Source organism: Colletotrichum godetiae (assembly GCF_030913485.1).
Source record: "Colletotrichum godetiae strain CBS 193.32 chromosome Unknown BDP55scaffold_1, whole genome shotgun sequence".
NCBI lineage: Eukaryota > Fungi > Ascomycota > Sordariomycetes > Glomerellales > Glomerellaceae > Colletotrichum > Colletotrichum godetiae.
This window is the reverse complement of record NW_026851249.1, coordinates 1-50786: the sequence shown is the minus strand read 5'-3', so window position 1 is coordinate 50786 and position 50786 is coordinate 1. Positions and strand designations below refer to the sequence as shown.

The 50786-nt window shown below is 53.2% G+C and overlaps 14 protein-coding genes across 14 annotated transcripts; 6 read left to right on the top strand and 8 right to left on the bottom strand.

Annotated features, from left to right (window-relative positions):
• Nucleotides 1–914: 914 nt before the first annotated feature.
• On the top strand, nucleotides 915–1247 carry BDP55DRAFT_722126 (uncharacterized protein; the record flags this gene model as incomplete). The annotated part of the gene is made up of 1 exon (XM_060578555.1): nucleotides 915–1247. The coding sequence occupies one exon, from the start codon at nucleotides 915–917 to the stop codon at nucleotides 1245–1247; it is 333 nt and encodes a 110-aa protein (XP_060436571.1).
• Nucleotides 1248–8183: 6936 nt separating this feature from the next.
• On the top strand, nucleotides 8184–10214 carry BDP55DRAFT_722125 (kinase-like domain-containing protein; the record flags this gene model as incomplete). Its single annotated transcript, XM_060578554.1, has 2 exons — nucleotides 8184–9770; nucleotides 9819–10214. The coding sequence occupies 2 exons, from the start codon at nucleotides 8184–8186 to the stop codon at nucleotides 10212–10214; spliced, it is 1983 nt and encodes a 660-aa protein (XP_060436570.1).
• A 1508-nt stretch (nucleotides 10215–11722) lies between these two features.
• On the bottom strand, nucleotides 11723–13207 carry BDP55DRAFT_467 (SUR7 protein). The gene is made up of 3 exons (XM_060567620.1): nucleotides 12843–13207; nucleotides 12279–12765; nucleotides 11723–12212 (listed from the first exon to the last, which is right to left on the bottom strand). Exons 1-3 carry the CDS (start codon nucleotides 12850–12852, stop codon nucleotides 11963–11965), a joined length of 747 nt encoding a protein of 248 aa, XP_060436569.1. The 5' UTR covers nucleotides 12853–13207; the 3' UTR covers nucleotides 11723–11962.
• A 199-nt stretch (nucleotides 13208–13406) lies between these two features.
• On the bottom strand, nucleotides 13407–14845 carry BDP55DRAFT_656 (uncharacterized protein). The gene is made up of 3 exons (XM_060574353.1): nucleotides 14376–14845; nucleotides 14161–14270; nucleotides 13407–14089 (listed from the first exon to the last, which is right to left on the bottom strand). The coding sequence occupies exons 1-3, from the start codon at nucleotides 14693–14695 to the stop codon at nucleotides 13638–13640; spliced, it is 882 nt and encodes a 293-aa protein (XP_060436568.1). The 5' UTR covers nucleotides 14696–14845; the 3' UTR covers nucleotides 13407–13637.
• A 1366-nt stretch (nucleotides 14846–16211) lies between these two features.
• BDP55DRAFT_688858 (uncharacterized protein) lies at nucleotides 16212–17101 on the top strand (the record flags this gene model as incomplete). The annotated part of the gene is made up of 2 exons (XM_060576681.1): nucleotides 16212–16278; nucleotides 16299–17101. 2 exons carry the CDS (start codon nucleotides 16212–16214, stop codon nucleotides 17099–17101), a joined length of 870 nt encoding a protein of 289 aa, XP_060436567.1.
• A 1639-nt stretch (nucleotides 17102–18740) lies between these two features.
• Nucleotides 18741–21573, bottom strand: BDP55DRAFT_639600 (peptidase C65 Otubain-domain-containing protein). The gene is made up of 4 exons (XM_060573271.1): nucleotides 21123–21573; nucleotides 20754–20840; nucleotides 20596–20659; nucleotides 18741–20362 (listed from the first exon to the last, which is right to left on the bottom strand). The coding sequence occupies exons 1-4, from the start codon at nucleotides 21192–21194 to the stop codon at nucleotides 19107–19109; spliced, it is 1479 nt and encodes a 492-aa protein (XP_060436566.1). The 5' UTR covers nucleotides 21195–21573; the 3' UTR covers nucleotides 18741–19106.
• An 11555-nt stretch (nucleotides 21574–33128) lies between these two features.
• On the bottom strand, nucleotides 33129–33723 carry BDP55DRAFT_161 (uncharacterized protein). The gene has a single exon (XM_060565677.1). It carries the CDS (start codon nucleotides 33602–33604, stop codon nucleotides 33254–33256), a length of 351 nt encoding a protein of 116 aa, XP_060436565.1. The 5' UTR covers nucleotides 33605–33723; the 3' UTR covers nucleotides 33129–33253.
• A 761-nt stretch (nucleotides 33724–34484) lies between these two features.
• BDP55DRAFT_208 (PCI domain-containing protein) lies at nucleotides 34485–36646 on the bottom strand. Its single transcript, XM_060565977.1, has 3 exons — nucleotides 36360–36646; nucleotides 36065–36284; nucleotides 34485–36000 (listed from the first exon to the last, which is right to left on the bottom strand). The coding sequence occupies exons 1-3, from the start codon at nucleotides 36398–36400 to the stop codon at nucleotides 34783–34785; spliced, it is 1479 nt and encodes a 492-aa protein (XP_060436564.1). The 5' UTR covers nucleotides 36401–36646; the 3' UTR covers nucleotides 34485–34782.
• Nucleotides 36647–36893: 247 nt separating this feature from the next.
• On the top strand, nucleotides 36894–38192 carry BDP55DRAFT_538573 (Pre-mRNA splicing factor-domain-containing protein; the record flags this gene model as incomplete). The annotated part of the gene is made up of 2 exons (XM_060567961.1): nucleotides 36894–37739; nucleotides 37926–38192. The coding sequence occupies 2 exons, from the start codon at nucleotides 36894–36896 to the stop codon at nucleotides 38190–38192; spliced, it is 1113 nt and encodes a 370-aa protein (XP_060436563.1).
• A 988-nt stretch (nucleotides 38193–39180) lies between these two features.
• BDP55DRAFT_128 (uncharacterized protein) lies at nucleotides 39181–40104 on the bottom strand. The gene is made up of 3 exons (XM_060565489.1): nucleotides 39863–40104; nucleotides 39587–39804; nucleotides 39181–39512 (listed from the first exon to the last, which is right to left on the bottom strand). The coding sequence occupies exons 1-3, from the start codon at nucleotides 39923–39925 to the stop codon at nucleotides 39395–39397; spliced, it is 399 nt and encodes a 132-aa protein (XP_060436562.1). The 5' UTR covers nucleotides 39926–40104; the 3' UTR covers nucleotides 39181–39394.
• A 1583-nt stretch (nucleotides 40105–41687) lies between these two features.
• On the top strand, nucleotides 41688–42622 carry BDP55DRAFT_688854 (GTP-binding protein RHO3; the record flags this gene model as incomplete). The annotated part of the gene is made up of 5 exons (XM_060576680.1): nucleotides 41688–41737; nucleotides 41818–41868; nucleotides 41960–42009; nucleotides 42108–42197; nucleotides 42252–42622. The coding sequence occupies 5 exons, from the start codon at nucleotides 41688–41690 to the stop codon at nucleotides 42620–42622; spliced, it is 612 nt and encodes a 203-aa protein (XP_060436561.1).
• Nucleotides 42623–44261: 1639 nt separating this feature from the next.
• Nucleotides 44262–44876, bottom strand: BDP55DRAFT_625078 (uncharacterized protein; the record flags this gene model as incomplete). Its single annotated transcript, XM_060571417.1, has 1 exon — nucleotides 44262–44876. The coding sequence occupies one exon, from the start codon at nucleotides 44874–44876 to the stop codon at nucleotides 44262–44264; it is 615 nt and encodes a 204-aa protein (XP_060436560.1).
• A 1904-nt stretch (nucleotides 44877–46780) lies between these two features.
• On the bottom strand, nucleotides 46781–47721 carry BDP55DRAFT_625076 (uncharacterized protein; the record flags this gene model as incomplete). The annotated part of the gene is made up of 2 exons (XM_060571416.1): nucleotides 46781–47436; nucleotides 47499–47721. The coding sequence occupies 2 exons, from the start codon at nucleotides 47719–47721 to the stop codon at nucleotides 46781–46783; spliced, it is 879 nt and encodes a 292-aa protein (XP_060436559.1).
• A 2649-nt stretch (nucleotides 47722–50370) lies between these two features.
• BDP55DRAFT_625075 (uncharacterized protein) lies at nucleotides 50371–50697 on the top strand (the record flags this gene model as incomplete). The annotated part of the gene is made up of 1 exon (XM_060571415.1): nucleotides 50371–50697. A coding segment is annotated over one exon (327 nt), but the record flags the coding sequence as incomplete, so codon positions are not given.
• Between the last annotated feature and the right edge of the window lie 89 nt (nucleotides 50698–50786).

Genomic DNA, 50786 nt, shown 5'->3' with positions numbered 1-50786 from the left:
CCGGAAGATCAGACTTCCAATGCGCCAAGTCGGGTCCAATACAGGCAGAACACGCGAAGCTATGCAGAAACGACTCAGCTGCCTCACTTGGACGACTTGGTCATCGGATCGCAGAGGCAAATGTCATATTGCCCGGTGCCTCCAACCATGCATGATATCGCATCGAAATATCGGCCAACTTGACTGCTTGACGTTAGAGTCTTTGCGATTCCTCTATTATGGTGTTTTGAGCATCGAATATGCATCTTCTTGGCAGGCCAGCACGACGGAGTTTAACAAGATTATCCAGGTCTCTACTTGCCAGTGCTTTAGAAGGCGAACACTCAGCAGACATATATACTATTGTCCTGAAGTAATTTCTTCTTCTTCTTTCGCCCATTGAGTCCACGGCCCGTCTCAGCATCCTTTGAAGCAAATTAACAAGTGTTTAACCCCCTTGGCGACAATGAGAGAACCGTTTCTTAGGCTTTCACCTGCACTCTCTGCGTCTTTATGGGCTAGACAACGAGCTTCACGTTGACAGCTAGCCTTCAAGTCATTGTCTAAAAGAACTGGGTACATCATGAATAACGTCTTGGTATGATATCGCGGGGTTAGCTCTTTCGCATGGTTAAGAGTGTGGTGGCAGCCAACCCGTTGCTCTTGTTCCCCCGGTCTAGTATGTCTCTCCATGCGGCGAGGGTTCCTTGACGGTGTCATTATCCACAAAATCCCTACACCGGATCCAAGAGGGCGTCCTGAGGCCCACGATAATGGAGTTGACCGGGCAGCCTTGAGCTTTCTCGTCTTCTCGTCTCGTCCTGGACCATCGAAGAAACAAAACATCTTCTCAGGAAAAGTTCACCTTGCTACACAAATTCAACCAAGACACCTGCTATACCACACACAAACCCACAACTAACAGCAAGCCCAAAATGAAGTCCAGCCTGACTGTCGAGAAGGAGAAGGAGAAAGGGGAGAAGCAGGGTCTGCAAGTGGCCGGTGCCAAGACGGACGGCAACAAGGTCGCTGGCTCTTCTGGCAAAGTTGCTGGATCTCCCATCGTGCAGCAGCAGCCGCTGCAGCCGCACGAGAAGCCTCGTCGCGTCGTCAAGCTTCGTCCTCAGCACGTTAGCTCCCTCGAAACCGCGGACGACGACGAGTATGACGACTGCTGGGATCCCTACTATGAGGAACCCCCTACCAAGGACGACAAAGTTGTCGAGGAGGATTTCGTCCTCATGAAGAAGCCCGGCCCGTCTCGTTGAGTCGCGCAATTTGAACGAAAGGGAATGGGAGGAAGGGAAAGGAAAGAGAAGGCCGTGGGCCAGATTAAGCTGAGAGGCAAGAGCTTCGCCGTCCCTTTATGGAGAGGTCAGTACTGTTTACTTGGCATCATGGCGGCCTCAATATACTAACTTGAATATGTAGGTGACGAGAACCCTTTCGAGATTGCGACGACCTCCTTCCCTTACTTACTCTATCTTTATGAAAACAATGAGGGCCAAGGGTCTATCTCCATCAATCAGCGTATCTCTCCTTTGTGATTTCTTATCGTTCCTCAAGGCCACCTCTGGATCTCTTAGATCTTCCGGATCTACTTCCTGCTTGGCTCAGAGAAGAAGTGCAAGTGAAACTATTGGCATTAAATAGGCGGTAAGAGGTGACCTATCTGCGAAGTTGTGGCTGCTGTCAAGTCTGCCGACGATCCTCCTCAGTATCATAATCGTGGGAGATCACTTCTCCAGCCCAATGGCAGCTGTCCAATCAGAAATCCACGCCTCGATGCTGGCACTTGAAGAAAGAAGATAGGAAAGCTCCTCGTCATCAATACCGTAGACTGTAGTTAGTTGGTATGCTGGAATCATAGACAGCGGGGCAGAAGTGAATACCAATACCCGAAAGAAGCATTAAAGACATTCATATAGTGAAGCTTTTCTCAGTCTAGATCGTCAGCCATTGCTCCCGGTAAGCTAGTTAGAATCGGCAATTGTAGGTTGATGAAATACGTTACTTCCTTGTATAGCGCCAGCCACGTATGATCGAGCTGACTGCCTGCCTGAAGTGCCTCATGTTCATGTCAAGCTCTTCCTTCAGTTGGCCAATCTTCAGCCCATTTTAAACTCCTCGCTCAAGCCTTTTGGACGCACAACGATGTGTTGCCCAGGGGCCGAAGTATATCGAGGCTGGCAGAGCGCGGGGTATGCGATACGGAAACGAAACAACCAGTGACTGGATTCTTCAAGTTCGAATGGCATGGCCATCTCAACTGTTGAATAGATAGCTTGTAAACGCGGGATCCATTTAATTTCACATGACAAAGCTCATGCATCACAAGGGCATCGAATATGGAGATCTGCATACTGTGCCCCTAAAACAAGGAGCTCAAAAGTAGGTTAAGATATTGATACCGGTTTGCAGTGAACAGCATCGGGAACTTCTGAAATACAAATTGATCTCTATTGCTTCAATAATTCCCATCCAGGATCTTCTACGTTAAGATCGAAAAATTCCTCCTAAAATCTGCAGACGATATAGCAAAGCTACGGTCAAGACGTTGCTTGTCGCCAGCACTGGCATTGAATGGTCTGGCATCACCAAAGACATCGTAATGGTATGCTTGTTGTTGGTGTTTCGACATCTCATCACGTGCTGACATGTGACCTTGACGTAATAGACAAGTTACCAACCCCAGAAGATGAACAGGATACAGGTACACATCTACAACTCGCATTACATCAATCACCAGACCTTACTTCAGGCTACGTTTCTCAAAAGGAATTGATTAACAGTGACCGACACAAAATTAGATGCATGATATCAATCAGCATCCCATCATGCGCCCGAGATGCGCAACATTACGGTCTTATTCGACATCGAGATTGTCGGAGCTGTCAGCAGAGCTGGACTAGGGGATCGACAAGGCGTGGGGGAAAGAAGAGTCACACTGGACAAGAACTAGACAAGACATCAAAGTGAAACAGATGACAGATGTGGAGAATTGAGGATGATCTCCGTGGTGCTTGTGGTGCTTGTGGCACGACGGATGAGCAAGAGTGCAGGTGGCGAAACCATGTGGCTGATGACGACAGAGGTTCGTCTTTTTTCCCGCGCTCTCCCCAGTTTAGATATCGACAAGTCAACAATCTCAACAAGCGAACGAGATCAAAGACGTGTAGTTTGATAGGACATACGGTCGGCAATTGCAACGTCGCGGAGGCCGCTTGCCATTGAGTTTGCGCTTCTCCTTTTCTGCGCAGGCCTGTCCCTGATGAGCTGAACTGCCTTTGTGATGGGATAGGTGTTTTGACAGCATTTGCCACTGTTGACGACCATCGGCGAGGGCTCCGGCCGGCTGCGCAATGGGATTGGCCCGGCGTGTGCGGCGTTCCAGCCCTGGGCTGTTCTGGCTGTGTTCCCCCCAAAAGGCAGATCTTTTGGAGGGGGAGCAACTCTTTTTTTTTTCTTTTCTTTTTTTCTTCTTTTGGGGCATCAAAACACTAAAAGTTAGAGGACCCTTGAAAAACATTTGGACTGCGTGGACCGTTAGACTGAAACTACATATTTTCCCCGGGGGGCTGTGAGGCGATGATCGCGGGTAGGCCGTAGCGAGTGGCGGTTGTGGATGAGATCAGGAAACGTGCCCAGAGTCTGGATTCTTTTCTGGTTTACCGTATCGTAGATTCCATATTCTAGATCTTGCAGATCGGGTTATGGGACTTTGCTCGCTTGTATTTTGCGTCTTCGCGATCACGCCCACCCCAAGTCGTGATAGTTTTGCGATGCCCTAACCGTGCCGACTGAAGACGCCTTACCTAAACAATTTAGGTAGCTACTCTGATATCCGTAGGTACCTTACCATGGCCATGGGATTGCACCATGAAGACGTCAGCGAATCGCATAGACGCGGGTAAGGTTCCGCTCGAGCTGCAATTGGACAGAATGCAGACAGCAATTTGACATGACGATGATGTCAGGCGGAGGGAATCGTCCGCCGTTGTGCTGATAAGATAAGGCACCCAATGGCAGCTTTTTCTGAGCTGTTCCATTAAGGAAAGTAAATGTACGTACCGTATTCTCGATGAGAAAACGTCATCAATCGATGGGAAATCGTCGTGGCATGCCGTTTCTTCCATGAATTCCTAATTCCCAGTGCATGGCGATGATGCAAAGTCCATTTCGAACTTCTTTCGCTCTTGGGAAATCATCTGATGGTATTGCGTATCGTTCTTGACTTTTCGAGGTTAGCAGCCTGCAAACCATGCATTTCGTGACTTGTCCACCCCCGATCCGCGATGGAGAGAGGTGCTTCAACGACGAAGAGTTGCGGTGGGGGTCGAACCTCACCAAGAGACACTGGACGAGCTAAGAGGCCAGTAGCGTCAGTGTAGTGAGCCTCCTACGGGAAATTACTCTCGTCCGTTCAAAACTTCAAGCCACCAGTTTTTTCGGTCTGCCGTTGGCGTTGCTCCCTCCAACCCGTGGAACTCTCCTCCTGCTCCCTCAACGTCATCATTCCTCCAGCAACGGCCTCGTAGCAACTTGGCGAATTGCGAGACGCCGGAAGAGGGGGGCAGGATGAGTGACCGGGGTCTGGTTGACACAGGCGGAGGAGGGGCCCCTCACTATCAACTTGTCAAAGGCAGGCATTCTCCAATCTCCATTCTCCAACAGAGAGCTTCCAGGCGCAGAGCCACAGAGCCCAGTCCTACCTATGTGCTTGTCTCAAGCCCTTTCGGAGGACTTTCATGTAATCGACTCGGTCATTGGTCGAGGAGGTCGAGGATGCCATGCGCAAATTCAGATGGCCGCTGCTTCGGCACGGTACTTTGCGGTCTAAGGGACTAGCGCCAACGGGGGAATATGCAGCTTTCATCTTAGACTGCCCGTCGTCGTCCTTCCTGGCGGGTGCTTCGACCGCATGATGGTGCCGTCCTCGCCAATCGTTTGCTTTGCCTTCAACAGGTAAGCATCCGCCGGGCGCCAGAATTCATATCCGATGCGTCTCTATGTATCTGTACTGTGGTATGTTTGTGGGGGCGGATCGTGAGAGAGATGAGGGAAGAATTGCAGCTGTTGTTGCGGTGTAAGACAAAAGCAGTCTAGTCATCCGTTGCGTGTGTCTAGATTTCGTCTGCTTGATGGCTACTTTCGCTTGGTTGAGGTAGGGGCCTGTAGACCGGCTCGGTTCCGAGGTGCGAGTTACATCATTCTGGCCGTTGCATGTGCTATTTTCAGAAACATCGCGGACGAGGTTAGCAGGTTTCCGCAAAATGAGGTGAGCGTGGTGATTCTGAGGTAGCCAGCTAGCTCAGTCGTTCTCGTCACTGGAGCGAGTATCCTTAGCAGATGGAGCATAATGCATGGAGCACATATGCAGGCGCGTTCGCCGTCGAGAGGTGATGTGCGGGAAAATCTTGCTGATGGTCCCTGCTATGATCACTGAAGAGCTTGCTTGGGGGGCTCAAGTGGCTCTATGCTTGTTATCCCCTTGCGACAGCCGAGCCACACAAGTGTCCTGGTTGGTGGCTGCTGGTTGCCGTCGCAGACACAGGGCACCTTATTGTTTGGTGCAGTGTAGGTATTCGAGGACTCGAGCTGTCGCAATGGTGAGATCTGACTGACGATGCGTGGGTAAGTCTTGGGAAACAATTGGAGTGGACCGCTGTCACCGGATGCACGATGTCCTGGAAGAAGCCGGGAGGAAGTTGGTTAGACTGGGCGGTGATGCAGGTGGCGGTGCTCTCCAATGTGCATATTGTCCAGGGCTCAGGGCAGGGCAGGGCAGATGGACGCTTTTCCTTCATTCTTGGGACTCGGGAGTATTGTGAGGCTTGAAAGAGAACTTGCTACGGGGTACTTGCACTTGTATACCTGCTAGGAAGGATTGAATGCTTGATATGTGGTTTTGTTTCTTTTTGCGGCGCATCTGCCCAAGCTGCCTTCCCTGACCTTGCTCTGTGGCTGTAGTTATAAAGCCAAGGCAGGGATCTTCTCCCTTTAGGCCTTCACATTATTGAGTGTTATTGACTGACCAACATTGGAGTCTGGACTGCCGCGCAGCCGTCAGGTTCCACTGAAGAAGAACAGCATGGAATTGGAATTGGACGGTGCTTGCTACCTGAATGTGGATGACATAACGAGCTCTCTACTGCTTCTTTCTTCGTAAGTTTCACGTACCCACGTACCTTGTTGAGGGCAGCGAGGCAGGAAGAAGACGTTCGGGACATTGGGTGTACCTACCTGCCTGTCCGAACTGCTAAGCTACCTATTAACTGGATGCGGCTGAGAAATGGGAATTGAGTGTCTCTGGGCATACGTACCGTCACTACAAAGTAAGGTAGTGCCCGGTGTGAGATGGCCATTGATGTACCGCGCTTTTACGGAGACAACATCCTGGATCTTCCATTTTCGTACCGTAATTAACAGAAGTCAACGTCAACGTCAAAAACCACCACGGGACCTGGACGTTGGCGCCCAAAGTGCCTTTTTTTTTTTTTTTTTTTTCCGCCTTTTCTTGTCTTGTTCATCTTGACACATCCCACACATCTTTCGACTATTTCTACCCTGCTGCAGAGTGCAACTCTATCTATCAACGACTAATAGATTGATAGATTCTATATATGCCTTACTAGTTCGCCCCCTCTTCCTATCTGAACTTGCCCATTACTTGGCCTCTTTTTGTGCACACAAGCGCTTTACACACAAACACTCGCCACAGAAGCAGGAATTCGACTTTTGATACTCCGTTCTGAGCACTCTGTCTCTAGATCTCACGAGAGATTGGCTGGTGAGCCTCATATTTCCTCGTTCCACTACCCCCAGTCCAAATCCAGTTTGCTCTTTCCCATCACGCGGTGCGTTCACGCTTTCGTATTCTTCCTTCATTCCTTCCTTCCGCAATTCTGCTCGATGCTGCCCGGAGGCAGGGACACTGGGGCAGAGGCAGATGTCGACCTTGCTGGATGAGTACAAGCGTATGGTGCATCCACCGTGGATGAGAGGTACAGGTACAAGAAGGATGGAGCAGATACCTTGCTGTCTGCTCCATCATCTGCCCAGTTCTCAAGTCCTGGCAGGCACGTCCATGTACTCCGTTACCCCCCCCCCCCCCCCCGGGCTAGAAAGTCTCACGAGTCACCAATGCTCTCTCTCTTCAGCCTTTTCCACCGCCGGGAGTGACTAAGGCCCGTCTGTAAGTCGTCGCGGATGGTCCCATGTACCCCTACCCAATGACAGATAGCCTAGGTACTTCCGGGCTGGGCTGCAGTTGTGACGTTTGCACCAAAATTACGTTGCAACTTCGAACCCATTTTCCCTCGTCTAATTCATGCCCCGCCGCCAACCTCTTTTGGGTTCTTGAGCAGAGCAAAAGAGACTGAGAAGGTCCGACGAGGACATCATATGTCGGCCTCTCTGTCCGTATCTCGCCTTGTCTACCTTAGCTTCGGTTGACTGCCATAACCTTTGCTTTCCTTTCCTCACCTCGATATCCATCCTCCTCTTTTTTTTTTTTGACCATACCTCAATCTCCCTCACCTCTCTCCTCTTTAACGCCGCACCCACCCTCGCATATCCTCTTCTTTTCTCTCGCACCATCATCACACCGTCACTCACACTCTCTCTTCATCCCGCCATTTTCCATATCCTCCTCACTCTCTGTCTCTCTCTCTATTCCACCATCCGTCTCTCTCCCTTTGCACGGCATTGGACATTGGACTCACAAGCCAGTAAGCCATCAGACGACCAACTACAGCTCAACAAAATCGGACTGGCCGGCCTAGCCCGCCCGCGCATTCTCTGCCATTTCCCGACTTAGAGTTTGCCCTCGCCACCGCCCCGGTCGCAACCCCGACCCCGACTGCGCAGCAGGCCACACTACCAAAACCGCCGCGTCTAGACCCTGCGGCAGCATTTCGCTACAACCCTCGAGTTTTCGATCCTCTGCCACCTCTTAACTCTGTGCGATCGACCCTCCTGTCTCCCTGGCACCCCGCGTGCGACCGGACTTGACGATATTTCGATATCTACCGCGTGCCCGACTTTTGTCCTCCCGCACCCTGCCGCCCAGGTCCATCACCTGCCGCACATGCTATAGGGTCATCCGAGACATCGCCTACCTCACTTTCGACTCACTCCCCCCACCCTTTCCCCTCGACCTTCAATAGCACCAGGTCGCCGTCAACATCAATTCGCATCTCGCAATGACGGACCTAAATACCCCAGACTCCATGCCTGCCACCCCCGATGGCTACGTTGGCGATAGAGACGGACTCGGCAGTCCTACGTCGCCTGGCTCCGCCGATTCCTCCGAGGCCAGCACCCCGCTCGAAGGCCCCTCGGACCCCCCTGCAGACGTACCCAAACGTCTCCCGTCGCTTCGTACCGTCTCCGATCCTCAAAATATGACTCCCTCCTCGACACCGTTGGGCATGTTGAGCAACGCACGCCGTCCGCCTCCTACCGCTTCCATGATGAGCATGGGAGGCGGTGCCATGAATGAAGTCATGGCAAGGGCGAGGGCACTTCACGCTCAGCGAATGGGCAAGCCTCCTGGCTCACAACCTACCCCCAACAACATGGCAAGCTCGCCGCAATCTCCAGTCCCACGACAAGGTTCTCCCGGAGGGCTGCCTGGAGGTATACCTGGAGGATTGAAGCTGCCTGGTGGTATGGTTCGCCCATCCCCTGGTGGCATGCCACGCTCCGCCCCCGTTATCCCAACGAAACCATCGCTTGCTGCCAGACGTGGACCCATGATGAAGCTTTCTGACATGGGCGGCGGTCCCTCGCCTGTCTCTCCCACCGCGCCGAAGCTTTCTGATGTCCACGGCCCCTCCAACAACGGGGGCGGTGCACCCAAAGGAACGACGGGATCCAAGATGGATGAATTCAAGAAATACATTGATTCGGAAAAGGGTTGGATCACATTTGACGGCGCTGCAACAATCACCAAGAACGGTGTCAACTTCGCCAATGGTACAGCTTTCACCATTTCGCTAGACGAAGTGGAGGTCATGGACGAGCTCGGCAAGGGTAATTATGGTACCGTCTATAAAGTGAGGCATACAAAGCCTAGAGTACCGAGGTTTGGGTCTGGATTGGGCGGTTTCAAGAACCCGAACTTAAACTCGTCACATTCCGACCCGTCACCTATCCGCCATGCTGATGCCTCAGTTGAGTCATCACCATTATCAGCATCCACCGAAAGTACAGGAAGGGTGATGGCGATGAAGGAGATCCGGTTAGAACTGGAAGAGGCCAAGTTCACAACCATCCTCAAGGAGCTCGTCATCTTGCACGAGTGTTTATCACCCTACATCATCGACTTTTACGGAGCTTTCTTCCAAGAAGGTGCGGTTTACATGTGCATTGAGCACATGGACGGTGGATCGATCGACAAGCTGTACGACGGTGGTATTCCTGAAGGCGTACTACAGAAGATTACCTACTCCACGGTGATGGGGCTCAAGTCCTTGAAGGACGAGCACAATATTATTCACCGTGATGTCAAACCCACCAACATTCTGGCCAATACTAGAGGCCAAGTCAAGATTTGCGATTTTGGCGTCAGTGGAAACCTTGTTGCGAGTATCGCAAAGACCAACATTGGTTGCCAGAGCTACATGGCCCCCGAGCGCATCTCAGGAGGAGGTATGACAGCCGGGGCCGACGGCACATACAGCGTGCAGAGTGATATCTGGAGTCTCGGGTTGACAGTCATTGAATGTGCACTGGGACGATACCCTTACCCGCCAGAGGTATCGTCGACGATCTTCAGCCAGCTGAGTGTAAGTCTAGAGAGTATTTTTGAGAGACGCGAACTAACTCGGTGATAGGCTATTGTTGAGGGAGAGCCCCCAGGCCTGCCCGAAGAAGGATACTCTAGCACCGCACACGACTTCGTCCGCAAGTGCCTCAACAAGATCCCGAAGGATCGTCCTACCTACGCGGCACTGCTGCAACACCCTTGGATGACACCCTTCTCCAAGATTGAGACGATTACCGAGGAAGCAGAAGAGGGAGAGGAAGCTGAGGCTGTAGCAGATGCGGTTGGCAAGCTTTCCCTCTCATCTAGCACCGAGGATGAAGAGGTTGCGGATTGGGTCAAGTCCGTGTTGGAGCGAAAGCGCGCTGGCCTTATCGCCCCAGCCGCCAGACCGGCCCTTCATGCTGCCCCGTTGCAGTCTCCGACCGCGAGCCCTCTGGTCGGAGCTGGTGGTATGCTGGAATAGGCTTTGTTGAGAGAGAGAAAAAAAGGGCCGAGGCCATGTCGTTGGCGGGGGTGGTTTATGACATTCACAAATTCCCATGCTGACCGAGCTGGCCTCCGTTGGCCTTTTTGTTTGGCCCCTTTGCACTTTTCACTTTTTTTTCTTTGTCTCATACCCTCAATCCAAGTATTTCTACGTTGCATCATCAGCATATATTACTGGCTGGCAAGGAGTGTCTGTTTTTGACAACCGGGGTGGATTTCCTGCGTTGCTTCTCGCGCTGAGTGGTAGGCCCCATGGCCTTTTGGAAACGTCCAGTATACGACACGGATGGCGTTTACCTTGGTTTTTGGCAATTTTCTTTGTCGCTCCCCTTTTCCTTAAATCATGGATTGATGGTCACGATGGGTCCAGGTCTGATGGGCGTGGGAGTTTCACGACGAAAGGAGCATATACGACGGATGGGACTGGGCGGCATGACACTGAGACAGAAAGAAAGAAGACTCAAAGATTAAAAGGCAACTGAGGTATCAAGAGAACCCTGAGATGAAACCGACGAAAACTTTGTGTATATGTGTGTGTACGTGGTCCGACTTAGCATGTAGATGAGGAGTATGATCATGTGAGAAGCGGGTGGGAGGCAACGGGCCCTTCCTGGGTACTTTTTTTCTTCTAACATAAAGAAGCGGTTGCAGACAGTAGCACTGGATTCAAATACGTGCATTATGTCTGTTGGCTTGAGATTGCAAGATCATAGCATTTCCGAGTTCAGAGTCAAATTCTTTACACAATAATTTGCCGCCCAATACCTTGAATATTACCATTTCTGCTTGCTATTTCCTCTATGTACCACCAAAAACGCGATTTAGAAAGCGTAGGATGGTGAACATGATAACAGTTATGTCATAGAAGGCGACTAGTCTTGCAATACCGGCATCCTATTTTATTACCCACCTGATAGTAAACCTTGAAACGCTGGTATTCTTTACTAGACTTTGAAAACCCGGTAGCCTTGATATAGTACAGCATCGTTCTACCTTGTGCTCCTAATCATTTCATAGCCCAGCGCTGTGAGATACTTCATTCAGTTGGCATATGCAGCAACGGCTATATACTACTCATGCCACAAAGTGCTCGAACATGGATTTGTATCAGTTCAGGACACACGTGATTGTGATCACGAGCGACACGAACGACACGAACGACGCGGGTAACCTTGCATATTTCAGGACTATATGCGTTCAAGATCGAAAACTTGAAACCTCTGCTTCAGTCGATACGGAGGTCTAGACAGACGAGAGCGCTTCCATCTTAAGCCGAATGGAAAGAACAGCACTTTAGACACGATACGGCAGTCCAATCGACATGTTTACTACGGCATTTTATTGAGGGTACACGTCAATCTTCCACCGATTGAGGTACACATGGTTCACACGTCCGCCGCGATGAGCTTTTACAATATTAGTCTATTAGTTTAAGTAGACCTAAAGAGTGACTATGTCGGAGCCGGGTACTAGTAGACGCAAAACTCCAAGACCATTAACATAGGTAGTCCACCATCCCACCTCGGGTACCTCATAGATATTGGGACACTTCCAAAACGCCGGCAAAATGCAAAAGAAAATAACATGGGCGCGTAATTACAACACACACGCTGGGCATATCATCAATACAACATCCTTGACATTGTGAAGCTTGTTCTCAAAGTTAGGAATTGTTGCTAGTCAAAGTCGTGGTGCTCTTTTTCATCTGAGAGGTCAACGACAGGCTTATGCGTAGTCCTCCTTCACACGGCGGCTGCTGTTAACGTCGAACGACTGGCGGCTTCGAGTGCTGCGCTTGCGGCTGAAGCGGCTGCCTCCAGAGTAGCCCTTGTCGCCCCGGATGCCGATACAGAACAGGAGAGTCGCAATCAGAAGAGCGGCCCAGGCGCCCCAGGTGAAGCCGAAGGCATAGGTGCCAATGTGAGCCTCACGGCCTTCGGCTTGGAAAGCGTTGCGTGCCTTGACGAACGTTGCGCTATCGAGAATTGTCAGTGAGCGTACATGTAGCGAAACGGTGGAAAATTGCAATATCGGGACGTACGTCATCAGAGCGGCGGCAACAGTCAGGAAGAAGAGAGCTGAGGCGGAGACCAGGCCGGCGACAGCGGCGCCAAGACGACCGCAGCAGGCGAGGAAACTGGCGAACCAGGCCATAGCCATAAAGAAGAGGGCAATCAGGTACATGACCCAGCCGAAGCGCCAGAGGTAGAAGAACTCGGTGCTGGTGGTGCCGCCTCCATGACTACCAATGAGGCCGGCGGGAACGTTGGCCGCATCACGGCCCCAAGCCCAGCCAAAAGCCGGGGCGGGCCAGGCACCCCAGCACTCGGCGTTCTGGTCGTTGCAGTAGTAAAAGTAGTTCCATCGCGTCAGTCCGTTGCGGGCGCCGGTGATGCCGGTGGTGTCGGCCTCAAGGAACCAAGTGTTGTCGAGGGGTGCGGCGTCGCGGACAGCAGAGAGGATGACGAAGAGCAGCAGGACGATGGAGCCCGAGAGGAAGACGATGGCAGCAGTGCCGAGCGGGGCGTCTGGAATGATACTGTGTCAGTCTGCAGTTGGGAGCATGTTTTGCAGAGCAAGAGTGGAACAAGGATAGAGGGCTCACGTTTAACCATTGCTGCGATTCGGTTTGGCTGTTTGTGGGATTTCCTGTTTGTCTCCGAAGGGTGGTGTTTGCGATTCTTTGCGATGGTTGGGAAGAGAGGGTCGGCGGAGACCTGTAGGGATTTGTACTCAGCGATTGTATCTTGTTTGGGCAGCCGGGGTTGCGCAGGAATGCGAGGTAATAGGGAAATGGTAAATTTGACTAGGGAAGGACAGAGTCGATGGCGTACGGGTGTGTACACACTCGCAATTTTACACTCGACACTGGGAGAGTTGTTGATGACAAGCAATGAGCATACTCACCAGATTCGCAAAAAGTGTTTCAGAGGGATGAGGGAGCTATGACAGGCTGAGGCGGGATGTCTCTCGTTTATGTTTCTGGGGGTGTTTTCTGTTTGATTCTGACCCTTGTTCTAAACCCAGCACTAATAGCTAGGAAGGAACTATAGGAAGGGTAGAGGTAGGGATGCCGGGGTTATTGAAGTGTCCCTTCGTCTGGATGATTCGTTTGACCGACTTGTTGGTTCTGTAAGGCAGGTATAGCGGCTCACAAGCGGACCGAGATTGTTACAAGACTGGTGGAAGTGCGATATTAGTTCATCGAGACCGAGCTGGCGGACAAGAGCAGTTCGGGGGCAGCCTGGGAGGGAAGAGGGAAGAATAAAGAATTGGATGACGGGCAGGCCATCAGATGATGCAAACCAAATTCAGAATTTCAGACACACCCGACGCCAAACCAAGCTCGGGAGTCGGGACTGTGTGTACTTCTTAGGGAGTACCAGGGTACGACGCCAAACTAGCGGGGGGAGAAGGAGCCCCCCCGGTTTGCAGTTGCCAGTGAGGCCCGACTGAGCATAGCTCCTGCGACTTTTTTGCTACGGAGGACGGATACTGGGAAGGAAGCAGCAACTAAGCTCGTGGAGTTGGGCCCGGTGTTGGTAGCTGCCCACCTCACCTGCTGAACAGCGCATGCGTCGAGTGGGCCATGACGACACCACCGAGCCACTGCCGGGATCCACTCGACAGTGCAGAACGTAAAACGGACTGTAGATACACGCGTGATCCAACGTGGAAAAGGTACAGTTAATCTTCCGTCGCACACGGTAGCCCCATAGTCAACCGAGACCCTGCTGGGCAACAGCGCTGGACCACCTCCTAGCGTCTGGTTTCTCCTGAGCCACTGTGATTCGTCGCGCACGCCAGTCACCGACTGCCAGCGCAGGGACCTTTCTCGGCCCAGCCTCCACCCTGCCACGACGTCATCCAACATCCTCTTCCAGCTTCTTCTCCCCCCTCCCCTGGCTGTTTTCTTCACGTACCGGGCCAACCACAACATCCGTCGCGATTCAGTTCGTCGCACTCTGACCCCAAGCTGGCTGCTTGCATCTCCAAGGCTCCATCATCTTCTTCGGTCGTGATCGTCAAAGCACTAATCCTCTTTAGGTTCCGAACAAGGCTGGCCATCTTCCGCTTTGATGGTTCATCGAAATAAGGCGTACCACTGTCAACTTGGATCTCGGTACTGGTTTAATACCTTCCAAGTATGTTTCGGTTCGGATGAAAAGCACATGGCCGCAGGTTCTTCGTCTGTTGCTTTAGCCCACGTCTGCTGAACTTCCACCCATCCGATGAAACCCTCACATGCGGCATGCCAAAGCGGACGGCTGGACCCGAAAAACTGCGCAGCCTGTGGCTGGGATTGTGGAGGATTTTTCTCTTGTCGACACCATGAGACGAAACGCCGGACGTCGTTTCTCGAGTCGAGTGGCTCTTCTGCTCCGACTGCCAGATGCAGGGTCTTTGTCCGTTCAGCAGCACCCTGCATGCCGAGGTAGAACATTTTATTTCCGCCATCCTTCACCTGCTTTCCGAAAATTGCGCGTCTGGCGCAGTACGGATACACAGAGTGCGCAACGCGTCAGGGGAGATCTGCATCTTGACATTTGAACCACTACCCACCTTTCTTCGCAAGATTCGACGGCATCATATCGGGATGGCTCTGTTGTCTCTCATATCTTGCGTGGCCTGGACCAAGGTGATGTGTATTACTGTGGCTTAGATGCCGTGCTGCAAATATTCCACCCACCAGCTCGTACACCGAGAGGCTTAGCCTGTACGGATACCTATGCTCTCGCGTCACCCGCCGGATGAGACGGGCACTCTGACTTCTCCCTCGCAGCTTGACAGACACACTGCTACCTCGATTTCGGTTTCGATTCTCGTCGTTATTGGGCCCCGAAATTGGAAGGCCTCTGCTACCTAGTGTCACAAAGGGACTGACAAATAAGAGACACCTGGGTCGTCCGCTGTGCTCCTGAGACCATCGGCGCCAGATCGACTCGGTGCATACGGTAACCCCACTTAGCTGTACGCCGGCGTCCGCTCGGCACACTTCGAGCTCCAGATGAAATGTCTTCTCAGCTTGACAAGGCATCTCAATGTCATCATCATGAGGAGCTTGGTGACGGTACAACTTATGGGAGGAATCAATGCTGGATCAGCTGTTTCCAACGTACGAGCTAGAGCTCGGCGGACAATGGGCGCCAAGCTTGTCCGAGACTCGAGGAAAGGAGATCCTGTCACTAGGAGTGCATTGAGTAATGGGAAGAACACACACAAGTGTCTCACCATATCAAGGAAGTTACGGCATCATGTCTTGGACGGCCAAATGGCACGCACATGCACAGCGGACACGAGCTGACAAGTTCCATAGAGATGACAAGAGAGTGACGGCTCGCTTGCCGACCCGCAGCAAAGCCACAAACAAACCGAGGAGGCTTGAACTCATCTTGGACGTCCACCTGTATCACGCTCGAAAACCGTGGGAGAGTACTGACGAGCTGAATGAGACATGGCCACTAAACAGGCCATGTGAAGCTGGAAGAGAGTCCTCCTTGACGATAACTAATATCGCTGCAGCAGAAAACGACCTGCTCTGGTTGCCTGGAGGAGCATGGATGTGACTGGAGTACGAGAGTACCTACCTTATGAAGGATCATGAACCCTGCGCCTATCTCAGCATGGCTCGTGCGTTACCGATAACCTAACTTTATCGATAAGGGACGTACCGATGTCTCAATCCACCCAGCACCACAGTTCCAGCCGGCTCGTTCCGCTAAACTTTGTTGACGCTCTGGGTAGCTTGCATTGAACTTCATCTCAGCCACCACCTTCGCGAACAGACTCCGTCAAAATCTACAACAACCTCCGATGACGAGCACACCGATGGGTACTCTTCGAACGGCGTACCGTCTTTGCACATCACCAACTCAAAGTCTCCCATACGCAACGAAACAATTGCCGGGTATCGTCTTGCGACAGGTAAGATGGAGCTCCTCAACGCCCATCTCGAAATTGGTCTTCCCTGAAGATGACGATGCCGAACCGAGCGCATTGCGACACATTCACCTCTCCGGCTCTGATTCGAACGATTTTCCGTCTTATGACTCGGCTTCAGAGTTCCAAAACGTTCTGCGCCAGGCCTTTCTCGACTGGAAGTCGACCCCGAAGCCCCGCGCTCCGTCACCCCTTGTCGTATCTTTCACTCCGGAACCTACGTACACTCTCGGCCGCCGCCAAAAGATTTTACTACCCGAGCAGCTGGCTCGACTTCAACAGCCTTTGACTGTTATCGACGAGACGAAGGTTGAGGCAGGGGAACGAAATGGTGGGATGGGTTCAAGAGAGCAGCAGTTCACGCCCAAGGTCATTGAGACTGACCGCGGCGGACTGACAACATACCACGGGCCCGGACAAGTTGTTCTATGGCCAATATTGGATTTACACAGTACATACTATTCGCACTTGACCGTCCGATCCTACGCGCGACTCCTGGAAGAGACAACACAGGCGATCCTCGCTGACGGACCCGGGATCCAGACTTACCTCTCTGAGGATGACCCGGGGGTATGGGCCGAAGCCGCGCGGCAGCGAACTGGGGGACAAGAGCGTAAGATCGCCGCCATGGGCGTTCATCTTCGCCGTCACATCTCGGGGCTCGGCACGGCGCTGAACGTGGACGTTGTCGTTGATGGCACTGAAACGTTGAATCCTTGGGCGAGGTTCGTGCCGTGCGGACTCGAAGGGAAAACCGCCACCAGTGTAAGAGCTGAAGTGGGCGAAGCGCCCTGGATGCAATTGAGTCTTGCCGGCGACGGTAAGGCGAAGAGAGAATGGTACGCCCGCCAGTGGGCTGAGGAGCTTGCCAAACGCCTGGGAATCAGCATTGCGCCGAGGACAGTACATCAACGACTGGGATGATAATACCATTGAGACCGCTCGGGAATCCAAATCGGCAACCTTGCCGTCTTTTTGTGAGTTGCGCTCCGGTACTGGTTCATGGATAAGCCGACCGCCAAAAAGTAAGATTGATGGTGACTGGAGTGCACCACGGGTTACACAACATATAGTATGCCTGCCTCTTCTCCTCTCCTCGTCAGCTTATCAATCTCTAAGCCACTGTTTCGGATGTCGGAGCAGTCAGTATTGGACCGGACCGTTGGCTATGGACGGCACGTAGCAAGGAGATACGCGCATCCCGTGGTCGGTCCGGGTCAGCATATCCATCCCTTCGCACTATGACCTTATTCCCGGAAGAGCAAGAGTACACGCCATCAAGTTCTGGCTCGCTGGGAACTTGGTTATTTCCGGCGGGGCGGGGGTGCGAGGATGCTTCACCACACATTGTCAATCGTGATACCCCATGTTCACCAATGAACACCATTTTTTGATATCTTGGCATATCAGGTTCCAGCCTGCCAAGCCAAGACGATCTCTTGGTCTTGTGGCGAAGCATCTTCATCACGCCTGCAGATGGGGGGCAAAGTGCTCTCTGTAAGGGTATGTCGACATTGCAGGTCACGAATACGATATTGCGTTATCCTTTACAGACTACAAGCTTTACTGGTTGTAGATTGCCATCTGGACATTACACTTAGCCAGAGCCTTGGCAAAACGCACTTATCAAGCTGTCACGCACCTTTGTCTCGTAGCGTTTGCTCCGGGATGCACCGAGAACGGGGTGAGAGGGGGCGTGGTGGTATGGGTGAAGCTCATAGGAGGTTGCTCTTTTTTCCGTAAGAAAGAGAACCACCGAGGCGGAACCCCTTGCTGTAAGAGATTTTACGGATAGATACTCTATCAAATATCCGTATCAAGTGATAGATGGAGAGTGGGTGCGAACACTCACTTTGAACAAGATAGGACCCAACTACTACTCCTTGCGGGATTTTTCCTGCTTCCATCTTTTTCTAATCTTGTCGCACGTATTGTTAATAGAAATACAAAATGCAATGCAATGCAATGCCCACCCCATCCCATGCTTTGCAATCCATGATATACCGCGCCAAGCCCTGCCTCTGGATACCCACATCCCATCACACACACATACACACATAGTCACATCCACCCGTGGACCTCACATCCAACGTCCCGCCTTTTGACGCCTTCACGCCATGCCATGTTGCTATGCCATGCCATCACCAGAGAAACATAAAGTCTGGTTCACCCACGGTTCAACGGGCGTTCGTCGCATGCTTGATGTCAGGGGTGCCAGGTGGCAATCTCTTAGCCGCAGACGTGATCCTGGGTAGCCCACATGTGCAGTGCACACACACACACACACACACACACACACACGGCTCACACCCACAACGACGTTGCAGATTCGTTTCCATAGACGGAGCGGTGGAAGTGGAGGGGGCGGCAAAAGATGGACCGTCACCTTTCCGCGTCCAGGTCGATTTCGCGGCAGGCAAAAAGATTCTCTTGTTTGCCTTGGAAGTGCTGACTAGGCTCACTCCTCTGACGATGCACAAGTTGAAGCCTCAAACAACTACAGGGTACAGCAGAGAATTGCAGTGGCAGCACACCTGAGAGCGAGCGATGCGCACTAGAGAGTACTATTAATTATCAACGCCGATGCTATGATGCGTATCAACCCGAAAAGCGATCCCTCCCGCCAAAATAAAGCCGTGAAGAAGGATGAAAGCCTTCCATCATAAATCATGATGCCTTTCCCATCTGCGTAGAGCGAAACACTAAAATCACAATGAGCCAAATCAAGGCAGGTTTTGATTCTCCCACAATGCGGGACCCCTCCAGAGACCACCAAAAAGTAACACCACCTTTGTCCCCCCCATTACACTCCTGATAATCGACAGTGGTGGTTCGCCCCCCCTGATGCCCATGGGCCATTGCAAACTGCCTAATGTGTCACTGTCTTAATGGCTGATGGTACAGTGGTCCCATCGTTTGTTGGGATTGCCTAGTGATCTGACCTAACCCTTCCCTTCTTCTTGGGCGCTGGCAGCCTCTCGTGGTGACCATCATCATCAGGAGTCCACTCCTCAGGATGAAAGTGGGGATTATTGTAGTGCGCCTTGTTGAAATGGCTGTTCTTGAACATTGCAGTAGTAAAGCTGGGTTCTTGGAACCCTGCCTGTCCTGGTATCACTGACGGTTGCGCCGAGTTGGTGTTATTGAGATGCCAGCACTGATGACTGAACCTAAGCTGGTAGTCCACGGGTTGAGATGGCTTCGTAGGGGCGGGCGTCGACTGTTGTGGACGGGCTGGCGCTTGAGACTGACGTCGAGAGGCAGGTGCTGTCTGTTGCTGCTGTGACTGTTGTTGCTGCTGCTGCTGCTGCTGCTGCTGCTGCTGAATATGATCAGAGTACGGCGTCACGAGCCAGGGGGACTGAGGTGAAGGGTCGTAGGCGTCTCGCAGCGGAGAGGCGGATGTGGGCGAGCCGAGTGAAGACAAGGCTGATGATAAGCCCGAGGGCGGGCCACCGAATCCGGGCAGCATGGCCAAAGGGCCATAGTCGAGGGCATAGTTCTGCAAGGAGGGACCCACGCTCGCAATCTCTTGCGAGTGAGAAAAGGTACCAACCCGGTGAACCTGGAGATTTAAGGGTGCCGGGTTCGGAGGTGACTTGTAAAGGATATCGTAGTGATCGGGCCGGTAAAGCAAGTAAATGATGGGTCCTAGAGTGGCGGGGTCCTGGCCATTAGCCTCGTCTGGGAAGCGGTAAATATTGACCTGATTTCCCGGGCTCCGATCCAGATAGGCAATCTCCAGCACAAAGTTGATGGGCTTCAGCAGCACTTGAACGAGCAGAATGATGCCGAGGTGGTCAATCTCTCTGTTTGGGCGCTCGATTTCGGCGCAATAGCCGATGATACCCGTCTCGGCGGGGATGAAGGGTTCGTACAGCTCCACGTTTCCCTTGAGCCATGAGAGCGCCAACAGTCGAAGGTGATAGATTATGGCATTGGAGGAGCCCTGGTCGTTGAAGCGCTGGATCATGATGTCCATGGCCAGTTGTGGGTTGGCAATGTTCTGGGCAACGTCTTTGAGTAAGCCAATCGTCTCGTCCACCATGTCCTCGAACAACATCCGATCGTAGCAGCCAACATTGAGGAGGTACTGATTTAAGCTCGTGATGCGCGCGGCCTCGCCGAGGATCTGGTGCTGGTCGCCATTATTGATGAGATGCTCAAAGTAGGAGAAGCCGATTGCTAGAGAGAAATATTGTTAGTTATCACTAGCATGATGGGTGCCGTAGCCTGACGATGTCGTGTTGGTAGTCTCTCTGCTCAAACGATCATGTGCGCCGACATGTGTCGAATGGAAAAGTGGCGTGCTTGAGTGAGGTGAATTCTCTGGAGCACTTTGTCAAGGGGCGGGAGTGCGGGGTAGGAGGAAGCATGGTGGTGGTGGTGGTAGTTAGGATCGCGAAAGGCAAACTCACCTCGCCAGCCGCAATTTCCGTCACCTTGAACAGGGCGGTAGTGAGAGTATGTCTGGGGGAGATTCTGCAGTGAAAAGGAGCAGAAGCGCTACGTTAGCCAGTGCAGCATACTGCAGGGAGTACGAATGCCGTAGGCAAGGCATGCTGAGAGGACTCACGATGGTCTTTGCGATGTAGATTTCATCAGCCTTGGCGTACTCGTCGGTTATGGCGTCGCTTGTGATCTTGTCGCCCACCAATAAACCCTAGAAAAGAGCGTAAGCCACGTCAGCGTTGCGTGTGGCAGGGAAAATAGAGAAAGTGATAATTCGGGGTTGACAGGAGACCCCAACATTGAAGAGGCATTGCACTCAATGGCATTGCATTCATATGGTCAGAGAAGGTAGTGAAGTTGGGGTGAGGGCGAGAAAATGAAGAAAGCGTGAGGGAGAGAGAGAGAGAGAGAGAAAGATAGAGCACTTGAAGCTTGGGGTCCGTGACGGGAGCTATGCGTGCGTCTCCCGGTGTCGGGGTGGCGAGCAACTCACCTCGAGCTGTGGCTGATAATCCCGAGCGGCGGCTTCTTGGGCGGCAACGTCGGAAGGGTCGCCGGGTTCCATGGCGGAAGGACGACGAGTGCTCACGGCGAGGGCGTGGGCGTGGGCGTGATCAGGAGCGGCGGCGGCGGTGGTGTTTGCGAAGCCTGGGTTGGCGTTGGAGTTCGTGGTGTAAAGGGCAGAAGAGGATGTTGTCGAAGAAGAGGCGCTGGGGTGAGGATGAGGAGGAGGGTGTTGTTGCTGGACGTGTCCGTGGAGGTGGTTGTGGTTGGAGTAAAGGTTGGCGTGGGAGTAAGCGTAGGACGAATGGGAATGAGAATGAGAATGGGAATGGGGGTGGGAGGAGCGGGAGAGGGAGCGGGAGGAGGAGGAGGAGGAGGAGGAAGAAGACGCGGAGGAGGATGAGGCAGATGCAGCGCCGGGGCTGTTATGGTGGTTAAGGTGCAAGTGGGCAGCAGAAGTAGCAGCCGAAGCCACGGCGGAAACGCCAGAGACAACGTTGGTGTTGGTGGTGGTTGGAGGGGAGGTAGATGAAGGAGACTGAGACTGCTGCTGATGATGATGTACAAGTGCAGCAACATGACTCTGAACTTGAACCTGAACTGGACCTGGACCTGGAACCTGAACTGCACAGGATGCGGGAGTGTTGGCGGCGGCGGTGGTGGTGGTGGTGGTGGTGACAGCTGGAACCCGGCCGGCACCCGGGCCGGGGCCAACAACAGGCGCTGTAGCCGCTGTTGGTGTTGTCGCCAGCGTCCCTCCCGCTGCTGTTGTTGATGCTGTTGTTGGGACTGGTTGTCTGTGCTGCTGCTGCTGCTGCTGCTGGTGTTGCGCCGTTGTTAGCGAGGTTCCAGGTCCGGCCGGCGACGCAGCACTCAGGCTGTGTGCGCCTGCAGCTTCCCCGCCCATCCCCATAACACCAGATAGCGACTGTGACAGTGAATGCGACCGCGGCTGCGACTGCGCCGACAGGGACAGCCCACTGTGGCCCAGGCCCATACCCATGCCGTTCAAGTGGCCCATGCCCATGCCCATCTGTGCCATCCCCATCCCCAGCCCTAGCCTGCCGCCGCCACCATCACCACCACCGCCGCCCATCACCAGGGGGTTACCCATGCTGTCCAGTCCCACCGACGATGCACCCGGTGATGGATTCACTCCAGCTCCAGCTCCAGCTCCAGCTCCAGCTCCCACGCCAGAACCTCCAACACCTCCAGCTTGGCCATGAGCTTGACTTGGTCCACGACCTTGGCCTCGACCACCAGATCCAGAACCAGATCTCTCTTCTCTTGCTGGCGACGAGTAGCCGTAGTGTGAGCCGCCAATTCCTGTACCAATGCCGACGTCGTGAGATGCACCTCCTCCGACACCATCGCCCACCATGCCCATCCTCATCCTCATCTCCACTCTTCCTACCCCTCTTCCTCTTCCTCCTCCTCCTCCTCCTCCTCCTCCTCCTCCTCCTCCTTCTTCATTCCTCATCATCATCATGTCTTCCAACCCTGCTGCGCCAGCGCTGATGCCATAGCCTCCGCTGTTCTGAGACGGGTGGTCCTGCGGCGGGCCGCCCTGGGGCAGGATGTACGTTTGACCGTGAGCTTGACCGTGGGGATGAGGGTGAGAGTACGCGTTATGTGCCGAGGCGTGGAACGCGAAAGGCGTTGGCTGAGGCTGGAACATGGCCTCACTTGCGCTTTCGCTTCTGAGCCCTGCACGTTGGCGTCTTGTTTGACCGATTCAAGAGTCTCAACTGATGCTTCTGCTCCGTCGCTCTTGACTGTCTTTCCAACACTCGCCCAATATACCTGATGCGATGCGCTGCGCGCTGCGGTACAGTGCGATGCGGGAGCTGTTGGAGCTACTGCCTCTGTAGCTGCTATTGACGCCGCTATTGCTGACGACTCATGCAGTATGTCTTACGCCGCTTCTCCGGCCCTGAGTCGGCGTGAGGTGATTGGCACGAGAAGACGATGGCCAGAGACTGTGGAAGCACAAGGAAAAAGAAAGGAAGACGGGATGATCACTGAAACGACGAGAGAAAAGGGAGGGAAGGGGATGACTGAAAATTGGGCGAGGCGAGTGTGAGTTGAGTCGCGTCAAGTCGAGTCTGAGTCGGGGTAGTCGGACGATGTGACGGGTGCGATCCAACGAGCCAGACAGCAATCAGTCCAATCTGCAGTTCAGAAAGAAAGAATCCTTACAAGATTCCAAAGTCGGGTAAAGAATCTCACGGCGACCAACGAGTAGAAAGACAGCCGCCCCTCAACAATTCGCCTTACCACGCAGGTCCCGTCGAAACAATTCGCGGGTTGGCCAGAACAGATTTGTACTCGCCTTCTCTCTCTGTGTGTCTCTTCCACTCTCTGGATGTGTGTGTCTCCTCCTCCTTCAGATCGGTTCGGGGATCAGGTCAGGTCAGCTCAAAAGCAACCCGACTAGTACTTCCCTCCCCCCCAATAGTGAGCCGCTTGTATGCAGCTTGGCTTGAGATGACGAATAGAAAGGCCCGCGACAGGGGTGATAATAGTGCAGAAATTCGATGGCCGTCCAAGGGGCTAAAAAGGAACAACAATGTGACCTGTGGTTTTCCGGGGTGCGTCTGGCCCTTTGCTTTCCGCCTGCGCGGCGTTGGACGTTGACGTTTCTTGGTGCGAATCGCCGTTGCGATAGTCGCGAGAGCCCGTCAACTTGTGCGATCGACTCTGGGGTCCGGGCTTCGCTTGTGGAGGTGGTCCGATGCTAACACTCTTACTGCCTTAGACTAAGAGGAAGTATGTGCCCTGTCACTACTGCCTGCGGCAAAGACTGGTATTGCCAAAATGTCTTGGTGTCTTGGGAGCCTAGTCTGACCTCCTGTCTGGATTTGGAAATTGGCGTGTCCGGTGGTGCTCTTTGCCGTGCTGAATACAGCTTGAATGGGTGTCCTGGACCGGCTGGATCTGGATTTTGGTTCTTGATTCCGGCCTTTCGGCGAGCCGAGCTGAGGTGGTTCCGACGAATGACGGATGACGGACAATGTGGAGGAATTCGATGTGATGTGATGTGAGTGTGCAGTACCGTGCCGCAGCTGGAGATCGGAGGGCAAGGTAGGTACAGGTAGGGTAGGGCAGACGAGCCCGGTATCGCGGTTGTACGTGTACTGCCTGCTTGCTGACGATGGCTTGATGGCCGGGTGAGGGTCTGACTGCAGTCAAGTTGACACGATAGATGTTAGCTAGCGGTTAATTAGGAGGTCGAGTATGCTGGACTGTAAGCTCCTTCCAAATATCAATTTGCAAATAAAGGAAGGGAGAGATGAACGGCGAGAGGTGAGGGGTCCAACCAAAGGAGGAAGATGGGAGGACGGAGAAGAAGGGAAAAGAGCAGGTGTAAGTAAGGAATGGACGGGAGAAAACACAGGGGCGAATGATGATAATCAGAGTCCCGAGCCCGTCAACTTGTGTTGCGTCCACACGCATGACCAAGGTGGATGAGGCCCGGCAGACAAAAAAAGACAGGCAGCGTATCCGTATTGTATCTTGCTCTGGGGGTCAAGGTAGGTAGGTAGCCATGGTTGCACCAAGAACAGACGATGGAAGCTAGCATGACACAACACTGGAGTGATGGCACAAGCAGCCGCATGTGCAGGTGTGCAACAGCATCGGCAACGGCATCGAGGAGGCAGGGGTGATCAAGGGAAACAATAATATCAGGACCGCGACAAGGTCATAAGCAATTGGACGGCATCATCCGGTGCTGAAGTTGGAGCAGCGTCGAAGTACCTTGACGTTTAAACCTGAGTACCTATCCGTCCGCATAAGATAGGTAGCGTACTCAGGTCGACAGTGTTGAAGACTCGAAGTGGGAAACATCAGGTATCCGTACAGATACATGAATCCCATGTAAGGCAAGGGAAAACAGGGGATAGAATTGGGCCATGGTAGGGCACCTAGAGATGGACGGATAGAGAAAGAAAGAAGAAGGGAAAAAGTAGCCGTACGGCAGCCCTCAGGGGGCTTCATTGTGTGATGCCGTGGGCAAGTACCATGATGGGGTGCTGTGCCTCGCAATGGTTGGCTAATGTTCTGATACAAATCTGCATAGTCCGGTATTCGTACTATGTATGGCATGACATGGTATCCGTAGCGTGCTGCGTGGGTGGTTGTGAATTTGTGGTGCCAATGGTGGGATATTCAGAGACCAGCAACAAAACCATAGCGGCGCGCGCAGCAAACCGTCCGTGATGGGCGTAACGGGATATGGGACTGAGCAGGGGGCATGGGCATGCAGATACATACGGATAGACATGGGATGGAGTGAAATGGGTGGATGGAAACGTTGTCAACGGGGATGATGGGGAAAACGGGGACGGGAATGGATACGGATGTCCAGTGTAATTGCCAATTGGGGTCCAGTCTGTGGATGGTGAGTTGTGAGGTGAGGGCGCATTGTGAGCGAGGACAATTGAGAGAGAGAGAGAGAGAGAGAGAGAAAAACACCCCCTGGCTCATTTCTTTTCCTTCGACTCGGATGGATACATTGTCGAGGTCCATACTCCATAGTCTTGATGTGCTTTGCGGCTTGCTTTGCGGCTTGCCTTGTACGCCTCAATCTAAGGTACCTTTGGTACCCATAGATCAATCCTCGGCCCCGAATAGCCAAGTGTGTACGGAATCATCTGCCAAAGTGGCACAGCAAGAGCGGACGTAGAGTAGGGGACAGAGAGAGGAGAGAGGATTGCGGATACGTCGAGAGGTTGCGTGCATCATCGGATAGGTGCCGTTTCGAACAGATGACAAGACTCGAGGGTCGGGTTGAGGGCAGGCGGCAGAACAAGAGAGAGGGAGAGACAGAGGAGAAGTCGGACGAGATACAGAGACAAGAGCCCAAGCCCAACGATCCTAGTCTGCAGTGGGGCCTAGCTAGGCATGCGTCCTAGACTCCTAGACTCCTGGTCCTCTCTGACAGTCTGCGGCGGTCTGGCCAGGTCCGCACGCACCAGGTTTTCCCCAAATGTCGAACGTCGATTGGCCACGTCAATCTGTTGGACCGGTTGACATTCCCTCAGTCAACTGTCGGGGAGGTTTCCGCTAGGCGTGGATTGGTTGCGGGCAGAGGCGCAACATGGAAACTCGATAGGTAATGGATAGGGTGCCGTGGGTGTGCCGTCGTAAGGTAAGGTAGGTCAACGATGCTATCGTGATATTGCGTATCCTCACGGTAGTGCCATTGAAGCGGCCTGTCTTCCGAGACTGAAAGTATTAGTTTGTAACCTTACATGCCAAAGACGCTGTATACCTTTCTCTGTATCCGCACGTAGGTAGGTTCGAATACACACAGAACACCTTTGCTGGATGTCAGATATCAAGCATGATGTTTTTGGTACCTTGGAAAGCAGTAGAAACCAGACGTCAATCGAAAGAGATGAGTAATCGAGACCGAGTACCCTTGTTACGGTATCTGGGGAAAGGGCAGAAGTACCTTGCCTTAGGTCGGGCAGGAACCTATTACCTACCTCAGGACTCGGATGTTCTTTCCTCGTCACTTTGCGATGTTCCAGCACGCGGCAGGTGCGCCCCGTCACTGAAGATAATCAGAAAAAGGCGAGACCTAACAACCTCAATCTCGACCTCGACGACGAACCTGCCTCGCCTCGACTCACCTTAGGTACCTTATCTTATGTACACACGGTACCTTATCTTACCTTACCTTAGAGAGGAAAGTTCAGATATCTTAGCCCTCTGTCCGTCTTCAACCGTCTTCAACATCATTTCTCGTCGTATTCTTCCCGTCTCCTCTATCTACACGTCGCGTTCTTCTAGATATTGCATACGAATACTGCCTGGGTTCCGCCTTGTCTTCGGCACGACTCGTTTTTCATTTTCAACAAATAAACCCGTCGTACCTGCTGCGCGAATATCCCCCACACGTTGAGAATTATTTCATTCGAGAGCACCAATGGCACACACACATGTCTATACAAAGGTAAAGTAGAGTAATTCCCATGTGCCACCTTACATGCAAAGTAGTCCGCTCACGAGTCACCTCAGACCTATACAACCTGAGCAACATCAACACGAATCCTTCCCAACGCCCGGTTCCTGTGTCTTTGTGTAGGGGATACATTGATTTTACCGAGCGAACACACACCTGCGGCCTGCCCATGGACATTGCGAGCCTGCGAATCTGCGAGCCCGTTGGAGAAGATCAGAAAGACGCCGACATAAAAGCAAGGGTGGCATTCTAGGGGAAAAGGGTGCCGGGGATAGGCCCTGTCCTTCACCGTTCCGACTAGCAAGGGACAAGGTTGAGTGGGATTTCCATTGCTCGCCCGCCCGTCGTCCCCCCTCCTCCCCCCATCGTGTGTGCGTGCGGCGTGCCCATCCCACAGACACTTGACAGGGACTGGACAGACCCGGCAAGCCTCGACGTTGATGGGCTGCGGGCATCGTAGGACAGGGTTCCAGGTTGGCACAAGCGTTTCCCATCAGCATGCTGCACTGCATCACCAGCTTTCAGCGGGCCAGACGAGACCATACAAAGGACCGTGGCACCCCTCGATGGCTCGTTAGCGCCATCATATAGGAAATATGCGATGGCCTCCACAAGCCCGCGAACAAGGTATCCGTACCAGGTACCTACGTCCGAACATAACGATCGTGGAAACAGGCTCATGTATCTCGTAATGAAGTGGTATGGACACATGCCCATAGTGCTGACCCGATCTTATCCATTGTGATCACACTGCCTAAACACATCCCGTCACCCATTGTGGCCTGCCGCCTGCCTCGGTGCCTTCAAGGCTCCAAGCCAGCAGAATGTGTGCAAAGTACCACCGCCTAGCCAGGCATTGGATGCTTTCGCAAGCGTCCAAAGTCGCTCACGAGAGCCACACGCGCGCCGAGTAATCCATCGCCTTCAACCATGGCATGGGTGTCGGTTCAATGGGTCCGTCCAAGACTCCAAATAACGACGTGAACCATTGGCAACGAAAGGTCCAACAAGCGCAACTCATGCGAAACATAGTAACTGAGGTGCTGAACAAGAGCATTTGTCACAGCCGCCGCGATCAAAACAGCACGTCCTACCGCCTCGTTTCTTCTCTCGCTGGACCTTTTGCTTGGGTACATCCAGTTTGAGGCCCCAAGCATGGCCACAGATGCACGTGAAAGACTGGAAGGAGAACTGGCTCACGGCCAACGAGCCGCACAGGAAAGCGGGACGACAACGGAGTACCACGAGGAGCGTCAGAATTGTGGGCTAACGACATTCCATCACAGCAACCCTCGTGGCGTCAGAGACAAGTTACCGCGCTGGTTCTTTCCTTTTTCTGCTGTCGTTCCCGAGAGCCGCCGCTCTCCATCCATTGGCCATCACCTCAGCATCTTGACCGCTCAGAGCCTAAAACTAATATTCCCAACAACTCGAGGGTCTACCAATGGTGTCGTTTTGAATCCGACCTGCTATCTTGACTGGACTGAAGTTCCCACGAGACTGGCTTACATTATCCGTAAAGTAAGCTACGAATCTGGCCCGGCGCACCCCACCGCGCTTTGCCATGCAGGGAACAGGCCTGTCAATGGCTGACGGCCGACGGCGGCCGCTGCCGAGCACACTTTAGCTGTGACGGTGTGGTCGGCTGCTACACTATCCGTACGGCCAAACGTTTTCCACGGACAACTTCGACACTGTTGAGCTAGCTCTCTCTCTCTCTCTCTCTCTCTCTCTCCGGACGGATAGTTACCCGAAGCCGGTCGACACGACATGCTTCCGTGAGCACCACGCTGGTTTTTCGGATGTAATCCTGTATCACACTTACCACAAGTAAAACCTCTCGCAATATTGCACCTACACACTTCATTGTGGGAACTCCATGTCAGGAAGTGCCAAACGCCCCGCGGGAGATGGCCGATCCCGGTGCTGCTCAGCTTTCGCAATGCCCATACGAAGTATAACGACTTGGCCACCTCCACGTAGCAAACGTTGGGATATCCGAATCCAGACTCGTCAAACAAAAGCAAGATAACTAAATCATACTGACAGCAAAATCGGAGTGGAAACCATGAGTCGAGTTCACTAGCAATTGCTGATGCCCCTGGCCACTAGGACCGAGAGATCCGTCTGGGCACTGTGTATCTGCCCGGTTTCCAAGATTCCCGTGTCAGAAAATGGAGGCCGTGATATCGAATTTTTCCTGTTCCATGGCAAATCATCCCCACCTACTCCATGATGGTGCAGGGAGACGACATCTCACGCTGTCGATCACTTACCTCACCACATCGCCCGACTGCACATCCCGCTCACGGCCCGCTTGTCGGAACGGTCGAAATGAGAGACTATCCCGTAGCTCCGACGGTGTGCTTCGGCCCCGACCAACAACATGTGTCTTAAACTAGGTAGACCTTGCAGGAGACGTTGCCGAGAAGATCCCGTCTTTTGTCAAGCTGTCAAGACACGCGGGACAAATACCAGCTGTACATTTGAACAAATCGCCGGGCTCAACATGTGCGAATGGCACCCAGCAGCAATGCTAGAAGGGCGGGTTGGGGCATTGCTGCGGGTAATCGATTTGGAGGCAACCTCGCGACAAAATTGACCCTGCAAGCAATGCCCAGTTTCGGGCGCTGAGGGCTGATGCTCTCACGGAAGCCAACTCAACATTCATCGCAAAGAGGCAATGGAGGGTACTTTGTTGCGCGGAATTGAGCTTCGGACAAGGCGGACAAGCGGCGCAGCCGATGCCTGCCAACGGCCACCTAGTAGTTGGGATCTGTGACACATCGGGATGAGTGGCTTTCGATTCGACAAACTAGCCAAACATGCTGACTAGTTTCACGGACATCCGTCAACAAGTACGTTGGTTCCAGATTATGAATAAACAATGCCAGACGACTACAAACTGTCAACTCACATTTCATGCGGCTAAGATTGGTTGGTGGAGCTTTCGGACGGCCTGTTCCGTACGCGACCTGGACTTGGAGAATGCGGTTTGCCTAGGGGAAAGCAAACTCGACAATGTCAAATCTGCAAAATCGGTCTTGTGGCAACGTGGAGCATGGGGACATCTGCATGCCCCGTTTCCTGACGGGCACAATCTTGAATCATGGGCACACGTCGAGGACTCGAGGGTCATTCCACATTCACCGAAGCAATTTCAACATTTTCTGCTTCCGAAAATCTTTCACATCGAAGAATAGCTCGCAAGGTGTTCCAATACGGGAAGACCAAGTGTTGACCTGGGCGTCTCGAGCAGAGGAAGAACCTGAGCCTCCCGATCTTCTTTCTGTCAAGACAACTCGAATCGGAGGGACCAGGTGTTCCGAAGACTTGGCGCGCGACAGAAGGCCCTTGCCGACCTTTGCGAGTTAGTTCAGCCAGTCTCGTCTCTTTCCTCTTGCTCCATTAGGCTTGTTGTACGAAATGAGCCAGACAGAATCGACAAGGAAGGAACCGATGACGGCCTTCCAAATTCGAGGAAACAATTTGCTTCCGGCTTTTGGAGTGCCAAAAGAGAGTTACTTCCATTGCTTTCTCGGCGGGAGTAGCATGGCAAGATAACAACGTTACTGTCCCAAGCCCTATGCCCCTGGTATTCCTCTGACGCTATCACATATACGTCTTAGTCTGTATCCTTGGAATAGACGACTACGAATAGCACCGCATCCTTGATCAGGCCTTGTCCACTGCTCGATCATCGGCAAAAAAGTCAAGTGCATGGGAAGAAGTGGTGGATCGATTACAAGATGAAGGGAAACTGTCTGGTCTGGGCAGTGCGGCACCCGAGACATTCCATAACGCTCCCTCAAAGACGGTATTCAGAGTGTCGCCTTTTCTCCGGAGACGTACCGACTCGGTGCTCTGGAGACTTTAGCTGGGGCGCCGAGAATATCGTGAGCGAGCTACCAATGTCAACAGCGTTCAGTCGCCAGCAACGTCGCATCGGCTGTGTTTCCGCCCACTTAGACCCCGTCCCGTCCCACGTTCGCTCCGTCCCGTCTCCACAGGCTGCGAAGAATGATGCATTACAAGTCTTTTACGAAGTCCTCTGAACTTGATCTTGAGCAGTGGGATGCACAAATGGGGGTTTGAGGCCAGACGGTATAGGCATTCTGGCCAAAACCGCCTTCTCTGCAGTCTTCCTCTCGATCCCCTCGAATACTCCCAGCCTCGGGAGCTTGCCATGCAGATACGCAGCTGGGGCTGCACGAAATACTCCTTTGCCCTTCCCCGACAAAGGGCCTCCAAAATAACCACCGGCCTTGGCAATATGACAGCTCATCCTTCAGAAAAGTATAACCCCTGCCTGCGCATGTAGAGGATGATCACTTGTTCCATGGTCGACGAAGCCCGCTATTATCGCCTCATCGTTTGATCAAGGTCCACGACTGAGCCAACGTCAGAATTGACATCTCATCGATGTGAACATGTGTTTTCGACCATGTCGTTGATTCGTACCTTACTGGTCGGCTCTGTTTTCGATGAGCCATGCCTGCGCTGATCAACCTGTCTAGTCTACCCCGGTGCGGCGGGAAGGCAAACCAGCACGACAAGGAGTAAAATGCTCGGCGCATACGGGACATGGACAGCTACAAATCGACATGGTTTACGGCGCACTCTCCAACAACCAGCTGCAATCGTTCTTCTGACCGCAGCTGTGCCTGATAGAACCGCCATTCACATTGTACAACACGCTTCCTGCTCTCAACCGCCAATTAGGGCCAGTGAGTGTGGCAAGCTGCAGAAACACGCTCATGGCGCACCTCTCCAGCCAAGCTCGGCTCTAACATCCCCGCGAATTCAAGTTCTGTCAGATCTTCCATGGCATCATGTGAGCGAGACACGTTTGCCATGAGCAGAATATTTTACAACACCTCGCCCCCCCGTCCCCCCCTCCTTCAAGTCTCGATCATCACGGTCGTGCAGTCATCAGCTTGGGTCATCGATTGTATGAGTAAGTAGTACCGACATCCACCATGTAATGACGAGAAGTCTGAGGCACAAAGGAAATCTAACTACACTGGCGGCATGCAAGCATCCATAATGCAGACAAACACACAACTTGCCAAACATGTCGCATCAGCTTTCCTCCGCTTGAGTTTGGACTGCTCCGGCTGCGGACCTCCTCGATCCCGCAGGTCATTCTCTCTATTCGTTTTCTGTCCTTCTCGTCTCTTGTATTCCTGGAATGCATCGTCCAATCATCGAATACGGGCTTTTGGTTCGTCAACAAGTAGACCAACCCCCTCTCCGCTGTTTGAGCCAAATTCGCCCGCTCATCCCGTCACGGATTCCAGCCTGCATTCGCCCAGTAATCGGCCGAGAGAAAGAGGAGCATGGGGAGACATGGAGACAGAGGCAAAGCAGGCCACTCGCTCACTGCCCTGCAGCCCACCTGCCGCCTGCGTTGCGCACCACAGATTTGCCCTTGTCGCGGCTTATGCAGGTGTCGTTTGAGCATTTGAGTGGATGAACCAGCTCGTCAATCGCCCTGCCACGCCTGCTTTTCCCATTACTCGCGAGTTCGCGGAGGTGTACTGTACTGTTATTAACTGTACAGAGGAGGTGGTGGCCACGGAAAGACGCATAATAAAGACTATTTAATTGGCTTCCCCTGGTCGAAGTCTCCATTCCCAGGGAGGCGACGGCGATCTGCCTTGCCAACGGACCACTATCATTGGGTTGGCCTCGCAGAACCGAAGAAGAAGGGAAAAGGTTGAGAAGAAAAAGTCTTCATGCTGTGTAGTATGACAGATCCAGATTCCGGAGCAAAAGCTACGCCGGTCAATAACCCACCACTGAACCTACAGGTGGTGGTCAAGGTCCGACTCGATGGCAGACAACGCAACCTTGGGAAGTAGTATTTTGGAGACGGAATGAACCACCATCTATGCATCTAGCAGACGGCCCGGGAGTGAAACTCGACTGCATAATACCAGCCCAAGTGTGATCTGCGGGTGCGTTGGGATGTTGATGGGCCGATGTTGTTGGAGAGCCTACTCCAAGAACTAAGGCAATGCCGCAATGAAGCAAAGCACATCACGGGAAGCGAAGTCTGTGGGCAAAATGTTCATCAGACGTGCAGTTGCAGCTACGTCGACGACCAGGGCAAAGGCGACTAAAAGTACTCGGGTCCACCTCTCCCTCTACCTCATGCTACGCTGCCAGGAACCATCGGGACAATCCCGCGCCAGTATCGTGTCGTGTCGTTTGACGGCCACAGACACGACGCCAAAGGGGACGGGGTGAACGATGGAGACAGTGGGTGATGGTGGTGCAGAATCTTTTCTTTTCTTCTTCTGCTTCGCTTTCTGGCTCGGCTCCCTGCCTTCAGTTTCTGCGCGCGTGTGTGCGTGAGTGTGTGTGTGCGTGTGTGATTTTCTGGTGCTGCGCCCATGTCTGGGTAAAATTGCAAACTGCGCCAGCCAAACTGCGTCGAGACCAACGGACGCGGGCCATGCAAACCAAGCAAACGAGCTGAGCTGAGCACCCAACATCGTTGCTGCAAGGTGAAGGTCTGAAGACGAAATAGATGAAGGTCCGGTGGTGATTACCACACAAGACCACGGCTCAGGTTCATCTCGCCTGGGTTTCTGCGCCGCGGCCAACACAACAAATTACCACTGGATCGATCGGTCAGACGTCCTTTCGGCCTATTGAATTGCGAATTGAGATGTGATGGCGGTGTCGAGAGAGAGCCGAATAAGTTGATCTTCAGTCTATCGTCTGCGCGTCTAAACTCTTTTTTTCTCTCTTCCTGTTTGGTCAGCTCGATAGCCCCCCCCCTCGTCGTGTCCTTTATGTCGCGGGGGGAAGGCAGATGGTCGTATTCCAGAACTCTTGGACAAATGAGATTTCCGGAAACGAGATTTCGGAACGAAGCCAAAAGGCTGGATGACAGATCTTAGGTTCTGGATCGTCGCGGTAAACACCATCGCGTATTCTACTAGCGTTGATGAGAAGATGGAAATGGGGGACTCTACAGGTCCCCGTTGTTCACTTGTGTCTCTTCGTATTCTCGGGTTCTTCGGTTGCCTTCCACGGGATCTACGAGGTCCGAAGAGTCGATGAATCAACATCCGTATCGAGTCTGCTAGTCTTCTCCCCTTCAAGATGAACGAGAGGGCCTAAGACGTCCCAAAACGCCATGCTCATGATCCCTCACATTCGTCGCTGTGCGACGTGATAACCTGTCCCATGTCTAGCCCCTTTCTCCATCTCCTGCTGCCTCTGCCTTGTATCTCTCCACCTGCGTTCCACGAGGTCTTGCAACCTGTTTGGATTGCCATCCGCAGCGGGAAGCTGCTTCTTGATCGCGTTCGTCTATAGGGTAGCTTTGCCCACAGTCATACCAACCTTGCGGTGACTGTTTGGCCTGCTGCTTGAGGTCTGACGAAGAGCGTTTCCATCTTCTTTTGACTAATGATGTTGATTGAATGTTCTTTGGTATCTTGTCATGGCCTGATTAGCTACTTTGACAACGCCTCTACTCCTTCTCCGTGCTTGCCAAGACTATCATGGCATCGTCTCCCTTCATCGTCTAAGCCACTTCCGTCCCCGTCCTGGCTGTAATGTAGCTGGCCGACCAGCCATGGGACAATGGCCTGTAGTTGGCTTTGCCCACTGTGTCTCTCATCGGCTGTAATCAACCGATACGCGCGTATGATCATGCTCATCATGTCCACATTGATGGCATCACGCCTTTGCCCTTCCGTCCAACACCCCGCGGCTGTCCACGACCGCCGCCTCTGGGGGTCATGCCGCCGCCCATCATCTCCATTGTCTGCTCATCGGTAGGGAACTCGGTTGATCGGAAGCCTTCCCCCTCTTTGAACATGGTGGTGTACAAGGTCGAGACGGATTGCGTCAACTCGTATAGAGCCTTGGTGCGGTCGCTGTCCGCGTCTGATTGAATCTCGAGGGTGCCGGCTTGCTGATCAATCTTGCCCTGAATCTTGCCGTCAACGATGAGGAAGCCCAGTATGTCCTGGACCTCAGGCTCTGAGATCTTCAGTTGCTTCGCGATCCATGACAGCTTCATACGTGTGTACGGTGCGATGAGCTTCAGGACTCCCTTGGTCCTCATGTTGCGCGTCACTTCGTCAATATTCTCGGCGATGAAAGGGTCGGCAAGAATGTCTTGGTTCTTCTGAAGGACATTCTCGTAGGCGTGAACGTCGTCGCGTTGGTATGCGTCTACCAAGTCGGTCATGGCAGTGATTCGGGGATCCTGCTTGTAGGGCTTCGTCTCCTGCGAGTCAAAGGGGTTGATGGTGGACTTAACCAGCATGGTTGTGAGAAGGAGGTACTTGAGCACCTGGATCCGCTGGAGCGAGCCGGCCTCATCGTAGTTGCGGAAGGATTCGAAGAAGTCTGTTTGCGCTTCGGCCCAGTTCTCCTCGCTCATGTGCATCTTGCCACCGCATTCGCGAATAATTCCCATGATTTTGGGGTGAGGGACAGCGGACCTGACCTTGAGGGCGCGCTGGTAAAGTCTCTTCAGCTGCTTGTTGTTCTTGGTCTCGGCGTGCATCTGGATCTCGAGGGCGTATATCTCCATAGAATATGTGCCCTTGCTGGGATCGTCACTGCCATCTTCTTTCTGACAAGCCTTGTGCAGGTCCCGCAGCTTCTTGATGACTGTGTTATAGTCCTTGCGGTCGAGGAGGAGTTTGGCCAGCTTGATATTCGTCTTCAGCCATAGTCTCTCATTGTTCGTGCTCTGGAAGCTCTCGAGTGTGAGCGAATAGAACTTTTCGACGCACGCCACGGCCTTGGGACTGTCTGATCCCTTCTCAATGTAGTCCAGCATGTTATTGATCGACTTCTCGGAGTAGTTTCTCGTCACGGCCGACTTGACGTAGGTCAGCAGCTCGGCATAATGCTCCGTCGCCTGGTTCCGAGATTAGCATCGCCCTTCTGCTGGTGGCAGGTCGTTCTCCAGAAATTGCTTGTACCTTTTCATACTGCCCCAGCTTAAACTCAAGTTTGATGGCTTGTTTCAAACCTTTGAAACCCCATTCGCCCTTTTCCTCCTCTAAGGGTGGTATGCCCAAGAATTCAGCAATTGCATCCTCGGGATCGGTGAGCTTGAGTTGCTTCGCATTGTAGTATTTGTTCTCGATGCCGACGTCTCCGGAATCCTCATCATCGTCTTCCTCGTACTCAAAGTCGTACCTGCGCCTAGTCAGTCTTGGTGGTTCCTGCCACAGAACCCCGGGTTGGGAGGCCAGTCTGGGGAAAGCTCACTGCTCCTCATCAGACTCCTGCATGAAGTCCTCGTCGTCAGACATCTTGACTAGTGTGAGAGCTATCGGGTACCGGGATAGGTGGTCGCAAGGTGTGCGCTTTGGTGAATGAATTGGCAAGGAGCTGTGAGGGAAGGTGTGTTGAAGGATAATGTAAGTACAGTAGATTTGTTCGTCGTTGGAAATCGAACCGGAAGGTAAGGCTGGTTAACGACGACCGTGACAGTCCCAGGTAGGTGCAGCTGTCTGCCCGTGGTGGACAATGGAGGCGGGGGGAGCTTATCGATTGGCGGACCCACCAACAGCCACTGGCTGCGCACTGACCACATGAATGGAGGCGATCTTTGCTCCCATGCTTTTTTGACAACCGCGCGCCAGCCTTTGACTTTCCTTTGCCTACGGTAAGGTAGTTTCAACATCCATCTCAATCAACAACCGACCTCCACAGCGAATCTTTACACGAATCAACTTCCGACTCGACACATCTCCTATCAAGTGTTGAAGAATACCCAGTGTAGTCCACTAAATAGTCGGCAAGATGGGTGGTGATCTCAACTTGAAGAAGAGTTTCCACCCTTCCCTCATCAAGAACCAGGCCAAGGTCTGGGAGGAGGAACGCAAAGCACTCGATGAGCGCAAGAAGACACAACAGCGCATCAACGAGCTCAAGGAGGAGCGCGAGCGCGAAGAACTTCAGAAGAAGCTTGAGGCTGCAGGACACACCAAACGAGTCGACCGCGTCGAGTTTCTTTACAGCGGACCTACCGATGGACAGACCGGCACGACCGAGGAGCGCGAGAGCTACCTCTTGGGCAAGCGCCGCATCGATAACTTGCTCAAGGGAACGGAACACAAGAACTTGGAGAAGCAAGCTGGGCAGGAGAGCTTCATGGCCCTGCAGACGGCCAACACAGCACGCGACACAGCAGCCAAAGTTCGAGAAGATCCTCTGCTCGCCATCAAGCGACAGGAGCAGGCCGCCTACGAAGCCATGATGAACGATCCTATTAGGCGCCGGCAATTACTTGCATCTATGGGTATGGCAGACGATAAGTCCAAGTCGAAAGACAAGGAGGAGAGACACAAGAGGAGGCATCACAGACACCGGAACGACGACAATGATCGGGAAAGGCATCGCAAGAGGCGGCGATCCTACTCAAGATCGAGAAGCCGAAGCCCGCGCCGTCGGCGAGACGACCCCAACGAAGTAGACCGCTCTGAAAGGCGGCATCGACGCAGCGATTCAGAAGACAGACATCACCAGCGCAGACGTGCTTCAAGATCCAGGTCCCCTCGGAGACGCGATTCTGGTGAAAGAGACGATTATGACAGACGCGATCGACGTGATAGGCGTGACGACCGCGAACGGCGGCGCCGAGACTCAGTTTCCGACGAGGATCGCTCCGCCAAACCACGCGAGAGATCACCCCGAAGCTACGATAGGCGCGGCGACCGGGACGGGGATGCGTCAGTTTCAAGGGGCCGTCGGAACAACGAGAACCGTCGACAAGGGTACGACAGACGACCTGCTGCCCGGACCAATGTATCCAGTGGTGGCAAAGAGGTTGAGGACAAGGGCGCCGAGGAGGAAAGGGCGCGCAAGTTGGCGGCGATGCAGGCAGCCGCTTCAGATCTCGACACGGACCGGGAGCGTCGTCTGGCTGCTCTCGAAGAACGGGAAAACGCCGTGCGACAGGCCGATGACCAGGCAAGAGAGCGATCGGGCAAGTTTGGCGACAGGGAGTTTGTGAATGGTCTGCATCGCAAGGCCGGCAACATGAGCCTCGGGGAGAGGATGGGCCGGGGTAGACAGGGTCTGCAGAGAGACGATGACTGAGGGGCGAATGCGAAAGGACCGGCGAGACCTGGCCGAATCACAATCATCCACCACAAAAACGACCGGCTTGCGGGACAGACTAGAAGACGAGGTCGAGAACTCGCGCGCCAAAGTGCGGGCGCCGTGCGAGCCGACAGAACGGAGCTGGGTCGCAGTAGCCAGCGATCGCCTATGCATGGTCGGGTCCGGCGGGAACGAGGTCGGGATGGGACGCTGCCGGAGGACGGAAGGGAGGGACGACGTACTTGAGCGCGTCTGCGGATTCAGCGCACGAATGCGTGGAAGCTTTAGTGCCGCCAACTGCACGTCAATGGATGATTTCTAGAATGCGAAGCATGTTGCAGGCTGCACGTATGGCGGTGGAACGCTGTAGTAATGGATATCCAAGGTACGGTAACGTCGAACGTTGCCGGATAACAAACATATAGCGAAATGGAACACTAATCCAACGATTTGCGATACGGTGGCAGGCAGTGTTAATTACGTGAGGCATTCATAGAAACAGCAGGCGAACACGACACCCGAATATCCGGGGTAACGGCATTCGGATTGGGTGCGGGAGGCGTTGTCGGGCACAACAGGGGGGGGGGGGGGGGGGGGGGTGTTGAGGATTCAAACCATGATGGAGCGGCGAACCGGTGCTTGGCGGAGGCGAGGCGATGCGTCACGATTCTTGGCTGTGCCTCACGGTCTTCGATGCGCAGGTTTGCGTCGCCAGTGAGGCTGACGATGTCGGGTGCCCTTGCCTTACTGATGGGGAAGGTCAGGAAGTGATGAGGGGTAATGAGGGGTGTTGGTGAGGTGCAGAGAGGAGCAGTAGAGGATACCGGAATGCCTTCAGCGGTCAACCGAGGGGTTTCGCAACCCTGAATAATAACGAGAACATTATATCGGGCAGAGGCCAAAAGAGCAGCCCTTCTCGCACGGAGTCATCACGGGCTTGGGCCTCTGCGCCTCTAGAATCTAAGGTGAAAGGTGTGGTGGATTTGCCCATGTCCTCGATCCGAAAAAAGGCGCCGCTCTCGGGGCTTCCAGCGAGTCGAGCTCCGGCGTTTTGCGGCGGGAGTGTCGCTGGGATACGCCTGCTACAAAGGGCGGTGCTTCCTTGGCCGACGATGGAGTAATTCGTTTGAGTAGTGGAGAGTGTTTGTTTTGACAGAGGTGGGTATCAGGCTTACTTCCTTGGTTCGTTCGATTGTGGGCTATGGACATGAGGATGGTGTGGGATGGGTGAGGGGCGCAGCGAGTAGTACAGTCCACGGCGGTTGGAGGTTGAGCGGCGGGATTGATGAGGTGAAACTACAGGATTGCGTATTTTCACTTCAATTTCTGGTCAGTATACCTTACTTATTGAGATGGGGCAAGGGAATACGGCCGTGATGGCTTCAGCATACATCGGAGCTGCATACTCGTATGTGAGTGAGACGGATGTACAAGGTTTAGAGGTCGGGACATTTGACGATGAATCGTGTCTGGCGTTGTCCAAAGGTGCCGCAGCCGGGCGAAAGAGCGGAAAGCTCATAGCGCAATCGAGCTCCGTTGGAGACGTTTCTGGCGTGCTGTAATAAACCTGTACTAGGTAGCTCTCACGATGCTTTCCTATGTGCGAGTACTTAGAAGTTAGTGCCCCTTAGGGACATTGTCTGCCCCGTTCTGCTTTGCAGTCTTACCAAGAACGGCCTTGACGGGAGTCGAGTTGAGGGGCTCCGGGGGTTCTCAAGCGCCACGGCCATGTTGTGACAGGGGAGAGAGAGAGAAAAGCCAAAAGGCTAAGCTGGAAAAGCATTGGATCAATGATGCCGTTTTGGCGAGACCTCATGGCCGGCGTCAGATCAGCTCACACTGAACACGCACTGGCCCTTGCCCCGAGCCTCTTCATGGCGTCCATCGTGGTGGTTCGTGAGAGGTAAATATCATAGCTTTGCTCAACGTCCGGTTACGTTCGGGACGGAGAGCAAATAGTGGCTTCCTCGGAGGGATTTTCTTTTCTTTTCTCGTCCAGCTCAATCTGATTTCCCTGCTGTGACATGTCTGCAGCTCGATAGTGTGTGCAGATGCGTGCAATTGTGTGGCGGGGAAGTCTCCACTCGTTCAAGTTGTTTCTTCCTGGTTCGCATCTACGAATAGTTTAGCGTCTTCGTACACTTTCACACGGTATGTAGGTAGGCAGCTGTAAATATCCGTACGCTACAGACTGGAGTTGCAGTCCAAGTGAATAATCTCCTGGTTGATAATGGCGCGCTGTGTCAAGGTAAGCGTGTCGAGTAACCACGTAAGGTAAGGTAGGTATCCGTATGCGTTTCTGTGCTCAGGGCATTCTTTGGCAGAGGGACCTCCGCAACCCGGTGGAAGCGCTCAGTCAGTGACATTCATGAGGTTCCCCATTCCGGTGCCTGTGGATTCGTCCAGGTTGTTTTCCCCTTCGTCGCTGTACGGAGTGCCTAGTGTACCGTTCGGAGTACGCAATTACGCCGCCTTCCTGCGCTGGTCCCTTTTTCTGCTCGAGCTGACGCTGATGTGTACTCTCAAAGATGATGATGGCGATGATGATAGTAATAAGTTGTCTTCCAATACCTAGGTACCACAGCCAGAGCGAGGTTTCTTAGGTAACAAGCTGGGAAGGCACCTCACTCCACGTCCCTGCTGTTCCTTCCTGTCTCCATTCAGCTGGGTGGCTTCCTTCCTCAGGTCCTCAGTGTCCATTTCCAGCCCAGCGCCAAAGAGCAGTGAGTGTTCCCGTCTCCTTTCCTCCTGGGCTCACCCCGGCAAGAGTGCCTGACCCTGTCCGCTCTTGCTCTTTTCGACTCCATTGAGTGGCCCTTCTGACTTGATCTCAGCCAATTGAGCAGCGCACCTTCTTCCAACCCAATTTCCCGCTCCTGCATCTTTTGCTCACTCCAAATTCACACTTGCACCTTTTACCTCACTTTGGTCTTGTGCCTCCTTCTCCCATTTGTTTCTTTCCGTCTGCCTGCCTCACATTACCACAGTCACAGCCATCCCCGAGCCACTCCGCTTTGCCTGGCACTTTCCTCTCTAGCAAAAGAAGGCACTATTACACTGCGTAAAGTGCACCTCACCTTCCCTGCTCTTTTTGTCCCCCACCGTTCCCTTATTCCTACACCTGGACCGCACCGTACCGTGCCTTCCTTCCTGCGTTACCTTCGATTGACCTCCCTTCCACTGGCAGGTGGTTCCCCAAACTCCATCGGTCTTTCTTTGTCCGTTTCCTTTCACCACCACATCGCGCACCAACCAGCCGTGCCAACCCACCTGCAAACAACAACCCAGAGCCCTCTCTGGCACCTTTCCCTTGCTGATCAACCGACGAACCACGAACCCTCCCCCAGTTCCCTACTGGCCGACAACAACTTTTTTGCTTTCCACGAACAAGCAAGCAAACAATTCGATCTCGTATCGCACCGACTCACCTCGATCATCCCTCCCTATCCTACTTTCTATAACCCGACCGAACCTACCTCCAGTTCGCCCAGCATGCCTTTGTGCGGTGGTAACAAGACCGTCCAGCGCAAGCTGGTCCTCCTGTGAGACCTCCTCAGACCCCTCCCTCTGTGTCGCCTGGCTGCGACTTGAGGACCTTGGCTAATTGCATTTCAAACTGCAGTGGCGATGGCGCGTGCGGCAAGACATCGTTATTGAACGTCTTTACCAGAGGGTGAGTACAATAATATTTCCTTTACCCTCAAGCCTTGTGGCCTGGAATTGGCCGGTCTTCCAATCGCGCATCTCTTGCTGACTTGACCTAGCTACTTCCCGACCGTCTACGAGCCCACCGTCTTCGAGAACTATGTCCACGGTACGATCCCTTGATTCCCAGCGAATGGCGCCGAGTCGCATGATGCCCCTGGCGCGATTATCCCTCTGCCAATTCAAATACTGACCTGGGGCTGCTAGACATCTTCGTCGACAGTGTCCACATCGAGCTCTCCCTCTGGGATACCGCTGGTCAAGAGGAGTTCGACCGCCTCCGCAGCTTGTCTTACGGTATGATACTCTGAATTTGGTTGGATCAAGAGGTCGCTTGCTAATTAGACGCAGACGATACCGACCTCATCATGCTCTGCTACAGTGTCGACAGCAAGGACTCCCTCGAGAACGTCGAGAGCAAGTGGGTTGGAGAGATAGCCGACAACTGCCCTGGCGTCAAGCTGGTTCTCGTCGCCCTCAAGTGCGATCTGCGCGAGGCCGACAACGAGGAGGAGGAGGCCGCCGAGGGCCAGCAGCGAGAGAAGCGTCCCATGATCTCTTACGAGCAGGGCTTGGAGGTCGCTCGTCGCATCAATGCCCTCCGCTACCTCGAGTGTTCCGCCATGCGCAACCGCGGCGTCAATGAGGCCTTCACCGAGGCCGCGCGCGTCGCCCTCAGTGTCAAGAAGGATCGCGAGGAGTCTCAGTGCATCATCATGTGAGAAACCTCCACTTTGGTGGATCCGTTTCTTGCCCTGATCATTCTTCACCTTCTCACGACCACGATCGAACGAGCAGCCCTTGTTCTGGACGGATTCGAATTCCATTTTTTCAGTGTTTGGCACTTGGAAGGCGTCGGCGTTCCCACGGATTGGACCTTTCAACCTCGATTTGCATCTCGACATTCACACTACGTCTTTTTATTGCAGCTCGTCCAGCTCCTTGGGCAGACGCGACCTTTTCCTTTTCAGTCTGGCGGCTACTCTACGGATTCCGTCGCCGACATGAGTTCTTGATACCTTTGGGCACTGACCACTTTCGAGCAAAATGTAAATACCCGTTTCACTTCACAATGCACATACAGAGTTGGAGGGTCAGGTTTCATTCCCTTTGTCGCTTTCGGTCTTCAACGCGTACGCAAACGGACCGCACGGCCGGAGGAACGGCGTGATTGGCAGGTGGCAGGTGGATAGCATGAGGCATTGATTCAGGGTACCCAGAAGTCTCGGATGGAAGCTCAACAACAGCAGTCAGCTGAGCTCTGGTCTTTCTTCAACTAGCCTGTTCTCAAGCAAGCAAGAAAAGTTGTCTCTAGACGATGCTAAATGAACTCTGTCATTGCAACTACTGTCCCCCCCCCCCCCCCCCCCCAAGTGAAATCAGTAAACCCGGTAACCTCTATTTCCTAGCTGTCAATTGACCGGACCCGGAGATGTAGCAAATGTATCTAAAGGTATCCGGAACATGGGAATTACTATCCGAGAACCTAATCGATAGGGCGGCAAGGGATCTGTCGCCGCAGATTCTCGTGTCCGCTCCGGTCAGAGCCAAAGGATGAAAGAAGGAACGAGTGGTGCTGACCGGGTGTCAAGGCTGAGGATTTGTGAGTGGGTGTCCCGGGAACATCCCCGATCCGTGCTTATCCTTCGGAGCTCAGTCGATGCCCCGGTTGCAATCGGACTGGAGAACTGGAGAACGGCGAACAGATATGGAGGGGTCTTGTCAGCTTGTCAGCACTGTCGGCCGCGAGTTGAGGGACCAGGACCCTGTCGTGCTTGTGTGCTCAACTTGCATTGCTTCAATTTCACTAGACGTTGAGGCTTATCTGTCTGAAGCTGTGTACCTTAGCTTTCGAATGAGATCTACTAGGTATCCCATTGACTGCTGGATGGCGTCACTGCGTCTATCTCCAGTCTTTCTCTAATCTCGCCCTATTTCGAGATTATTTATAGGCAGATATAAGGAAGATAGGGTTGGATTCTCAAATTATTCGTTATTCTCCTTATTAAAGTACATACCTATGTATTGACGCTATCCAGCTGTTGATGGGGTAATGAGCGATCCTGAAGACGCTCAACCTTTCATGGTAATACTCTCATTCACAGTACTTACCTTAGATTCAACAAGATACTCGACAATTTTCATTGACCAACTCCATTCGATGATGAGAGTGCAGATAACATTTCATTTCCCAATGGTCGCTCATGTATGTAAAAGAAAATAGTAATACAAAATGTGAAATATTGTGTTTTCGCTCTCTCCCAACTCCGAATTATTCATCGAACGCCATGATCCATATCATGAACTCATAATAACAGAAGAAACGTCGCTTGGGTTGCCTCAAGATTAATGTTCGAGGACTTAGTCTCCGTGACGGCCCAAGGCCTTGCCACGCTTGGAAACCTCGCGAGCGTGGTACTGCTTAATTTTGGCCCTTCTAGCCTCCTCCTTGGCCTCCTCCTCGAGCCTCCGCACATCGGCTCTCGCTGCGGCAACCATCTCCCTCGCAGCCATGAGCGCGCGGTCGGCCTCCTTCTCAGCTGCCTCGGCGCCCATGACGCGCTCGCGCGCCTGCACGATGCTAGGGTCCATCTCTACGCCCCCACCACCAAATTTGTGTAAAAGACCGCCCTTCCGACCGGACGACGCGTCCGTGGAGCGACGGAAGAGGCCGCCTCCGCCGGTATGGTGGCCGTCGGGAGAAGTGTGGTAGGTTGTCGAGGACAGAGAGGAGTGGGAGGTCGCGGAGGTGCGGGATGTGCGGGCTGTCGGCGTGGGAGAGGGGTCACGGCGCGAAGAGCCGAAGAGGCCGTGCTTGCGGGGGGGCTCGGCAACGGGCTGGTGGTGGACTGGCTCCGGGGAGGGGTCTCTGCGGGAGCCGAAGAAGCCGGTGCGGCGGGGCTCTGAGGGTGGTGGGGTCAGCTCCCGAACTGGCTCGGGAGAGGGTTCGCGGCGGCCGCCTCCGAAGAATGGCATTTTGAGTAGGTATGGGGTTTTTTGTGTGACTTAAAAACGGATGATTTGCTAGGATGGTCTGACGAAAGGCTTGTTTATGCCTACAAGGTTGGGAATTGTGGTTGATGGTGTGGGTGCTTCCGTGGATGCAGGCTTGGGATGCTGGATAAGACGGAACGTAAGAGTCTGGGCGGGAGGAACGTGGAGGTTATATCTAACTCTCCCCTCCTACCTCATACCTTTTCCCCTGATTCTTCCCCCTCCCCATTCTCATTCATGACACTATGGTTCTCCTACTGCTGGACCTGTTAAAGCTCACCGCAAGGTACGTCGCCTGGGCGGACGCCCGTGCCGAGACCCTGGCTGCAGACATTGTTGGCAGGCTGGCATGGTTGATGCTGCACAATGATGCCAAGATGGTCATTCGAATCCCCTTCGTCCGTCACCCATTCCTGCTCAGCGAAGGACAGCTAGCTCTGTTAGACGCTTGGAGCCGATTGAGACGCCGTTTGGCGGGCTTGGTGGTTGGGTGCTGTGCGACTCCAAACCTGTTTGCCAGTGATCTGCGGTCCAAGATCACCATCCTCGGTGACGTCAAAGGTTTACATGGGAAGGATGTGTTGCAGGGGTCGAGGTGTGGCTGGTAAGCCAATTAGAGATTGTTGATGACGAGGGGCTAACCTCTTGTGGAAGGACCCCTAGATTCTTTTCGTTCAGGTCACGCAGGGTCTTGTTCAGGAATGTCTCGCCCTTCCGACCTCCGAGACTGTGATTTGTCTGGTAGTGAATGAAAGTGATGCTGAAATCGGCAGGGGAGCATAATCTCGATTATGACATCGCATACCTTTGGTAAGACGGCGCGGTTACTCTACCCTCTAGACGCCAAGGTGGCTGTGCTGCGATGCAAGGGGTCATTCTTGGTGACGAGATGGTGGGAGTACCAGCAATCGGCTAACGGTGTGTGTGACGGTCGTGTGCCAGCTGGTTTGATGAGCTGGCGCTCGTTCACAGACTGAGACTCGATTGTGATACCAACGGTGCAAGACACTATTGATGGAGGCTAGGGATGACCGTTGACGTTGTGGCTTGGCCTGCAGCACTATGATTTGCCAATGGCTGATATCGCGAATCTCAACTCTCGTATCGAGAAGCAAAGCGGTTTAGCTACGAAAGAGTAGGTGGTTATCCCGAGCTGGCATCCAACTAAGGAGTGATCCTGAAAATTGGTAAGAAGACTTGATCGCGGTTCTCGCGAATCTTGAACCTGGGCCAGTGGGTTACGCTCGGGGTGGGCCATTCCTGGACCCAGGCGCGGCGCGGGCGATGCAGGATGCCAGCCAGGTAACTTGTAAGGCACCCTGTGAAGCTTGATTGGGAATGGTTTGTGGAGAGCCTTCGTTTAATCAAGGTCAAGCTGAGAGTGCCTTGCTGTCTGGCTGTCTGCACACGCACTAGAGTCTCATTGAAGACCCTGTATTTGGTGCACCGGAGTGTGCCGAAGTGCCATGGGGAACTTGGTTCAGAATATGGCGGTGGCTTAGTCTGCGTACCCAGGGTTCGATATCGGCAGATTTGAAGCGATAGAAATCGGCCATGTTGTCTTGAGCGAATGTGATATACGCTGAAAAGACTACAGCAAATAAGGCATTCTGTCGAAATTTAGGTATACACGAGAAACTTGCCGCACACAAACCCATTTGTAAGCTGGCAAGCAGTCTCTTTTTCATATTGTTTCAACATCTGATGAGTGTAGCTGCTGACCTCGATGCATCTTTCTAGAAGAGCTGACTGGTATTCTGCGAAGACCCTTATATTTTTATATGGCGCATGGTAACTTGGCTACTTGTTCCATATCTGAACTCGGGACTATCGAACGATGGAAGGATATATTCTGCTTATAGCCTGCGGCTCGTTCGGCATATTCGCTATGATTTGACACCCTTCTCCAGCTTGCTCTCAACCGGCTCATTGCTCGCCCAGCCCATCCAGGCGACGGCAATGATGAATTTCACTCCTCCAGAGATCCAAAGAGCTCCAGGCATGCCAGCCCCACTTCTCTGCAACCAGCCGCCAATGATACCTCCAAGAACAAGCAAAACAACAGCCAAGAACCTCCTGTTCCTCTTGGGGTTCTCCTTCAGGGGTGCAAAGAGCTTGGGGTCGGATAGAAGATCGCAGTAGACACTGGTCAGGACGTTGGTAGGAACCTCGTTGTATCCCAGAATCCTACTCGTGACAATCTGTCCGCCGAACTGGAAGGCCAGGAGCGCGAGGGGAACCATCACAAGAGGGTTCTCAGATGTTTTGAATTCGTGGTTCGAGTCGGAGCCTTGTACCGAAACCTTTCCGAAATCGGCGATAAGACGCGTCTGAGCAAAGGCAGCGGCGAGGAAAACGAGTGCCGACTGGAGAAGGAACGAAAGAGCGAGAGTGCTTCTGCGCTTGGGGTGAATGTGCCTCGACTTGGAGAAGAAGAAGCACCCAAGCCAGAATGCGGCAATGGAGCTGAGGGACTTTAGCCAGAGGAGGGGCTCGCCAGCCGGAAGTTTGGAGGCGCCAAGAGCCATGAAGATGGTATTTCCTTCAAACAGGTCAGTCTCACATGTTGCTTTCCCTTCCTGATAGCTAAAAAAAAAATCTCACCTGTTTGCATACTGACGAAGACACCAGCTGCGTTTACTGCCACACTGTCGCACAAGCCGGATACGAGACAGCAAGCGAGGACTGGGACATCGGTATAACGGATGTTGACATCGTCACGGAGCCAGTCACCGAAGCTGCGCCGCTGAATCTCGTTCCTTGGTTGCTCGTTTCCGGCATCGGTGTCGGATGAGTCTGCGACCTGCAGACCACTTTGCGCGCTCATATTGGCTACTTTGATGGTTCCGCGATCTTTGGGTGAAGGTGGAATTCGAGGTTAGACAGCGAGATGAGTCAGTCAGGAGCCAGGAGTCAGCCCAGTATTTGAACAAACAACAGCTGAAAATTTCATGGGTTCATCCCGCAGACCTTGTCTGGGGTTGGGATTGCGTTATCGCATCTAAGCATGTCGCTGCAGGGCGGTTTGCACCACTATTACGTCTCGGGTAAGCGTCCATTCTTGACAAAATCCACCGCCGCGTAATCGGGAGCGGACTGGGCTGCCGAAAATCACGTTTGTTTGGTGAAGTTCGGGGACGATGTGGGTTTTGGCACGGATAGATTGCCGAAATTGGTGTTGGCATTGTGCATACTAAGAAAGAGCATGTCCTTAAGTCAGTCTTGGGTCATTGATGAGTTAAAGTCTCGCTACAGCTTCTTGACGCGGGTGAGGATGTCGAAGGATAGTTTGATTCAAAAAATGTCTCGTTGTGGCCTGACTTGACGAGCGACATCGGTCTAGCCAAGCCGTCTATCACGCGGGACGCGGTGACCGAAAAAAGGCTGAAAATCTTGTGTTTTAGCGGTTGCTTTGTCATTTTAAGGATGTGGGTCTCTCGGTCGGCCCTGACCCGGACGCTTGGGCCCGCCGTGCGCCGAATACCCGATGAATTGCCTTTGCCTTAGCAGCCTTACTCATCTCACCTTGTTCACCTTATTTCCCACCTTACTCACTCACCTTACTTCATCCTCATGTTCCTTGTCTCACTCATTTTCTACAAACCTTCGACGCTTCCAGGGTCGAAGCTTCGCAAACAACTCAACACAACATGGACGACCGCTATTACAGTGAATTCCAGCCCAAAAGGTTGCAGCAATATACGAACTCACACTGCAATCGCACATTTGCGACATGAAAACTCTTCGCGATCAGAGACCCACAGCAACCGACTATCCTCAGGTTGGCTCTCAAGCCTGTAGATCCCAATCGACGACACCTCGACTCAATCACAGCGCCCACAACGCCTCAAGTCGTCTTCTCATTTGATCTTGCTCGGCGCACCTGGTCTCGTCTGGAGCCAGCTATTTTCTCCTATCTAAGAGAGTTCTATCGCTCTTCCTCAAAAACTACCATAGCCTCGAATCACGGCTACAGCAAATCTTACTGGCTGTTTCTGTCTACGGAGTACTGAGGCCCAGCATTGTTAACGCGCTCTCGCGACCCCGAGTCAGGCCCAGATTCTGGCTCGTCACCTCGTGTCTACGATGGCTATTCTTGTCATTTGATCAACAAGTAAGATGCTAGCAACAACAAAACTCGGTCGTATTTTTGGAGAACGAGGCTCAAAAGCTGGGGAATTCCTGTCACTCACCACCCGAATGCCGGATTGATCACCGAGTACAAAGTATTGATCATCGGAGACGCCTTTCAAATCCGCTATTGCAAGTTGGAACCCCAACTTTCTTTTCAGATGCGGCTTGGAATCAAACAACACCACTGCACTCTCAGACTCTGTACCCGACTGCTTGGCAGATGTTGTTTCATGCTTCCAGCTTGGGCAGGTGCCTCGAGATTTACGCTGCGGCGGTGTGATCGTCGACTCCTGAAGCGGGCCCTCTCTAGTATCACACAATGCGGGTATTCACATGGTCATCCGCACCATCAACTACTAACAGGCCCTCGATGCGCTCAACCGTTTGCTTCAGTATCACGAGTACCCCCGGAAGCGCTGGCGAACGCGATTTATTCGCAATGCTTCGTATTTGATCGCTTTTCAATTGCCCATGACGCAGTTCATCAGATCGCCACAGCCGTTTCCCCCGGCGCAAGGTACCATTTCTCCTCCGGCCGGCCCACCAACAATCTCGGGATAATCTTGAGAGTTTCCCAGTCGGTCGCTTGACCGTTTGGCGAATGTCCAACAATTTCCTTTCTGATAACCTTGCTCTGCCGGTGCCACCACGAACCGGGCCCTAGAATGCTGCTCGCCTCTGGTTCGACCGATAGTTATAACGCTAATCCTGGTTGGCGCTGGTGCGGAAACGCTGCCCGTTGCAGATGCGACTCCAAGAACCCAAAGAGGAGAAAGAGACATTGGCAACCCCTTTAATCAACATGCTGCTTGCCACGCGCCCGGCATCCCCTGGCTTGTCTTGCATCTGTCTCTCCGCCTCGCCCACGTTGAGATGAGGCCGCCTCCTATCATTGCTCTCCGTTTGATTGAGTCCCTAACTCAATTCTCGAGTCTGTGCTTTCGGCTTCTTCCCATGCGTGCCTTTGCCCCCATCAGAATAGTGAACGCCATCACCCCATATCCACACTCATTCCCAGCTCTGAATTCTTGGATTTTGAACCCCACCATCGCCATTCCTTTCGACATTCTACAGAGGTTACTTTCTCTCCCTCTGTTCCAACAGCCCGGTCTGTGTCTGCGACGTTGAGCATGGTGAATTCGCCCGTCTCAGACAACACACACTCCTTATCTCTCTCTATTGTCACTCTTTGATATAAGAAGACTTCCACCGCTGGCGCGCTGTGTTGTGCAGACTTCTGGCAATACTAGACGTGTCGCAAACGTCCCAGGTCGCTCATCCCGACAACTGCTCGTTGTTCCTGAAGTCTCATCGCATCATTTCCAATTCACACTCCCTCACAATGCTGTCTCAATACACTCTTTCAGCACTGGCGGTGCTGGCATCGCTTGCCCAGCCCGCGCTCGCTCAAGTCTCGACGAAATGTAATCCGATGAACACAACCTGTCCTGCCGATCCGGCTTTTGGTATGGACTTCAACTTCAACTTCAACTCTACTCCCTCGACCGATGCTTGGGAAACCACCGTCGGCCCTGTCACGTACACCTCCGACAATGGGGCGGAATTCACTATTAGCAAGCAAGGCGACTCTCCCACGATTCGATCCAAGTTTTACTTCTTTTGGGGTCGTACCGAGATCCATATGAGGGCCGCCAAGGGAAAGGGAATTGTGAGCTCTATGATGTGGCTCAGCGACACCTTGGACGAGGTTGATTGGGAATTCCTTGGAATCAAGAACGACGCTTTGAGCAACTTCTT

Bases quoted from the DNA above. Each gene is read 5' to 3' on its own strand.
- BDP55DRAFT_467 (XM_060567620.1), bottom strand. The intron at 12,213-12,278 runs GTACGTCCCGAT...AATTCTCGATAG, and splicing joins GTTGCCGCCGCTCTGATGAC to CGCAACGTTCGTCAAGGCAC.
- BDP55DRAFT_656 (XM_060574353.1), bottom strand. From the start codon at position 14,695: ATGGCGGAAATAAAATGTTCTACCTCGGCATGCAGGGTGCTGCTGAAC. The intron at 14,271-14,375 runs GTATTAAACCAG...AAAGAGGATTAG, and splicing joins AACCGAAACATACTTGGAAG to TGCTTTGACGATCACGACCG. The intron at 14,090-14,160 runs GTACGTGAAGAA...ACGTCGTGGCAG, and splicing joins CGGATGTTGTGGTTGGCCCG to GGTGGAGGCTGGGCCGAGAA.
- BDP55DRAFT_639600 (XM_060573271.1), bottom strand. From the start codon at position 21,194: ATGGAACCCGGCGACCCTTCCGACGTTGCCGCCCAAGAAGCCGCCGCT. The intron at 20,841-21,122 runs GTGAGTTGCTCG...GCTCTTTTCTAG, and splicing joins ATTATCAGCCACAGCTCGAG to GGTTTATTGGTGGGCGACAA. The intron at 20,363-20,595 runs GTGAGTTTGCCT...ATTTCTCTCTAG, and splicing joins CGGAAATTGCGGCTGGCGAG to CAATCGGCTTCTCCTACTTT.
- BDP55DRAFT_161 (XM_060565677.1), bottom strand. From the start codon at position 33,604: ATGTTGGGTGCTCAGCTCAGCTCGTTTGCTTGGTTTGCATGGCCCGCG.
- BDP55DRAFT_208 (XM_060565977.1), bottom strand. From the start codon at position 36,400: ATGTCTGACGACGAGGACTTCATGCAGGAGTCTGATGAGGA. The intron at 36,285-36,359 runs GCAGTGAGCTTT...GACTAGGCGCAG, and splicing joins ATGCAGGAGTCTGATGAGGA to GTACGACTTTGAGTACGAGG. The intron at 36,001-36,064 runs GTACAAGCAATT...TCTCGGAACCAG, and splicing joins AGCTGGGGCAGTATGAAAAG to GCGACGGAGCATTATGCCGA.
- BDP55DRAFT_128 (XM_060565489.1), bottom strand. From the start codon at position 39,925: ATGGCCGTGGCGCTTGAGAACCCCCGGAGCCCCTCAACTCGACTCCCG. The intron at 39,805-39,862 runs GTAAGACTGCAA...CTAACTTCTAAG, and splicing joins TCCCGTCAAGGCCGTTCTTG to TACTCGCACATAGGAAAGCA. The intron at 39,513-39,586 runs GTATGCTGAAGC...CAGAAATTGAAG, and splicing joins TACGAGTATGCAGCTCCGAT to TGAAAATACGCAATCCTGTA.